Raw genomic sequence first — 69,471 nt, forward strand, 5'->3', positions numbered from 1 at the left:
AAATAGAGAGCTAGAGAGATGGTTCAGCAGGTAAGAGCAGAAGTCCTCTTGCAAAGGACCAGAGTTCAGTTCTTAGCACTCACATGGCAGCTCACAATCCTCTGTAACTACAGATCCAGAGGATCTAACACACTCTTCTCATGTTGGCAGGCACCAGGAACACACACACAGTGCACATACATCCACGCAAAACATTCATATACACAAAATAAAAGTTTTTAATAAAAAAAGTTCAAATATAAATGGACCTGAGCAAGTAAAACCTATGTTGGTCAAAGTTCAAATATACTGAGGCCAGAAACAGAGCCCGCACTTCCAGCTTCCCTCTCCTCCCACTCAGCCTCTCCCAGTGCTACAGAGGAACCCAGGGCCTCACACACATAAGCCCAGTGCTCTAGCAATGAGCTGTGTCTCTGGCCGCATCAGTCCTGACTCTTGACAAGCTTTTATGAAGAGACTGTGTATGATACCTGAAGACCCGACTGAGTGAAGATGCCCAGCAACCAGTCCTTCTTGACTTCATGAAGTCCAAGTCTCAAGAGGAGAAACAGCAGAAACACAGAACAGAACACGGAACCTATCTCAGCTGTTGCCTCAGAACTCTGAAAGGAAAGTAGCTGGCACACACCTGACAATCCAATCTGATGTCCAAGGATGGTGGAGTACAGGTGTGTAACATTTCGAGAGTACCCTCCAAATGGCTTGAGAGGGTCCAAGGTCAAGGTAATGGCCACTGAAATATTGATGGGGCCTGACTCCTCCAGGGACTGGGGCGGCTGTGTGGATGATCTGGCCTGCCCAATGGTCATGGTGCTCTCAGGTGTGGTGGTATCGTTAGAGAGATGCTTCAGTGTCTCGTTTTCTGATACACACAAGTCCAAATCATTAAACCGGAGCAGGAAAGTATTCCAATCCTTCAGCAAAATAGAAGAGAGAGAAGATATGAAGTCCCAGCATCTCCAAGGCAGAAACAACCATGACCCTGGACTGCTACCCAGCACAAGAGGAAAAGAATGAAATGAGGTTGATGGTCTCAAGTCACAATACACCACCACTCAGCACCTGTAGACTATCTGATATAATTATGTTAGCCCTGGTCATCTGCACACTCTGCAGTGGTTGAGAATTCAGCATATTGTAATTAAGTGAAAAATCAACTTGGCTCAAGATCAAACTCACTCAAAAAGGGACCTTGAAGGCCTGGAGAGCTAGCTTGATGGAGAGACTGCCATTCCAGAGATTGCCAGCACCCACATGGCAGTTAACACTAACTCCAGTTCCAAGGGACCTGATACCCTCTTTCTGGCACTTCCCACACATAGTGCACAGACATAAAATGGGAACAAAACCTCCACACACATAAAAGTAAATAAATGCAAAACAAAAAGGTTGAGGGCTGTCGCGATGACTCGGCGGTTAAGAACACTTGCTACTCTTACAGGGAAACCAAGTTTGGTTCCTAGCACCCACGTGGTGGCTCACAGCCGTCTGTAACTCCAGTGTCAGTCTTCGCATCCCTTTTGTGCTCCTTGGGCACATGGTGCACATATTTACATGCAGGCAAACACCCAGATATAGACACTAAAAATTTTACAAAAAAAATCAGTCAGTCAGAGGCAACCGACTCAGGAGGATCTCTGAGTTCAGGGCCAGCCTGGTCTACAGAGTGAGTTCCAGCACAGCCAGGGCTACACAGAGAAATCCTGCTTTAAAGAAAAAAGGGGGCAGAGGATCTTGAACAAAAGTGGTGACACATTAAAATCACTAATTCTCATTTATTTTATAATTTGTTTTGTTTTGTTTTAAGATTTATGTATTTATATTAATATATGGGTGTTTGTCTACATGTATGGCTGTGCACTACATGCATGCCTAAAACCTTGCAATTGTCTATTACTCCAATTACAGGGAATCCAACACTTTCTTCTGGCCTCTGAGGACACTGCATGCATGAGGACACAGACACACATGCAGGAAAACCATGCATCTATATTTAAATAAATAAATACATAAATAAAACGTATGGTGGTACAAACATTTAATCCCAGCACTTAGGAGCTAGAAGTCAGCCTGATCTGTAGAGTATCGGAACAGGCAGGGCTGCATAGTGAGACTATGTAAATAAATAAGTAATAAACCAATTAGAAATATAATAAAGAAAAAACTACACTGGAAATCAAAGTGTCCTTTACTTCTCTTTGGAACCTAGGACTCTTATCCATGCCCACTAAATGAACACTCTCTCTTCTGATTCTTTTGAAAGAGTCTTACTACACACTATTACTACATGGCCCAGGATAGCTTTGAACTCACACTCTTTCTGCCTCTGTCTCCCCAGTGCTGGGATCACAGGCATAGACCACCATACACAGTGTTTGTTTTATAAATAGACTCTCCCAAATGCATGTTTCTCTACACAAAACTGATATTATTACTTAAAACAACTAGGCATTCCTTAGCTAGTCACAGAAAAAAAGACAGGAAATTCTACATAAATATGTATCTCTTGCTGACATATCTACTATCTGTGTGCCCTTGAATGACAGAGCCAAGATGATATGGAGTTCAAAGCCAGCTTGGGCTTTAGGAGATCTTGTCTCAGAAAGAACTGTCCAGATGTAGTTATACACAACACATAATCCCAGCACTCAGGAGGCTGAAGCAGGAAAATCACATCAGGTTCCAGGTCAGCCAACAGCCTGCAGTACAGAGTGAGACCTCAACTATAAAAAGAGCTGTCCTCCCTCCATCCACTCCTCTACAAGGTCCATCCAGCACAAGTAGACATTAGGAGTACACTGACCTCAGCCATTTCTGGGGACTTAATCTCCTTGATCTTGAAGAAATAGCCCAGGGTGAGGAAGGCGATGGCCATGGCGCTGACACTGATCATAAAAACCACTAGCGGTGGCCGGCTGCTGATGTACAGCTTCAGGTTCTCCAGGGGGTTGATGCTGAACATGCTTCTCATCAGCGGCAACCTGCAACACAGTCAGCCTGGGACCGATGGGAGGGAGGTCTGCTCTCAGCTGTAGCACTCACTGTAGTCTCATATAATAGTGCTGTGGGACAAAGGCCGAGTCTGAGAAAACGTCCACACGGCGAGTTCAGTCGGAAGACTAGACGAGCCAGGCATGGTGGTGCATACCTGTGACTCCAGGAAGTAGAAGATCAGGAGTCAAAGTTCATCCTCAGCTATGGGCGAAGCCAGCCTAAACTGTATAAAACAGTCTTTCTAAGAAAATAAAAACTTATTTTAAAAAAGGAAAAGAAAGTGGAGGGGAAGGGTGGAGCTGCTAGCTCACTTAGTAAGTGCTTGCCTAGCATACACAAAGCCCTGGGTCCCATAACTAGCACTGTGTAAAACAGGCAGGGAGGCACACATCTGTAAGGCCGGCACTTGAGAGAAAGAGAGAAAAAAGGATCATGAGTTCAAGTTTATCCTTGGCCACATAATGACCAGGCTGGGCTACAGAAACTGTCACACACACACAGAGGGAGAGAGGGAGAGAGGGAGAGAGGGAGAGAGGGAGAGAGGGAGAGAGGGAGAGAGGGAGAGAGGGAGAGAGAGAGAGAGAGAGAGAGAGAGAGAACATTAGTAGTAGTAGTTCATGCACACAGGAGCCTTTTATCTACTGATCCCCCTGGAAAGGCTAATCAAGTGCTCTACCACTGAGCTACATCCCCAGCCCCCACTGCTCCTGACTCTAACCGAGCTGTCTGTGAGCTCTCTTGGATGTCTGTGTAGATAGTCACAGTTTGAGAACAAGAGCATCTGCAGTACTTCTTTCTCCTTTTTCCTACTTCAATGAAACATCAGTAGCAGCAGCTGTAATAAAATGCTCGCCTCACTTCTGCACTTAACAAAAATGCTTTGCAATGCTTCACTATTAAGTCTGGGACTCAACACAGGCTTCTGATGAGAAGTGTGCTGGTCAGTTTCATGTCAACTTGACACAAGCTACAGTTCTTTTAGAAGAGGCCGACTCAAATGAAAAAATGTGCCCAATCCATTGGCCAGTGAGCAAACCTGTGGTGCATTTTCTTGACTGATGATTGGTGTGGAAGGGCCCAGCTCAGTCTAGGCAGTGCCATCCCTGAGTTGGTGGTCTTAGGTGCTATAAGAAAGCAGGCTGAGCAAGCTATGAAGAGCAAGCCAGTAAGCAGCACCCCTCCAGGGCCTCTGCATCAGCTCCTGCCTCCAGGTTCCTGACCTGTTTGAGTTCCTTCAAGTGTTCTGGAAGTGGATGACAGACAAACTTTTTCTACCCCAACTTGCTTTTTTGTTAATGGTGTTTTATCTCAACATCAGAATCCCTAACTACAACAGAAGACTTCTCAAGAGTGAGCAAGTACTTAACTCTTTCTTAGAAGTTTACAAAAGATTTTCAGTATACTGGTTTTTTTGTTTGTTGGTTTTCGGGGTTTTTTTTTTAATGAGGGAAAGGGTAGAGACAGGGTCTCCTGTATTCTAAGCTGGCCTTGAACCCTGAGCTTCCCACCTCTGTCTCTCCCAAGTATTGGGATTATAGATATATGCTACCACGTCTGGCTTATTTTTTCTCTTGGTTCTGGGGATTTAACCCAAGGTTATGTTTGCTATGTATCTATTGAATACAACCAAATACTACATTTCAATGAATACTTCATCTGCAACGTCTAAACAATCAATTTTTGCCTTTTTCTCTGTTAAACTATACCCCAGTTCCTGATCACGACTGTTACAGCTGCTGTCGTATCTGCTCCCTTACTCCCAGCTTTTCTATGTATTCATAAATAAGACAAGCTTGTCATCTTGCATAGCTATCCTATCTTTTTTCCTTTTTTTTTTTTTTTTAATTCTTGAAACAAGATCTCCCTGTGTGCTCTGGATGGCCTGAGACTTCCTATGTGTATCAAGCTGGCTCAAGACTCACAAAAATCCACCAGCCTCTGCTTCCCAAGTACTTGGATTAAAGGCCTATGCTACCAGGAATAAGATGCACTTCTACTTCTTAGAAATTGATTGACTTTGGCCAGAAAACTATTTGAGTCTGCCAAGTATTTGTTTTCTATTTTGAGGAGGCTATCTTAGCTACTTTAACAATTTTAAATGCCTATATGACTATTTTTTACTTCTGGTGAGTCAAATTTGAGAAAACAGTTATCTTAAGAATTTTCCATTTTATATTGGCTTTTAAACATCACGACACAGAATTACTTTAAGATTTATTTTTATTTATGTGTATCTTTGTATGTTTGTGTGAGTGTGTCACATGTGTGCAGATATCTGTGGAGGCTAGAAAAGAGCACCAGATCCCCTAAAGGTGGAGTTCTAGGTGGCTGTTGGCCTGCTCCCATGGGCACTGGAACTGAACACAAATCCTCTGCAGAGGAACAAGCACTCTGAACCTCTGAGGCATCTCTCCAGCACTTTATTTGTAGTTTTGTTGTTGTTTTTTAACTCAGGTGGGACTAGAACTGGCTATGTGGCCAAGGAGGACTTTGAGCTTCAGCTCCTCCTGCGTCCACCTCCACATGCTATTTCAGGAATGCACCACCACATCCCATCTATGTATGTAGTGCTGGGAATTGAACCCAGGGCAGCTCAAGGGCCACACTTCTGAAACTTTCCAGTTGCATGGTATTCCCAAACTGTAAATCACTCAAGAGTAGGGAAATAATCTTACCTGTCTCTGCTTCAAAATATCTTGACAGCAAATGAAAGATTAGAACCATGTAAGGATGGGCAGAGGCTGACCGACCAGTACTAAGTTACAGTTAAGCAGGAGCAAGAAGTTATAGTGTTCTGTTCTACAGTAAAGCTATTCTCAAACAGTATGTAGTCCTGGCCTAGAACTGACTCTCCTGCCTCTACCTTCCAAGCGCTGGGATGATATGGAGCTAGGAATACAGGAGTGCAACTCCATGCCTACACAAAAGCACTTGCAACAAAACTATCAAGACTCCAAATACCTCACAAAACTCAAAGCCCTTTCTACCATTCACACTCATTTTCAAAGAGGAAATTAGAGGTTGTATGTATGTCTTTATCAGCAAAGAGGTGCAAGAAGGTTTCTGAACAAGGCATGGTGGCAAACACTTTAATCCCAGCACTCAAGAGGGAGGCAAGGTAGGCCAATCTCTGTGTCTGCGGCCAGTCTGGTCTATACAGAGTTTCAGGACAGCCAGGGCTAATAAGACTTCCCTTTAAGTTAAAAAAAAAAAAAAAAGTTTCTGTACTCCTCAGAGTTGAGCCTTACTTTTAAATAAAACCGCAAGCTGGATGGTGGTGGTACACACCTCCCAACACCCAGGAGGCAGAGGCAGGCAGATCTCTCTGAATTCAAGCTCAGCATGGTCTAGAACAAGTTCCAGGGTAGCCAGGACTACACAGAGACACCCTGTCTTGAAAAACAAACAAACAAATAAGCAAGCAAGCACTGCATTCCGTTGGGGGCTGAGGGCAGGCACTCTGGCTGGCCTCTTTCCCTCAAGTTCACTCCAACCAGGTAGTAAGAAATGAAGGCTAAGGAATAGCTTCTGAGAAGTCCAAGGACTGAGGGGAGGGACACAAGATAAAGCCAAACTCTGACTGCACAGGAACAGAAGGAAGATGAATATAGGTCACCAGTGTGCCACCTAGGCTACTTCACTGACACTACAACCAAGCCAGACTGCAGACAACGTGGGCAAAAGGCAGCTAACTGTGCAGAAGGTAGCTCCAACAATCCTCAAGTCCTAGGAACACAAGTGACTTAAAAGGACATGAGACAGCTTTGTGACACTCAACAGAATTAGCTGTAGCACCCCTGTGCTTCTGTGACTCTATTTCTAAAATCCTAATCATGGCTATAAAACAAAGGCTTAACTACTGAGCTGCTTGACTTAGGCATGTTTAAAACAGTTATATAAAAATAAAAAAAGAGTTGTTGAGATCACTCAGGGGTAAAGGTGCTTGACGTGCAACCCTAGTGGCCTGAATATGATCCCTGGGACCCATATAAAAATGGGAGGAGAGCGCTGGCTTCATATAAGTGTCCTCTGACCTCCATATGCATACCATGGTGTGCACATACACATATACAAACTAAATACAAAAGCCAAAAATTCAAAGAAAAGAAAATTAAAGATGTCAGTAACAATATAAGGGCTGGAGAGTTGGCTCAGTGGTTAAGAGCAATGACTACTCTTCCAGAGGTCACGAGTTCAATTCCCAGCAACCACTTGGTGGCTCACAGCCATCTGTAACAGGGTCTGAGGCCCTCTTCTGGTGTGTCTGAAGACAGCAACAGGACAGTGTACTCATATACATAAAATAAATAAATAAATTTAAAACAAATAAACAAAAACTCTCTTTCACAAGAGTTGTGGACTGTGGCAGAACCAACTACAACAGGCTAAGGAGAAAGTAACTACTTAATATATGCCATGCACTGGGCACCATAACAACTGCTTAGCACACATTGGATGGGTATTATAATCTCTCCAACACTGCTAGGTGGGTAGCGGTATCAGTGTCCCTATCTTACAGAAGTGGAAACTGAGTCAAAACAACTTAGGTAACATACAAGGCTACAAAGGACATGTGCAAGATGGACTCTCATATAACTCCCTGTGCTCTCACACAGTACCAGGGCCAGGAAGAGGGCTTCCCGCCAATCAATTCCACATGCCTCTGATACCATACAGCAAAACAACATAGTTGTCTAAGAACCAGTTTTGTGGGGATGGAAAGAAGGCTCAGCTGCTTTTCCAGGGCACCTGGGTTGGGATCCCAGCGCCCCAGTGGCCACTCACAAGGATCTGGGATTACAGGTGTGTGCCACCAGCTCTGGCCCATCATTAGAACTCTACAGACTTTACATAGTGACCTAAACCATCCTTAGGCCCATCGCCCCTGCACCATTACCCCTCTACGTCCTCCCCCGCCCCCCTCAGGACCAGTGTTCTCTAATGCTCACGTATAAAGAGGAGGGGAGCACTAGACAAAGGAGGAAAGAAGGGTCAAAAGGAAGCATAGAGTTGTAAAACCGTGCACTCCTGAGAATGTTCAGACAAGGCAACGACAGAAGCCTGGGAAGATACAAGTTCCAGAACTGTGACATGGCTTCAGTTTATTTCCATGTTAAACCCACATCTCTGGGTTCTCGGCATCCAGAGAACTAAAGCCGCATGTCTTACAGTATGTGGAAAATGTCCCTTGATCTGTCGTATTAAACTATAAGGACAGGAAAGAAATCACCCCCCTGTTTCAGTATTGACTAGCCTTGCCACCAGGCTACCACTACTCTGTTTGTGAACAGGGCCTGAGGCCACACAGCTAACACCCCAATATGAGGCTGAGGCAGGAGGGTCACAACTTCAAGTTACATAGAGAGTTAGAGGCCAGCCTAAACTACACAGTGGAACTGTCTTGTAAAAACTTCTATTTTGGCCGGGTGGTGGTGGCGCACGCCTTTAATCCCAGCACTTGGGATTTATCCATGGTTGCTTGAGACCAAACCCCACCCCCAACCCCTGTCTCCAGTATCCAGATTAAAACCAAAACACTACCTTTATTATACTATTAAGCCTTGGCAGTGTAGCACACACCTGTATCTCCGACCTACTGAGTCTGAATCAGGAAGAGCAGTGTTGAAGGGAAGTCTTGCCTACGTAGGGAAATCCTAGCCAGTCTGGGCTGCATTAAACCCTGTTTTGGATTCACGTAAGATTACAACAACGACCACTACTCCGTTTTGGGCTTGTGTAGATGAATGGCTCCCTCTCATCTTTTCTACACCCGGAGATCGCTTAACACACACACACACACACACACACGTGTGGAGGTAGGAGAGATGGCTAGGGGGTTTAAGAACAACACCTGCTATTCCAGAGGACCAGAATTAGGTTCTCAGCACCCACATCATCAGGCAGCTAACAATGGCGTGTAACTCTGGTTCTAGGGATACAACGCCCTCTTCTGGAATCGGTGGGTATTTGGACTCACGTGCACAAACAAGACACAAACACATCATTTTAAAACGAATTTCAAAACGGTCATTTTTTTTTCTAAAAATTGGACGCTAGCAGTTCCACCCAGCCTTATCCAGACGACCTAATAAGCCTTGACTCTGGGAGCAGGGCTCCGCAGGCCTCAGGCCTCGGGAGGATGGAGCAGGACGGGGCCAGCTAAATATAGAGAGGAGCGAAGCTGAGGTGGATGGAGGAGAGTGCACACCGACCCGACCGGCACGCCCGCGGGCCTGGGGTTCAGGGTCCGTGGCCCCGGGTCCCGGCCCACGCGCCCACGCGCCCACGCTCCCGACCCCGACCCTGTCTCCTACTCACCGCCCCACAGACCGGCGGCTCCACGGATGCCCGCGGCCTGGCCCTGTTCACACGCGGCGGCGCGCGGCGGGCCCCGGGCTGTCCCGCACCATCCTCTCCGCCGCTCCGGAGACAGCGAGCGGCTCCTTGGGGCCGAAGCGACGACCCGAAGACAGGCCAGAGCGCGCCAACGGGACGCCGGCCCCGCGCGCTGCGAACGCCGGGCTTTCCGGGTGAAGGCAGAAAACCACGTCACCACTAACGCCGCCGTGACCTCTGACCCCGCACGCGACGGCGGCGCGGCAGGGACAGAATTGCTCCGGGGCGAGCAGCGGGGAGCGAGGCAGGCTGTCTTCGTTTTACTAAAAGGCAAAGGTGTGGGAATATGAAACCGCCCGAAGTATATCACTTGCGTTCGCGGATTGCGGTGAGCTTGCTCAGCTCCGTCCCGAAGTACTTCTGCATGTCTTGGTGTGTATGGTGTGAGATAGTAAAAAGGACGCGATTTTCGTTTATTTTTGCTAGAGTTTTGTTTTGACACGGGGGTCTCGTGGATTGCAAGAGCTGGCTACGTGTTCTCTATAGAGCCCAATGAGGAGCAAACTATGCTGCCCTGCCTGACTTCGAGCAATTGTTGGAAAGGAATAATCTCAAAAGTGGGTGTGGTGGCGCACAACTATAATCCCAGCGCTCCGACGCTGAGGTTTTTTTTTTTTTTTTTAATAAACAAGTAAAGAAGAATCGCAGTGTCACACAAACACAGCAATGAAATGAAAGTCATCCCACAAGGCAATTCATTTTTGTAAAAAGGGGTGTACCATGACCCAAACTACGCTAGCAAGCGCACCAAAGCAGATGGTCTTAGTTTTTGCTCCAACTGCATGCCTGCCAATTGCTACCATACACCCCAGCCACCATGGAACCTAACCCTCAGGAACCATAAACTAAAACAATGTTTTCCATAAATTACCTTAATCATGGTGTTTAAGCACACGAATACAACCCTCCTTTTTGTAGACTGGACTCTAGTTTAGAATCCACTGGATGGGAGAGCTCTATCACCTCTCTGGACAACAGGGCTTTGTTAGTCCCACGTAAACCATACAGAAAACCCAAGGCAGTCACATCTGTGTCTGCATCTCTATGTACCATCCAAAGAATGAGCTAGCACTGGTATCCTTTTGGCTTTGAATAAGTGCAAGTAGCAGGTAGAAAAATGGCACAGTAAAATACACAGTAAAACATCATCAAATCGATATTTTATAACATCAAGCAGAACTCAGGTAAGGAAAGCCTTAAACCTAGGAGACTGGAGAAGCTATTGAGAGTTTTGTTTTGGTTTGGTTTTTTTTTTCTTTTGTTTTGTTTTAGGCAGAGGGTCTTCTGTATTACTCTTTATAATGAGCTGACTGCCAACAGTTATTATTGCTATTTTCACTTAGTACCTATAATCTAGCAAATATTGTAGTGGTTTGAATGAAAATGGCCCCCTTAGGTCCATATGCTTGAATTCTTGGTCCCTAGTTAGAGGAAACTGTTTGGGAAGGATTAAGAGGAGGCGTACCCTTGACGAATGAGGTGTGTCACTGGGGGTGATTTTTGAGGTTTTAGAAGTCCATGCCAGGCCCACTACCGTCTCTCCTTACTTGCTGCCTATAGATCAGGATGTAAAGCTCTCAGCTACTGCTCCAGCGTCATGCCTCTCTGCTTCCCACTATGGTGATCATGAATTGACCCTCTGAAACTGTAAGCAAGCCCCCAATTAAAGGCTTTCTTTTTAAAGAGATTTCCTGGTCATGGTATCTCTCCACAGCAACAGAACAGTAACTAAGATAAATATAGACCACAGAAAAACCGCTTAAAAGAGAGAGAGAAAAAAATCCAGAATGGGATGACATCACCCTGTTCTTTTTTGGTAGCCTGTCTATGTCACTGTCACCGGAAACTAATTCCCAGGATGCAAGGAAATCTGGAGACAGGGTAAATAACAAGCTTAGAATAAAAGGAGTCTTAAGAGGGGGAGAGAATATTCTATCTCTAAGAAAAACAGGCTTAGAGATAGTGGGGCCAAGGGAGTAGACGTTAGGACCCAGCCAAACCAAGCATGGTGGCTTATGGTGGGAGAATCTCTGGGGATCCAGAGTACGTCCAGTGCTGAGTTGTTATTAGAAGCAATTGCATACAAAGACACTGCCCATCAAACCACGATGGAAATCGACTTATGAGGAAATGGAATGTTTAATTGATTATTATCAGGGAGAACAAAGATACGGAAGTACAGGAAGAAAAACACATGGAAACAGAGAAGCCTGTTCATTTTACCAAAAAGGTCATCTGTTGTAAAGATCTGTCCTTAGAGTATCAAAGGTCAGAGTGTTCTTACACATGTTTCCTTCACAGATGAGGCTATATAACATAGAAACAGAAAAACTGGAAGACACAGCACGTTACATCTTCCTTGAGCTAGAAAGCCTGCTGGAGAGGCTACTTCCTTCTGTCCCGTGCCAAGGGGTCAGGGTGCTCTTAAGATGCAGAATGTTTCTTCCTCAGACAAGGCTGTTGGCAAAAGGAAAGGATTTCTTGCATGTAATATCCAACCCAAGTTCAACTCCCATGTAATGGAGGTTCTTTACACTCCGAATTCAAACACTTTGTCCATCGTACCCTGATTCCATCTCTGGATGGTGTCCTTTGTTAGGTCCTTTTTACAAACAGGCAGGTTGGAACAATCCCCCAATCAGAACTGCCAGAAAGCTGTGTGAGGTCACCATGGATACCTGTGGAGCTATGGAGCCAGACCCTGCATTCACTTCAAGCTAGCAGCATGTTTCACCCTCCTCCAACCTCCAGAATAACGCAAGCACCATCAGGCATTGTATTATTTTTTAAGTTTTATTTATTTTATGAATATGAGTATACTATCTTCAGACACACATCGAATACGGCATCAGACCCCCATTACAGATGGTTGTGAGCCACCATGTGGTTGCTGGGAATTGAACTCAGGACCTCTGGAAGAGCAGCCAGTGCTCTTAACCACTGAGCCATCTCTCCGGCCCTATTATTGTTATTTAATCTTTTTTTACAGTCCAGTCATTATCCCCCTCCCGGTCTGCTCTCCGACAGTTCCTCATCCCATCCCTCCTCTCCCATCTCCAAGAGGATGTCCCCACCCACACCCCATCACAAATTTTTTTTAACCTTCATCTGTGCACGCAATTTCCGTGGATACCCTGGTATTTTCTGCTTTGCATGCCTTTAATCCCAGCACTCTGGAGACAAAGGCAGGCAAAGATCTCTATGAGTTCAAGGATAGCCTCACTCTGGAGTGAGTTTCAGGATAGCCACAGTCTGAAAAACACAAAACCAAACCAACCAAGCAAAAAACAAGATGATGTATGGAATACTGACTGGCCTTCAGCATGCTAACTACCTTTGCTAGGGGCAGGGGAACTGCTCACAATTCCATTACACGTTTTTTCTTTAAACCTGACCAGCATATACAGACTTTCTAAGTTTTATAAACAGTAAGTCATTATTAAGTTAAGTGACTGGGACTATTTTAGGAAAGTGGTCTCAATGAGCCTCTGGAAGAGAGCCCTAAGACAAAGAATTCATACCTCCGCATCTCTCTTTAGCGTGGCTTAAGGTAAGCCTGCCTTCTGAGGGGTAGTCCCTTGGCCAGCAAATTCACCAGGCTACCAGGCTAGTTTGGAATGTTAGGTCCACCCAGGCTGGAGATTATGTTCTCTAAACCAAAAGTTTTCTCTTTCCTCCTCCTCTTTCTCCTCTTCCTCCTCCTCCTCCTCCTTCTCTTTTTAGGTTTTTCGAGACAGGGTTTCTCTGTGTAGCCCTGGCTGTCCTGGAACTCACTCTGTAGACCAGGCTGGCCTTGAACTCAGAAATCCACCTGCCTCTAGGAGTTTTCTCTGAACAAACCTCACCTACTATTATAATTTTTTCTCCTCTTTAGCTAACCTGCTATGAGTGACTATCCTTGGAGCCAAGCAACTCGCCATGTTTGAATATTCGGTTATGCCCTATACTGGTGAAACAAAACCCCAGATGGGTTTGTCGAGAGTTTACACCCCACCCTAACACCCTCCTTCCCTCCCTCCCTCCCTCCCTCCCTCCCTCTCTCCCTCCCTTCCTCCCTCCCTCTCCCCCCCACACACACACCAGGGAAGAACAGAGAGTACAGCATCCAGCTCAGCTGGTACTTGACTTTGATCAGGAAAAATGAGGGAATGAACAGAGGATCAATGCCATTACCGAAAAGCTGGAGTCAGCTGGCACACACACATATGCATCCACACACATGCACACACCAGGGAAGAACAGAGCCAAGCAGCATTCATTGTAGCTGGGGCTTGGCTAAGAACAAGCAGGCAAGGGAGAAAAGGTAAGATGTGTGAACAAAAAAGCTGAAGTCAGGCGAGCTGTGGGCACTCTGATGAAGTGGTCCCAACTACAGCCACAACTCAGGACCTCAGCACCTTTCTTGTGGACAGAAGAGGAGGCAACATTAGCTAGTCTCGGATGTCTATAGTCAAGCAGTCTTCAGCTGTAAACATCTGGGAGAATGATGCTGAGCCTTTTGCACACACTAACCAGTCCTTCACAAGTACTTATATTTGCACACACTGTCCACATTCACACTCAAGGGAAGGCTTTGCCAAATTCCCATCATCTGCTATGTACACATTTCAATCGGGGCTTTTTTCAGTTCCTCACAGGCGGTGGTGAGTTGGGGCTATATATCTTTGTGGTTATGGAAGCCCTCATCCCTGCTGGACAAGGCTTTCCAGGTGTGGCCAGTGAGCAGAGGCATGTCCACACCCTGTAACTAACCCCTCACCTTCCTGGAAGGAAGCCCACTAAGTTCACTGGCAACACGGGACTTTGGTGGAATTGTGCCTTGGCTTATCATTGAGACCTTAGAGGTAGACAGAGCTTAACCCTCGAAACATTGAAGAACCATATCAAAGATCAGAGTCCCAAACAATTTGGCATCTCTGGCCCCTGGGAAGGCTGCTGCTGCCAAGGGCTTTTAGTCAAGAGAGCAACTGGTTACTCATCTTTTGGATCTTTTTGCCCTAAGCTGCCTAGTCAAATCTTAACCCGTTTTCACCCCTACCCCTTCCTGAAGAGGTAACCCTAACAGTTATTATGGAATTGGGGCAGTGAACATCCTGGCTTTTTTCTAGCTCAGTAGGAGAAGTGGATGTGACCATTGGGGTACCTCTTCAGTGGACCTACCTAGAAGATTCCCCCAAAAGTGCTCTAATAGTTCTAGTCATGTAGCAGCCAGGTGCAGAGAGGGAAGGAAGTCTTTGGTCCCTGCCAAGAGAGATGGGGGTAGGGGTGGGGGGATAACAGCAGTGTGACATGTCCACACAGGCTCACACCACTGGGAATAACAGCAGTGTGACATCTCCACCCGTGTACACACAGGCTCATGTGTGTGATCACTGTTCCCTGGCTGATGGTGATGGGTCACTTTGCCGATTTCAGGTCAGCGGTTAGCATCCCAGCAGCTGCCTTCTGGCCTGACAACATGTAAGGAGTTCCATTCTATGTTTCAGTTGCCATGACAAAATGAGATGATCTGAACCAGGAAGCCAGGATAAACCTTCCCTCCCGTGAGCTGTTACGTTGAGTCTTCTGTCCCAGCAACATAAAACTAATGACCAGACTTCAACCGCTGTCTTTTAAAGCCCCCAACCATTATCACAGCAACAAAATACTAGTAACTATATGTACTCTTCTTGTAGTGAGGAACCATATATCAACCTACTTGGAAGAAGGATGGATCATGAAATTTTATTGATATAGACATCCTTTCTAACACTTGATTCAAGTCACATTCACAGTACATAAATAAATACCACATTTTCTTTTTTGTTTTTTTTGAGACAGAGTTTCTTTAAAAAAAAAAAAATCTGTCCTGTGTAGTCCTAGCTGTCCTGGAACTCACTCTGGAGACCAAGCTGGCCTCTGCCACTTGCCTCTGCCTCCGAGTGCTAGGATTAATGGCATGCGCCATCGTGCCCAGCAATACTACACTTTCTTGTTCAGAAAACAGAATCCCTGGCCACTGTCCTGATGCCAAACTATTAAGCCTCTACATGAGGCATGAGACTATTTGTCAAGCACTAGACCAGGGACATATCTGTAGAAACTCAGTGAGCAAGAAACTCACAAGTCAGCTTTCATGAGAAGCTGATGGGCTTTTCTGTTGTTTTTTGATGTTGTTATTTTGGTTTTTTGATTTTAGGTGTTATGTAGCCCAGGTTGGCCTAGAACTTCTAATATAACCAGGGCTGACTCTGAACTATTTTTCTCTGTTTACACAGTGCTGAGGTTCAAACCTTGAACTCTTGTTCCTCTGCCTGTACCCTGCCAGTTTTGACACAATTATTCTACTTAACATCATACAGCTAAAAGAATTGAATGTTTCCAGGAAAATTTAGACTACATGGACCTGGAGTAGCACCTAAAAAGTAGAGAAAATAAAGAAAAGTATGCTAGCTACTGTAATCACCTGGGCTCATGTTATTCTGAAAGAAGATCCTCATGGGTTATACATGGGTGTGGAAGCCAGAGATCAACCTTGAATTGGTTCCTCTGGCCAAATGCTACTCACCTTGTTTTTTGAAGATAGATGGTTTCTCTCACTCACCTGGAACTCTCCAAGCAGACAAGGCTGGGTGGCCAGTGAGCCCCGAGACCCTCCTGCCTCCATTTCCTCAGAGCTGAGATTGCAAGGATATACCACCACACCAGGATTTTAACATGGGTTCTGGGGATTAAATCCAGGGTCTCATACTTGCAAAGCTTTGTTATTTTACCTACTGAGCCATCTCCTCAACCAATTCACTGGCACCTATCATTCACTGCTGTCTGGGTGAACTTGGGGAACAGTGGATTCAACTGCTCTACGTCTTTAGTGACTGTTGATGTGTCGAACTTGGTATATTTAATGTCAGCTTAAATAAAGCATTAAAGTTTTCTATTTCACGCTGGAGAGATGGCTCAACAGCTAACAGTGCATACTGTTCTTGCAGAGGACCTGAGTTTGGTTCTCAGCAACCTTATCAGCTCACTACAGCTGCCTGTAACTCTGGGTCTAGGGGGTCTGATGCCCTCTACTGGCCCCTAAAAGTACCTGCACTCACATATGCACACACACAGAGACATACACATAATTAAAAACAAAATAAATACTTTTTAAAAGTTACATTCTTGTCCTACTTTTATTCCAAAATTATTATACTGCATATTTGTAGTAAACATTTAGGAAAATATGTTGGGAAAGGAAGAAAGCCTTTCTCAGCTACTCGAATGCCATGACACTGTTGAAGACCAGTGTCCTGAGGAACTCCTAATTTCACAAAGATGCTGATAACTATGTGGAAGAGTCACCCATCTGTGGTATAATCTGGTTGTAAGAAGTTCCACAGGGATCAGAGAAGATTCCCCACTGTAGGGCCTCGTGGAGGGAGGCATCAAGTAACATTACATAATCAATGCAATAGTCTTTGGTTATAGCATATTAATTAACAGGTTCATAACCCCTGGCTGCCAAGAGACCGCTGATTTTTAGTATAGGCTAGTTCTGTCCCCCGGAGACACTGGATAATGTCCAGAGACAGGCTTATTTTTTCTTTCTTTCTTTTGAGACAGGATCTCTACAGCCCAGGCTTACCTCAAACTCACTGTGTATGATGATCTGAACTCCTGATCCTCCTGCCTCCACCTCCCGAGTACCAGGATTATAAGCACATGCCACCACACATGAATGGAGACCATTTTCCCACAAACATGGAAGGCTGCTAGCATCTACTGGGTACAGAAAGCAAAAATCCTATTTAATATCCCACAATGTACAAGGCAGTCTTGCCATAACAAGAAAATCTTAGGCCACAATTGTCAATTCTGAGGTTGAAGGTTCTGAGAGATGTCTATAACCTGTTGATTCTGTTACCTGTTGATTGAGCTAAAGCAGACAATGAAGAGCATAAGGCACCCACTTGCTTCACACTTTGACAAGTTCCCTGTCAACTCCCATGAGCCTCATTTATTCGTTCCAACTTCCATCCAAGACCATGTCTTGGTATCACAGAATTTGGTGATGATTTGTCTGAATGAGCTGAGTGTAATGGTACAAATCCATAAATCCCACCATCAGGAGGTGGAGGTAGGAGGATCACCAGCTTGACGATAGCCTGGGTTACATAGCAACAGCCTGTCTCAAAAGACCCAGGAACAAAACAAAACCAATCAAATCAAAACGGCACTGTGGGTGACGTTTATTGGATGAATAAGGGAAAGGAAGCTACAAGCACAGTTCAAAGTCAACCGTACTAATTAGCAACTCCATGTGTTCATGTGTGTGTGTGGTACACGTGTGTAGAGGTACACAGGCACATATGTGGGCATGTGGAGGCCAGAGGTCAGCCTTGCCTGTCATTGCTCAGGAGCTGTCCATCTTGGTTTGTTTGCTTACACGGGGTCTCTCACTGTCAACAAGCTCCCCCACCCCGGAACCTTCCTGTCTCTGCCTCCCAGTAGTGCTGTTTCATGTGCGTGTCACCACGCCTGGCTTTTCACGTGTGGGCTGGACAGGGAGCTCGGGTTCCCACACTGGTGTGGAAAGCACTTTACTGACTGAGCCACCTCCCCAGGGTTCCAGAACAATATCTTATATGACCTAAAAGTTGGTGTCACAACTTCATAATATGGACCAAAAAGAACCTCAGAGTTAGGGCAGTTAGTGCTAAAGTCCTGTTAAAGCTCAAATGTTTTAGATTATTTTTAGTGGGACAAACCAAAGAAAATGGTACTAAAGGCAAACATTCAACATATTTCATTTTTACCTAAAAAAAAAAAAAAATCAGCTCCTGAAATGCCATGCTCGAGACACCACCCCTCCCCGGCCCTATTTTTTTTTTTTACATATTTACAATTTTACATATTTACTTATCAACATTATCTTCTATCTTTACAATTACAAAATTATTTCACACTGGGAGAGTGTGCAAACATAGAACTCATTTCAACATAGACTTTATAGCATCTGTTTTATCCTTTAAAAGGCAGTGTTTGCCCAAAACCAACAACAATGTCTACCACAGAGGAAGCCCATGGGAAAATCGGGGCGGACATAAAAGAGTAACATAGAATTCACACAAACCTACTCCACCAACTCAAATAAATAGTACATTATTATTTTCTAAGCTTCCCCTGCTAGGAAAAAAGAACAATCCCTAAATCTGTACTTTAAAAATACTTTGACATTTTAAGCAGTTAATTCATATTCCAGACCTGAAGAGCGGAACTCAGTAGCTCCCTGAAATCAGCCCCAAATGAACATGGCCGCGAGCGAGCCATCACCCTGCGTACACCTGAGGCTGCAGTGGGGGAGGGAGCTTGTCGTTCTCCACATTCTCAGAGTCGATGGCTGCTAAGGGTTGGTTCGGGGGCTTAATCTCAAGTGGGTATTTCTCAACAATGTCTTGAACTTCCTTGGCAATCCCGTCTGTCCAGTCTATTAAGTCTTTTTCAAGTTTCTTGGCTTCGTTCATGATCCTTTCTTGCCGTTCATTCAACTGAGACAAGAGGTCCAAGTTCTTATACATTTGCTTCACACCTAAGCAGGCCTCCGGGGACCAGCTCTCAGACTCTTGCTTCCTGGGGGACGTCTGGCCAGACATGTACCGGTCAAAATCCTCCTGACTTAAATTCAAAGACTGGGCGTCTAATTTCTCAATGAAAGCCACGGCACAGCACTGCAGAGAAAAAAGAACAGCATGGCAGTCAGGCAGAAGGGCTGCAAGGACTCACCCTCTCACCATTCTGAGTTCTGGGGACTGAACACAGAGCCTCGGGAATGCTAGGCAAGTGCTCTGCCACTAGCCAGATATCCTCTGCCCTGTCTCAGAAATAACTATAGCCCAGGCTAGCCCTAAACTATGTAGCCAAGAATGATCTTGAAATACTAATCTTCTGGGTCCTTGTACCTCTGTGTCTAGAGTCCTGAGACTGTAGGCATGGCACCCGGCCTGGCTGTCTCTTTTTAAGACAGGGACTCACTATGTAACCCAGCCCTTTGATCTGCCCAGCCCATCCTCTCTGCTGCTGCTATGCACTGGCATGCCCAGTTTTCTGGACACTTGATTTCCCCTTTGTTCCAGAATCTTCCACAGGATCACAGCTCCACTTCCCTGTTCCTCCGCAGACTGTGCTCTCTGCTCTCCATGCTGCCTTCTATATCCTCCCTCCCAGCTCCTGAGTCCCTGCTGTCTCCCACCTATGAGCACCGAAGGTCTGTTACCTGCCTTAAACTCACCCTGAGCGCCTGTTATTACATGTAAAACGTGTATTCAAAACCAAAACAGCTTCTACACCTAGCGAACTCTCCTTTCCACAGATCCCTTATTGGTGTCTGGGGCAATGCTGACCCGCCACTGGAACACGTCAGCAGCCCCGGTATCAGTGGACTCCTCCTTGCAGCTGATCGTGTGGGGCTGCAGTGATGCTGATGCCAAGCAAGCAACAGGAGCCAGGACATGTGCACAGACTGGTCCTGGTCACCTCCACTCTGAGAGACACGCAGCCTTAGGAGCTCTAAGCTGCCTCCCTCAGGCAAATCCCCTCCTGGGTCTTCTCCCTGCCTCCGGGAGTCACATCTTACCAGGTTGGTGAAGTAGTAGCCATCCTCGCCCGTCATGAGCCGGCTGGGGTTGCAGAAGCGAGTGATGTACTGGATGTTGGACTGCAGACGAGGGGGGTTGCCCTTCAGGACGATGTAGATAAGGGTGGGCAGGAAGTCATCGGCGGAGGCTGGCTCATTCTTGGTGATCTTGATGGCATTGAAGATGTGCTTGCTGCACCTGGTGATGCAGGCCAGCTTGTCCCGAGGCACACGCTTCGAGTCCATCTCAATGATGTCTGTGGAGAGGAGGCATGGCACTCCATGAGGCAGTTACCACACAAGTAGCAATTGGCGGGAGCAATGGGCTGAACTCTTTCCTTCAGGACCCAGAGGTGTCTCCATCACCCAGCACCTCAACAGTTAACTTAGTACAGGAAGTAGATCCCCAAAGCATCATCGGTCTCAAACATGGGTCACTGAGTGTCAGGGACTACCTGACTACCCAGGATCAAGTAGCGAGCAGAAGGCAGACTGGGAATGACACCAGTTTGCACAAGAAGCTGTGGAGAAGCACCCCTAAGCCCCATGGAAAAGGAGAACACGGCTTTAAAAGTATCTCACATTTCTTATTGTTTACTTGCTTTTTGTTGTTTGTATTTTTTCAACTAGAGCTTATATTTACAGCCCAGGCTTACCCCAATTTCCTTATGAAGGAAGAATGACCTGGACCTTCCAAGTGCTGAGATGGTGGGTGTGCACCAGCACACCCAGTTAATCCAGTACTGGATGGAACACCGGGCTCTGTAGGCTGAGCCCCATGCCCAGTCTCTCACACAGCTCTATGCTCAGTTTATAACGTCTTCACTGTGCACACTGCTTCTCGAAGAGGGTCAGGCTTCAGACAAGCCCTCTCTCAGACAGAAAAGCAGAAGAGTGGACTTGAGTGGAAAAGAGTAGTAGCAGTCACTGTCGGCTCTAGCTGTTTGACCTTGGTTTATCTCAATGACCAGAGGATGACACTTTGGGCCAGCAAGGTGCCTTGGTATGTAACAATACTGTGGTGCCTGACAGCCTATGAGTTCGATCCCCATGAAACACACTGTGGGAGAGAACTGACTCCCACAATTTGTTCTTTGCCCTCACACTCAAGATGTAGTATGCAGCCCCAAAGAAAGACAGAAAGACGGGAGGTGGGGAGGATTTATTAAAGAAAATATCAGAAGAATGAGACCAGAGAAATGGCTCAACAGGTAAGAGTACTGGCTCCTCTTCCAGAGGAGCAAGGTTCAGTTCTCAGCACCTCCATGGCAGCTCACAACTGTCTGTAACTCCAGTCCCACAGACATACCTTTCAACCAATCAATATTTTTTTTAAATATCAAAAGCATCTCAAGTGAAAAGAGAGAACTCCATCACAAAACAAGGAGAGGGAAAGGAGCTTACTTGCTGCAGTGTGTAGCACCCAGCACTGCAGTGAGTAGCACCCAGCACTGCAGTGTGTAGCACCCAGCACTGCAGTGAGTAGCACCCAGCACTCAGGGAGCAGAGGCTGAGCCAGCTGGTCCTCCATAACAAGTTCCAGGCTAGCCAGGGTTACATAATGAGATCCTATCTTAAATGAATGAGCAAAAGAAAGAAAGAGGGAGAGAGGGGAGGAGGAATGGAGGGTATACATTTAAAGGCCTTTCTGTGCGTTATACTGCAGTATCACGGTAAGCTATAGAGAACATTCAGATGTAAAGCTCACAGCCACACTGACCTGTGATCGCTTTCACCACCATGTCGGACACTTCAGGGATTTCCTCATTGACAGGGACACAGAGCATCTGAGGTGTCACCCAGTGCAGAGCCCTGCAGAGAAAGGGATGGCCAGGAAGAAGTCTGAGAACGGAGGGTAGACTCTAATCTTGCTGTTCCTCCAACCAAAACAAGGGTAGCACTGACTTACTAGGCAATCCCAAGTTCAAGCACAGGACTCCTGTCTATCTAAGATTAACAGACACAAGAAAGTAAAACCCTGAATGCCACATGCTTCTGTGCCTCTCACAGCAGAGGACAGAGGGCAGAGTGTCCTGGCCCAAAGGAGATTCTGCTGTGAAGGCTGAGAACCTGTGCTTGCTGTCCTCACAGTCCAGAGCTGGTCCTGCACTGTAACACCCTGCCTTCCACATCCTAGAGCCCCTGAACAGGAAGACCTATGTCCTCACAACCTAAGTCTCAAAAAAAAAAAAAATAGGGGAAAGGGGGCTGGAGAGATGGCTCAAAACTTCATAGCCCTGTCTATTCTTGCACAGGACCTGGGTTCCGTTCCCAGCACCCACATGGGAGGCTCACAACCATCTGTAACTCTGGACTCAAGGGACCCAATGCTTCTTCTGACCTCCATAGGTTCCCGTATGCATGTGGCACACATAACATAAACTCAGGGACATTCATGTACACATGAAGTACGTTTTTAAAGGAGGAAGAGGAAAGGCTTCCTGATCCACAGCCATAGGGAGCCCCAGCTCTATGTTCCTGCCATAGCTCTGCCTTCTCCACCACGATGGGTATTCCCTCCTAAACCACAGCCAAAACAATTCCTTCGCTTCAATTATCCCTGTCAAGTATTTTCCAACAACAGTGGAAAGTTAACTAGCACAGGTAGCTTGTTTCTAAATGTTCCACTGCTGCTGAACTGCAGAGTCTGGGTCCAGCCCTTGAGCTCCCTGAGAATGGGTCAGTAATCGTCACCAGTTCAGATGGCCAAAGCTGTGCTACAGAGGAGGAAAGACATCCTCCACCACCTGGAGACTGACAGTCACAGTTTCCCGCCTTACAAGATGGCACAAAGAAACAAGAAATCAAGTCCTTGTGCTCCTTGAAACTTTTAGGGATCTAGAATGATCTCACATATCCAACAAGGGTCCTATCTCCAGACAGACAGAAAAGCGGGTTATCATAAGCCTGGCTGAGAGGCTCACACTGGTACTGCTCAAGACTGGAAGCTTACACGCACTGTTAGCCACATGCTATCACTCCATCCGAGACAGTAGATAAAGCAGACGCTGTGATCACCTGATCCTCTTTTGAATGGCGAGATCTTTCTTCTCATCATCAGTAGTCTCTGGGCAGAACACAAATTTATAGAGACGGGTCATGATGTGCTTTTCGATCTGATCCATTATCTTCTCCACTTTCTCTGGAGGCACTGGAAGACACAAACGGGTAAGCAGCTCAGGAGAAGGATTTCAACTCAAGACTATACTTTCGTAGTATTTTCTATACAGAAAAATAAATGCTATAAACACACCAGTAAAGAAACTTTAAAAATCCTCTTTGAAAATTCATGACTCTCTGGGCTGGGGATGTACCCCAGTTGACGGAGGTTTGGCCTAGAATGCAAGAAGCCCTGGGATCCACTCCCAGCACTGTATAAAGCAGGCATGGTGGTGCATGTCTGAGGAGGATCAGGAACACGAGGTCATCCTTGTCTATCATCAAGTTAGAGGCCAGCCTGAGCTATGTGAGACTCTGTCTCAAGAAAACAACCAAAGAAATTACAACTTTCTAAACTACATCATACAGAATTCCCTCCTACTTGCTAAACTGGTTCACTGGAACCTAACAGGTATATGTCCTGCCAAGTAGGAAGACTTCTGTGGGCCCCTCTCTATTGCTACACTGGTAAACCACTTGCAATTCCCAAGGCTGCCAAGTGCTGGCACATCTCCTTTCTTCTGCGGTTTCCCACAAAGCCACCATGTTCTCTCTGAAGCATGCAGGTGGACATGAAGCAATTGAAATGCGCCCTCAAGTATAGTGTCAATAGAAGGCCAGAGAATCTCTACAAAGCAAACCCAAAGCTTTAAGTTGGTGAGTCTCAATTTCTTTCTGTTCCAACTTTTTTAGGTTTACGTCATCATGAACAATGACTCACCTAATGGCAATGCCAAGGTGGGGATTCACACAGAAAACTACCTGAGCATCTCTGCTCTTCCCACTTTACTTACAATGTAGGAATTCTATTACTCAGCATTACCCATTGCCCCAGGCATACACAGGGAGGCATTCAAGGGCACTGCCAGGTATGAGACAGATGCCAATATCAGCACAGTACTTTTCACCAGCCAGGCCAATCTGAGGAGGTGAGGGCAGCTACCCTGAGCTATGACCAGCTGCTCCACAACAGCTGGCTGACAACATATTACCTTTCCCACGGGTCTGCAATCTCTCAGCCACATTCTGGTAAAAGTCCTGCGTACACTCTGACTGTTCCTCGATGCTTAAATCCTGCAATCAACAGACCATAGGTTGGTGAGCAGCTGAAAAGTTTGAGAACACCAAATCTGAACAAGTCTCTAAAACACACTCCTTGCATTAAGCTGACTCTAAAAGAACTTACAAATATCACACATATTCTGCAAGAAACAGAACTCGACCACGGATGATCTTTACACACCACTGCATGTACACACAATCTGTGCACACTTACTGACTTCATGTGCATCATCACCCCCGCTATTACAATTTATCACTATCACTACTGCTGTTGGTGATTTCTCCATGACAGGGTCTTACTGTGTAGGCTGGACTTCTGTTTAGAATTCAACAGTTGTAATATGTAGGTTTCAGATCCCTTTTGAGTTGGTTTTTAAAAATATTCATTTATTTTTTCACTTTAAAAAATGTTGAGCCGGGCGGTGGTGGCACACGCCTTTAATCCCAGCACTTGGGAGGCAGAGGCAGGCGGATTTCTGAGTTCGAGGCCAGCCTGATCTACAGAGTGAGTTCCAGGACAGCCAGATATACACAGAGAAACCCTGTCTCGAAAAACCAAAAAGTTGAATGCCCTCTAGTATTCATGGAGAAGGTACAGCAAACGGACCAAGGCACTTTGGCATTTGATCCTAGACCTGTCAATGTGCTGTAGCAGGAACATTTGAATTGCTTTCCAGTCATTACTTTGAAATACACCATTAAGAGTCAACAACCATAGTTTTCCTACTATGCTTAAGAACATCAGATAGGCTGGAGAGATGTCAGAGGTTAAGAGTACCTGCTGCTCTTCCAGAGGATTAAGTTCTAGCATAGACATCAGGTGACTCACAACAGCCTAGAGCTACAGCTTCTGAGTCCCCAAACCTCTGCTGACACGATGGGCATCTGCACGCATATACACATACTGACATGCAGATACGTGTGCACGCATGCGCGCGCACACACACACCCACACCCCATTTGAGGTTTAACCTATCTAGTGCACCCTTGTACCTGGCTGGCCCTCCTTTCCTCCCCTCTGCCTTTTGCCCAGCACCTGGAGGCCCTGTTCTGCATTCTACTCCCACGATGTTATTGCTTCTAATTTTAGAACTAAGTCTGTGCTACTTCCTCCCAACTTCCTCAAGAATTAAAGCTTGTTTTGATGAGTCTCTTCCTTTTAGCCATATCCGACTGGTTTCTAACAGTAACCAGATAGGTCAAACTACTTTTTGGTTTAGAACAGTAAAGAGGCCGCTGGCAATGTAGCTCAATGGGTACAGTGTTCCAGCACAGTGTAAACCAGTGCTGTATCCGTGTGACTAAGCACTTGGAGGGAGAGGCAGGAGAATCAATCAGGAGTTCACGGCCAGCATAGGCTACAGGAGACCTCGTCTCAAAAATACATAAATACATACGATAAGGTACAGGAGGGCCCTCATCTTTCTATTATTCCCAGAAAGTGTGGGTGAAAATGAAGACATATTTCACACTATAATCTCTTCACCTAAACATGGAAAAATACCTTTTCCATAAGTGTCAACACAGGGCAAACTGTAAGTTAACACAAAATAACCAGTAACAACTGTTTCTATTTTATTCATTTGTTTAATTTTATGTGCATTGGTGTTTTGCCTACCTGTCTATGGAGGGTGCCAGAAGCCCTGGAATGGGGGTTACAGACAGTGGTGAGTTGCCATGTGGGTGCTGGGAACTGAACACAGGAGCTCTGGAAGAGCAGCCAGTGCTCTTAACCACTGAGCCATCTCTTTAGCTCCTTGCTTTTTTATTGCTATTGTTTTGTTTGCTTGTTTTTTGAGTCAGGGTCTCTCTACGTAGCCCAATCTGTCCTAGAACTCCCTCCCTGTGTACACCAGGCTGGGCTAGAACTTAAAAAACCACCCTCCTCTGCCTTCTAAGTGCTGAGATTAAAGGTGGGAGGCACCATGCAAGGCAGTAGCAAATCTTAATAGACAGACTCTCCAAGAAACAAAACAAAAAGCAACGAAATGACCAAAAGATCCTGTATTGTTCCTGAGCACCTCCTTAGGAGACGGGGATCACATGGGAGCTGCTCACACACATGTGTGCCCACCACACACCACATGCATGCATGATGCTCTCAGAAGCAGGGACGTATCAGGTTCACCAAGCCAAGGGTGCTGAGAACTGAGCCTGGGTCCTCTCCAGCTCTCCAGCCCTGTGGAAATTCGTGTGTTAAAACCCGAATTCGGGTTTAGAGATGGCTCAATGGTTAGGAGCACTGGCTGCCCACCGCCTCACAGGATAGTCCAGGTCAGCCTCTAACCCACTGCTATCTGCCTCACAAGTGCTGAGATGAAAGCCACACGCCACCATACCCAGCGTATGACTTTTAGTTTTGAGACAGGCTCTCATTATTTTGTCCAAATCAGTCTCAAATTTGTGGGCATAAGTAATCCTCCCTCCTCAGCCTCCCCAGTGCTTAAAGTATAGGCTTACATCAACACACCCAACCTAATAGCATGTTTTAAACATGTTTTCATAGAAACAGACTTGAAGAAAACAATTCTTCAACAACCCATGGACCTCATTAAATCAGATAACAGGGTTCTGAGGTGATTGTCCTTCTGCATCTCTTCTGCACTTTTTTCTTGTTGAGATAAGGTCTCACGATGTAGCTCTGCTGGCCTCCAACTCAGAGATGTAGTCCACTTGCCTCTGTCTCTTGAGTGCACAGATTAAAGACCTGCGCCACAATGCCCACTTTCACCATACTTTAAAATTACTCTTGAAGGGCTAGAGTGATGACTCAGCAGTTAAGAGCATTTGCTGCTCTTCCAGAGGACCCCGGTTCAATTCCCAGCACCCACACAGCAGCTCACAGCTGTCTCCAACCCCAGTTTCAGAGAATCCAATGCCCTCTTCTGACCTCAGTCGGCCGTGCAAACACTAAGTACACAGATACACATGCAGGCAAAATATCTATATACATAAAATAATAAATAAAATTAAAATAATTTGAGAAAATTTAAATTACTCTTGAGACATGAGGCTATGTTCAGAGGACAAAGGAAACCTACAGATAGTACACTACCCAGGTGACCACATTTACCCTTGAGCCCACACATTATCCACCCACTACAGCTTAAGTCTTACAGGAAGATAATTTTTCCTTGTTTCTGCTTTTCTTTGACATAGGGTTTCTATGTGTGGTCCTGGCTGTCCTGGAACGCACTCTAGGCTGGCCTCAAACTCAGGAGTCTGTCTCTGCCTGCCAAGTACTGGGGTTAAAGGTTGTACTACCACACCTGGCTATGTTTTGCTTTACTTTTTATTATGTATACAAATGTGTGTGTAGGGGTATGTACACAGGTGCAGAGGTCAGCAGAGGACCCTCTATCCTCTGGAGCTACCCTTACCAGAAGCTGTGCACTCCCCAACAGTGGGTGTGGTAAAACTTATAGATCCTCAGAATGAGTAGAACCAGCTTACTCTTAGCTGCTGAGCCATGTCTAGATAACCTTTTATAAGATTCTTTTATATAAGTTACTATGCCTTATAAATTCTAGCTTCTTTTTTCCTTTTTAAATTCAGGTGCTGGAGGCTGAACTCAGAACATTGTCCATAAAGCCACACAAAGCCACTCTGCCCTTTTTCTCTTCTCTATCCCCCCAACCCCTTTTCTCTCAGAAGTTAGTTGGTTTTGAGGGATTTGATTCTTTTTCTTTTCTTTTTTCACTTTTTTGAGACAGTTTCTCTGTGTATCCTTGCCTGTCCTAGAACTCCCTCTAAAGACCAGGCTAGCCAGGAGCTTGAGAGATCCGCCTGTCTGTGCATCCTGAGGGTTCTGGGACTGAACCTAGGACCTGCTGTGTGCTAAGCAAGCTGTATTCCTGGACTACCTCCTCTGTTTTCTTAGCTTTAGAATCTTTTGTTTGTTTGTTTGTTTGTTTGTTTGTTTTTGTTTTTGTTTTTCGAGACAGGGTTTCTCTGTATAGCCTTGGCTGTTCTGGAACTCACTCTGTAGACCAGGCTGGTCTCGAACTCAGAAATCCACCTGCCTCTGCCTCCCAAGTGCTGGGATTAAAGGCGTGCACCACCAGTACCCGGCTTTGTTGCTGTTTTTTTAAGACAGAGTTGTACTCTGTAGCTCAGGCTGACTTGGAACTCACTATGTAGTTCATTCATGCTGGCTTCAAGCTTGATGATCCTGTCCTAGCTCTCCCAATCCCGGAAGATTACAGCAGTGATTCATGCAAGGATGCTATGTTAATCATGTGCCTGCTCTTCTCATTACAGTGGAAATATACCATTGTAAAGACTATGACAAGGTTCAGGAACACATTAAATCCGGTAGCTAATCACAGAGCCAGATGTGGTGGGACATAGTTAGAACCTTGGTCAGTATTCAGGGGATTACAAGTTCAAGGCCCACGTGAACTATATAGTGAGACCCTACCTCAAATGAAAGAGAACCCAGTAGGTGATAATATAATTAAAAATAAAAAAGGTGTTTGCTGGAAAGACAGCTCTGAGGTTAAGAATACTTGCTGTACTTGAAGAGGGGTGGAGTTCTGTTCCCAGCACCCACATGGCAGCTCATAACTGCCTGTAATTCCTGCGCTGGGAGATTCAACACTCTCTTCTAGCCTTGAGCAAATACCCACATTTTAAAAAAAAAAAAAAACAACAACAAACTGAGTGACTCTCTCATTAGAGCCCACACACACTCATGCCTCTTAGGGTGTGTCTTACTTTCTTCTGGAGCACCCCTTCCAAACCTTGAGCTAGTTAATATTAATATCAATCCTATCTATTTCAAAATATCTTTACTAAACTAACTCTGCTTTTAAAACTGGAGGTAAAATAAACAAGCTTCAGAAAAAAGTCAGCAGAATAAATGTTGTTGGATGGTTAAAGCATTACATAATACAATGTTGTAGTGGTCTGAAATAGGCAAGTGCTGAAATTTTAGCCAGAAGTAATCTGTTTAGGGATTTTTTTAAAGCCTAAATACAGATAAAGTGTTTCCTAACAAAGATCAAATAGCTGGGAAAGACATTGAACACAGCTCTGAAAACAATTGTCTACTCTTGGCCCACATACAGAACAGGTTGTTCAACTCTGGCATAAACTAGGACTGGAGACAACAGGAATGATCCAGATCAGACAGAAGCAGGAGTGTGTCACTGTTCTAGACCTCAGCAATGTGGGAGAAAAAACCTGTGCAATGCAATAGGAACAAAGACCAGTGGGTATCAATGGCCATGAGGCCGGCCCTAGAGATAGGGTTTACTTTTCATGCTGAGTCGGCCTTCGAGTTATATCAACAAAGTGTAAGTGGGGTAAAGCTTTGTGAGCACGTCTGAAGAATTGAGAGTGCACATTAATCTAAGTGCATCTCAAATCTCCAACCGTCCCTAAGTTGTAATTAATACATTTATCTGAGTAGTGTCATAAACTTAGAGTACGTAAGTCCAGGCACAAGTAACAAGTTTTATAACTTGGAGCCAAAGGCCAGTAGGGATTCCTTCAAACTCCTGCTGAGATAGGTAGCTGGCTGCTAGGCCTGGCTACTCAAGTTTGATCCCTGGGGCCCACATGGTAGAAAGAGAGAGCAGACTCCTCAAAGTCATTCTCTGATCTCTAAACACTCATGCCTATTTACAAGCATATACATAAACACACAGTCAATCAATCAATCAATCAGTGTAATTTTAAAAATCTATCTGGATGTTGCCCATCACACTAGACACCAAAGACAGACCGGACACACGCACGAGACTGGATCTCTTACCACAGAGCAGTTGCTACTAGTGTAAAAGAGAAAAGTAGCTGCTCAGGAGGAGAGATCTGAAGCTGACCAGGTCTCCAGTACCAATCAGTGATGCCCTGAACACACAGCATGGTGGCCTCTATACAGTGTCTCACTGTGCAGCCCTGGATAGCCTGGAACTCACTATGTAGACCACACTACCCTTAGACACACAAAGGTCTGCCTGCCTCTGCCTGCAGACTGCTGTTACTAAAGAAAGGTGTGTGGCACCATGCCAGGCTTGCTTCTTTATTTTCACAGACTCACTAAAAAGTCAACTAAATGCTTACAGAATAAGGGTAGTCTATGCTTCTCAGAAGAAGAAAAACAAACCCAAACTGATCAGTGTTCCTGTAAATATATTATAAACACAGTAGTATATTTTGTACAAACTATAGTGTAAATGCAACTTTATTAGAGGTGTCCTCTTGACAGTGCAAAAACAACCCTCAAACTTGACTTTTTACACATTCAAGAAGCCTATCACTCCACACACACCTCACTACCATTACACACACACACACACACACACCTACACACACACACACTCAGCAGCTGCTTGCTTGAACTCCAAATGTCAGTTTCTTCACAAACGCTTAAAGTACAAAAGACAGTCGTGCTAACATGGGGTCACAACAGCCCTGAAGGGAAAGGAGAAAAGCCCTCCCTCGGAGCACTGACTCTTAGACCACTGCTGCTTGTTGATCACCGTTCCCTCCTCTCTCTGTAAGCTCTCTTCCCCTCACAGAACGCACAGGTGGAGCTAGCTGAGTCTAATACTGTAGAATGTGAACAGACTTCATTATTACTTACAAAATGAATTCTTTCTCAAGTAGCTTTATGAATTATGGGAACTGAAATTACAGACAAGAAATTCTGGACTAAAGACACAGGTGTGAACAAGCATGGTGGCAAATCCCACCTCTAAATGACAGCAGCATTCCAGAGGCTGTGGAAGTGTGTGTGTGTGTGTGTGTGTGTGTGTGTGTGTGGTGTCACAAGTTCAAGGCCACTCTCAGCCATACGGCAGATTGGAAGTAGACCTAGGAGATCCCACCTCAAAACCCCACAAAACAACCCCCCTACCAGGCAAGGTGGTATGTTTCCATAATCCTAGCACTATGAAGGCTGAGGAGGGAACCAGGGAGCTGGAGGCTAGCCTGGGCTACATAGTGAGAGACATGTGGAAGGCACAGCTCTAGTTCACTTTGAAAACCATAGCAAGCTAAGCAGACCAGTCATGGTCACTCATCTTGTTTGGCTTTTATAATCCTTCATCTACAAAACAAAAGGACTGAAACTGCAGCTACCCAGGTACCTATCAACTTCTACACTCTTTCTTCCTTTCTCTAAATAAACAGAAAGAATACTAAAACTCTAAATAAATGCCAGGCATGGTGGCCACACCTTTAGCTCGCATGTGGATCTCTGTGAGTTCAGGTCAGCCTGGCATACACAGTGAGTTCCGGGCCAGGCAAGGCTATGTCAGTGAGACCCTGCCTTAGCTGAGAAATAAAAGACGGGAAAAAATCCAAATACAAAAAGGAAAGCCAGTAATAAGGAACAAGGTCCAGCTCCTGCTCCCGACCTAGCAGTTGAGTTGAAGGTCTCTGCAGGCAGGCTGCACAAGCACAGGGGAACAGGCGAGGTAGCCTGTCCCTGCAGAAGTTCCAGAGATGACCAGGCACAGTGGAAAAGTACTAGCCTGGAGTCCGGTGTTAGCTGAACTAAAAGGCTGGTCTTAAGTAACTATCAACCTGTTCTTCTCAGGTGTAAAATGACAAGATTACAGCTCTCTCTAACCCTCCCTAAAACCACAGCTCTTGTTTCCAAGTGGTTAGTGTCAGCCTACCCTTTTATAAGGCATTGCTTCCAAAAACATCTTCGTCTGTTTATAGACTTCTTGGCCTGTCTTGTGGAAGGTCTTGAGAAAGTCTATGAACTCCTTAGTCACTCGGTCCGTCTCAATGCTGGTCTGCCGGTTTATGGAGGGACTGGGAGCTTTGGCTTCCTGAATTTCTGCTGGGAAAATTAAACACAGTAAGTTTTGTTACCCAAAAGACTGATGTATGGAATTACTCTATGCAGCTAACAAGATTACTGAAATTATGTTTCATCAAAATTAAATCTGTATCACTTTATATTTAAACATTTGGATGAGCTTCCTTAAAGTAAGGAAGAGTAGGAAGTGTAAGCAGATAAAAGTGCACGATCTAGAACATCCTCAGCAGAACTGAACTGCGGTTCAGCTGGCAGAGTGCTGGCTGGCATGTAGGAATCCCTGGGTTCCAGCCCCAGCAATGAGTAAACAACTAGAATCCCAGCACTTGGGAAGTAGAAGCAGGAAGATTCAGGTCAGTTAAAGGTCATTCTCAGTTGCCTAGTGAGTTTGAGGTCAGCCTGGGCTACAGGCTGTCTCAAAGACCTTATCTACAGGATGACTAGTGGATCAACAGGTTAAAAAAAAAAAAAAAAGAGCTTGTTGTACAAGCCTGGCAACCTGAATTCAATCCCTGAGACCCACTGGGTGGAAACACAGAATAGAGTTCTGTATTGTTCTCTGCTCAACAACTGAACTACAGTATAACTATTCTTAAAAACACAAATACAGGGCAGGGTATGGTGGTGGCAAACTTTAGTCCTGGCAGAGGCAGGAGGATCTCTCAAAGTGAGTTCCAGACTAGCCAGGGCTACAAAGTGAGATCCAGAAAAGACATTAACAAATAGAAAAATAAAATCAAGTACTAACAAAGACTCTCACATCTGTGCTAGCAACCTAACAGCTGCGTTAGGCAGTCAATGATGTAAGAAGGCAGGATAATTCGTTATAAAGAAGCACATGAAGGGGCCTGGTACTCCCTGAAGTCACAGTTCCTCAGAGATGACTGAGTGCTATGGGAAAGTACTAGTGCCACCCCCTCAAATTAAAAAAAAAAAAAAAATGTAAAAAATAAAACCCAACTAATCGTGGGCTCACAGGGGAAAATGCCTGCCACACAGGCCCAGAGATGTGAATTTTATCTGTAGAACCCATATAAAAGTAGAAGGAAAATTTCACAAAGTTGTAATGTTATTTCCACAGACACACAGCCAACTAACAATTTTTCTTTTATTTTCTCTAAACTAACAGAAAGCAAATAAGATACTCAAGAGAAGTTGCTCGTTAGCATTTAGTCACTAATACTGAGAGTGAAACAGAGCCCTTTCTTGAACAACTTTCTTGCAGATCACCTGAGTCAAAAAGTCACCCATGGAAATAACCACCAATGAAAGCACGAAGGCATCAGGTGACACACAGCACTAGAAAACTTCCAAATCACATTTCCCTGCCAAGAAGACAAAAGGCCAGTTTATTCACCCACCATTCAGTTTGCAAGTCACACTACTCGAAGTAAAAATGCATCCAAGCTGGGTGTGCTGGCACATGCCTGTAATTCTAGCACTGAAGGTTGAGGCAGGAGGATCAAGTTCTAGGTCAGCCCGGATTACACAGTGCATCTGACACCAGCTTGAACTATATATAGCAAGAGTCTGTCAACACACACACACACACACACACACACACACACACACACACACACGGAGAGAGATGGTGGGAGATAGAGAGATTTTATCTGGTTTTTCCCGCCTCAGCTTCCTCAGCAAGTGTGCACCATCACACCCCACAAGAAAAAGAAACCAAAAGGTATTAAAATCTACCAACTTCACACTTTCTTTTTGTCTGTTTTTGAGACAGAGCTTCACTATGTACAATACAGGATGGTCTCGAACTCACAGAGATCTGCCTGCTTCTACCTCCTAAACTCTGGGAGTAAAGGCATGGCCCACCATGTCTAGCCCCATACTATTTAGGAAAAAAATTCTTAGCCGGGCAGTGGTGGCGCATGCCTTTAATCCCAGCACTTGGGAGGCAGAGGCAGGCGGATTTCTGAGTTCGAGGCCAGCCTGGTCTACAGAGTGAGTTCCAGGACAGCCCGGGCTATACAGAGAAACCCTGTCTCGAAAAACCAAAGAAAGAAAGAAAAAAAAAAGGAAAGAAAAAAGAAAAAAAATTTCTTGATTTCTACACATAGGAATACATCCCACTCCTCACACTAGACAGACAGACAGACAGATTATGGAACTACATATGTAATTTATGTATATGGGTGCTTTGTCTGCATGTGTATCTGCACAACAAACAAAGAGGACATCATTATAGGCCATTGGGAGCTGCCACTCGAGTGCTGAGCCATCGCTCCATAATCTTGACAGGAAGAGGAGCACTCCATGCATGACAAATATACAAATTAAAGCACAAGAAGATGCCATTCAAAGTTAACTTCGTATTTTAGGTAATAATCAACAAAAACATAAAAAGTTGTCTTGAGCATGGTATCTGTTCACAACAACAGAAACTCTAACTAAGACAAAATCTGACATTTGATCTTGACGAGAACACAACTTCTTACAACACTGCAGGCGGGAGACACATGTAGAGCTTTAACAGGGGGCAATTCAGTAATAATCGACAAAGTTAGAACCCACATGTCCAGCTGGGCAGAGAAGCTGCAGAGCAATCCCAATGCTCAGGAGGCTGAGGCAAGAGGAACGTGGATTCTAGGCCACCCTGGGCTATAAATAAAGTAAGACCCCATGTCACAACATGTAAAATGTGGGACACTAAGGGTAGGAAAAAGATACCGTCAAATAACCTAAAGCACTTACTCTCATACAATGAAAAGTTAACCCTCCAAAGCACAGCAATCCTAAACACGGATCTAACAACACAGCTTCAAAATGCAAAAGCAAAGACAGAAATGTAAGGAACAAGAAACAGATTCAATAATTTTCTCTGAGTGACTGTCAAAGCAGGAGGTCAGAGAAAAGAGGAAGAACACAACACGTGGGCAGCTCAGCAAGTAAAGGAACTTGGGGCCAAGACTAACAACATGAGTTCGATTCCCAGAGCCCTCACAGGAAAGGAGAGAAATGACTCGCATGCATGGTCCTGTAGAGGTGGTTCGGATGCTAAGGTCCTGTTCCCTAACTGGTTCTTGATCTGTCAGTAAAGAAAGCCATGGGTCAATTGCTAGGCGGAAGGTACAGGCGGGACTTCTGTGTCTCTGGAGGAAAGGAGGACACAAGGAAGAGGAGTTTTCTGCCATGCTTTGGAGGAGAAGAACCCAGCAGCCATGTGAGGTCTCGGGAGGAGCTGGCCTGTGGCCACTACTACAGACAGTGGTCAGGGATGGAACTGGCACTGAAGTTGAGGGCAGGTGGGAGACATGGAACTAAGAGCAGTGATAAGAGCATGCTTTTCCCGGCGGGAGATAGTAGTACCCAGCAATTGTGCCAAGAAGGCAAGTTGAAAAACTACAGGCAACACTGTGGATTTTTACCTCACATGCCCAGCATGTCCTCCTCACACATATACATTTACTCTCACACAGTCTCTCTTTCTCTGTGTATGTAATAAAATACTTTTTAAAAAATCACAATATTTGAGCAATATCAATCAGTATGACCAAACTGCAATGTACAGACTGCTCAACAACAGAAGCAGAACATACATTCCAAGCGACAAAAATGACAAATGAGGCAGCTGAGACTTGACGATGTTTAAAGACCTCAATGATCTTCAGTCGCCTAAGGTTAAGGGCAGAACTGAGCTCAAGTCAGCGTGTTTTGACTCCTGAGCCTTCCTTATGGCAGAGCACCAAGCAGATCCTCCAAAGAATGCTAAGCCCTTAGACTGGGGTGGAGACTGAAAGCTTCAGGGCCAAAGGCAGAGAAAATCCAGTCACCTCCTTCACGGTTTTGCTTACATACATCCACAAATAAAGGGAAAAGTCCTCAGCTGAGCATACTGGTTCATACCTATAGCTCAAGGCTAAAGCAGGAGGACTGTTAGGAGTTCAAGGATATCTTGTCTAAAAAATGTAGTCGACCTCAAATCCCCCTTTAAAATGTAAGCAATGGCTGGAGTAAAGCTCAGTGCTAGAAGACAGGGTTGGTTCTATCAGTGCTTGCCAGACCACAAAACCAACCAACCAACCAAGAAGGAAACGAAGGAGAACAACCTACCCACATTACACCGGTAATGTTTGCCAGGGCTTGCACATCAGCTTACACTCCTCTCGTGTTTCTCAAACAAAATCAACTTACAGCTCAAGTCCATCCAGTCAAACAGGGTTCTCAAGCTGTCCATCACCCAGTTCAAAGGTTTAACGAGTTCTGCAGCCCAGCAAGCTTGAACCACAGGACTATCATTCAAGGAGCACAGGCTCTGTGTGCATTCAATCGCTCATTAACTTAACAGTTCCAAGAGCTGGGTGGTATTACCACCTTACATACCAATCTTAGAAAACTTGTCACTTACCTGTCCAAAGCCACACGCTGGTAAAACAAAGAGCTGGGATTTGAAAACAGATTTGAATCTTGAGCCGAGGTCAGTTCTTTCTAACTACCGTGTACCATCCTTATTACCGCAGCATCTCTCTGTCTGTCTAAATCAGCCCAGGAGGGGCTCAAAAGATGGCTAAGAGCACATACTGCTCTTCCAGAAGCACCCATGGTGAATGGTTCACAGCCATCATAATTCCAGCTCTAGTGGACCCACTGCCCTCTTCCGGCCTCTCTGGAGATGGCACCCACATGCACACACTCATACACACAAATAATAGTAATAACAATTAAAAAAGCCAAAGAGGAGGACACAAGACAACAGACTCACTTAAGCCCAGGAGACTGACGTCAACTGGGAATGCAGTGAGATCTGAGATCTAAACTCAGTCAGTTACAAGTCAGTGAGCATCAATCAATCACTTGCTATGTATGTACGTATGGACAGACTAAATATCACATCAGATTTCCTCTGTGATATATGAAGAGAATAAACCTTTCTTAACTGAATGGTAATGAAGAATAAAGACAACATGAGGAGGTGCAGAGTGTCAACTATTTGCAGCATAAGCATGGGGGCCTGAACTGGATTCCTAGCACCCACTAAAAAAGCCAGGTGGGCTGTCATGCGTCTGTAATCCCAGCACTGGGGTGGCAGACACAAGCTCCCCGGCAGTCAGCCTATCCAAATTGGTGAGCCCCAGATCTCACTGAGAGACCCTGTCTCAAATAATAATGTAGAGAATAATCAAATAAGATACCCAGTGTCAACCTAAGGTCTCCACAATCACTCACACACAAATGCATGTATAGGCCCACGCGTACTGCCCCACACACAAATTCTTCACATCCCTTAGAAGACTGTGCTTGGTTTGCAATCAAGCTCCCTGGGTGCAAGGGCTTTCTTCTGTGCTGCTAATATAAATAACAAGGGCAAAGGCTCCACACATTAAGGAAGTAAAATAAAGTCACAGAAAACAAAGCTGACCGCTGCTCTAGATTCCAAGGTGAACCTGCACTGGGTATCAGCGGACTGTACTCACTAAGGCCCTCACAGCAAGCAGGCTGAAGTGGAAAGCTCACCCGGCAAACCTCTGAAAGTCACCTGTAAACTAACAGCCAACAATGCCATCACTCAGAAATGAAGGGTTTTTAAATACTTTGAGCTCCTCACCCTCAGAAGCATTTACATACAAACACAGCTTTAGCTCTAACACTGAAAAGGGAAGAGAAGGCAGGTGTAAGGATGTATGCCTCCGACCCCAGCAGGAAGTGAGGGTAGGGAGAGTCCAAGCTTGAGGTGAGCTACACAGTGAGTTCAAGGCCACCTTGAGGCTCTAAGCCTGACCTTGTCTGGAGAACTGAAGGCGTGAGGACACAGCTGGTGCTAAGAGAGCCCTTGCCTATACTCAGGAAAACCTAGGTTTAGTCCCCGCTAGGCAGGTGGGTAAAAGAACAAACCAAAGGGAGAGGCAGAACTCCCTATTGGCGACAACATGTTCCTAGAGAATGTTGGAAAGGCACTGATTGACAGGCGACTGATGGATAGAGAGCTAGCCCACTGAACATTAATCACCACTTGCTAACATTTGGAGATTTGTACTGGCATTGCTATGAAAGCTACAGAATTCCTAGGTGTTAACAGAATGACCCTCCAATATTCAGAACTGAAAACAAGGCCAAGCATCTTTTTAAATGTTTATATTAACATTTGTTTCGCTGTTTGGTTAGTGTGTAAATGTACAAGTGTGCACTTGTGTTTGGGTGTGCACAGGTTGCAGTGCACCTATGGAGGTCAGAAGACACTTTTGGGGATTTAGTTTCTTCCTTCTATTACTTGGGTTCTGGGGACCATCCAAACTCTAGTCACCACGCTTAGAAGGAAGCGCCTTTACCAACTGGATCACTGTGCTGGTGCAATGCCAAACTTCTGAATTTAAAAAACTGGGGGTTTTCTCATACAATTGTATTTTGATCGTATTCTTTCCCCTACCCCCAAATATCTTGAAGGAAGAACAAGGCGAGTAAATGTGATTCCTGGCCTCAGCTTCACGTGGATTGTCAGTCATACCAAGATATCCCAGACAACAGTTAAGAAGCACTTCACTGGCCAGATATGTTTAAAAGAATTTGTTCCTTTAGACACACACACACACACACACACACACAAAAGGCCTGCATATGCAGAATAGATATATATATTCTGCTGAGCCATCTCTCCAGCCTCCCTAAAAACAGTTTTTAATGAGAAATAAAGCACATAAAGGAGCTAGGAAATGCTCAGTCAATAAAGTGCAAGCCTGAGGCCCTCAGTCCAACTCTCAGAATTCACACAAAAGCTGGACATAGTGGCACAAGCCTATATCCCGAGCTTAGTGGGTCAGAGACAAGAAGATCCTGGGATTCAACAGCCAGACAGTCTAGCTGAATCAGGGAGGTCTAAGAAACCCTGCTTCAAAAAAAAGTTAAAAATTAAAAATTAAAAAAGTAAGGGGAGTGGGGGCTGGAGAGATGGCTCAGGGGTTAAAAGCACTGACTGCTCTCCTAGAGGTCCTGAGTTCAATTCCCAGCAACCACACGGTAGCTCACAACCATCTGTAATGGGATCTGATGCCCTCTTATGGGGTGCCTGAAGACAGCTACAGTGTACTCATATTAATAAAATAATAAATCTTAAAAAAAAGAAAGGTAGAGAACAACTGAAGATAGGAAATGTCAATCTCTGGCTTAACCACACAAAGTAGATGAATGAAGAGCTGGAGAGATGGCTCAGTGTTTAAGATCACTGACTGCTCTTCCAGAGGACCCAAGTTTGATTCCCAGAACCCACATAGCACCTCACAACCCTCTAACTTCAGTTCCAAGGCATCTGACACCCATTTCTGGCCTCTGAGGGCACTAGACACACAGAGATGCACAGACATAGAAGCAAACAAAACACCTGCACAAATAACATTTTTAAATTAGATGAACAAACACAAACCCATCCTCAAGAAAATACTTAATATGAGTTCCTCAAGAGCCCCAAATGAGCCTTTTCCAGTTTGTTTCCTAATAGCATAGGAAATAATCTTTAAGAGAGAAAGTCTCTCAGGTGACTTTCAAGTTTAGGAACAGTCACTTCTCCTAAGTCACTGACAACGTGGGCATTACACAAGGTAAACAAACAAGGAAAAAATAAGGGCGTGAAAATAACAACAACCCACCAAGCAGCCCGTGCTCCGCAGTGTGAATGAGGGGAGCTTCACGAGCAGACCACCCATTCCAGGTCTCCTTAGCTCTCCCACCTGAGAGCAAGAAGCTTCTTTAACAAAACCAAGGAAACCGGGTCTTCAAAGCACAGAGATATTACTGCACGAACTGCCTGGCCATCAAACTTGACTTCCATGTTAAATCTGGACGAGAACTCCCTTGGGCTTACAGAAGTGAAAGGCTGAGCCCACCTGCCTTCTAGATCTAGTCTTCGGCTTGCTCAGGAATGGAAGAAGAAAAGAGAAGATTACCTTTCTTGGATCCAGCCCTGGAAGAGGCGCTGAAGAACTTCTTCACTGTGGTGACCTTTCGGGTTTTCTCATTGGTTTTCTTCTCCTCAAACTTGGAGAAGGTGAGGGACTGGGCACCTTGGCTGCTCTGGCTGCTAGCGAAGGCCTCTTCCTCCTCCCGCTGAAGTCTGAAATTCAGAGGGAAGACTGAACAACCTGGATCCTCTCCAGGTTTTCCTGGGGTCTAAAAGATCTTGTTCAAATTACTGAGAAAGATCTAACCTTATAAACAGAAACTAAATTATACCAAGTGGGTCTCAGGTATATAGCTATAAGATGAAATTCTATACTTGGTGAAGATTTCGATATATAGCTTTAATCCCCAGTACTCCCCCAAACAAAACAACCAAACAAACATGTTTTACACCTATAGTCTCAGGAAGAAATATCACTGGGTTTGAGGGCAACCTGGGTTATAGACTAAGACCCTGTCTAGAAGGAGAGAAGTGACCACTGAAGTTGTCCCCTGCCCTCCATCCAAGGGCAGCAGCATTTACACACTCACACATATCATAAGTCAATGTAGGAGCTGGACAGACGGCTCAGGGGTTAAAGCACTTGCTGCACCTGTAGAGGACCTGGGTTTGGTTCCAAGCATGCACATGGCAGCTCACAACCTCCTGTAACTCCAGTTCTAGAAAATCTGACACCCTCTTCTGGTCTCCTCGGGTACTCAACTTGTGTGGTGCACTTACATACACATAGGCACCATACACATACAAGTAAGTCTTTAAAAGTGTAGAAAGAAATGTAACCTAAAACGTTTAAGGCTTAGGATGCAGCTAAGTTGCCTAGCACTCTCAAAGCCCTGAGCTCAGTCCCCAGCACTGCATACATGGTGACACACCCTGTACTCCTACCACTTGGAAGGTAAAGGCAAGAATATTCAAAGTCCAAGGTCACCCTTGATGACACAGTGGAGTCTGAGGTCATCTTGGGATACAGAGAAAGAGCCTACCTCAAAATATCATTAAAGGGCCAGCAAGGTGGCTCAGTAGGTAAAGAGAGACACTTGCCACCAAGTCTGATGACCTAAATTCAATTCCCAAAACCTATCTGGCAGAAGGTAAAACCTCTGGCCTCCATACATGGAGACAATCCCTCTCACAAAACTAGGTCATTTTTAAGATATAAACATTATGTAATATATGGATGTGTGCATGTTATGGGGCTGGAGAGATGGCTCAGCAGTTAAAGCGCACTTACTGTTTTGCAGAGGACTTGTAAAAGTAACTTTTATTTGCCTGTTGTAATTATTGTCTGGGAGTCTTACTACTAACCTAGGCCTAGTCCTGGAAGCTTCTAGCCTCTGTACAATCTTAGCTAGGCCTAGAATGTTTTCAGCCTCTGAGACTTGCTTTTGAATATGCTCATCTTTTCCTAGTTCTTTCTGAACTCCAGCTGTCTGGTTCAACTCAGCTGTTCAGGCTCAAACTCCTCTCCAGGCTGACTGATTCAAACTGGCTTCTCTCTCACCACCTCTCCTGAACTGCTCTGCTTGGCCTCATATTAACTCTGGCAATCTGTTCTCATCTATTGGCTCCTTCTCATTCTCTGGCTTGTTCTGGCTTCACCTGTGCCTAGCTTGTTCTGGCTTCAACCAAGTGTCCCAGTAATACTGCCTCTCTCCTTCTCCCTCTCAACTCTACTGCACTGTTCTCCACAAACTCTATACCACATCCTATACTGTGCTCTCCTCTTTCTTCCTGTACTCTCTGTCTCTCCCTTAAGTAGCTTCCCTTTCCTCTCTTGTCTCATGAAGAGTTGGGCATATCCTACTCTGTCAAATCTCTCTCTGATTCATCACTTTATCTGCTACTCAAATAGATGTCACTTTCAAACATGGCTGTTTCCTTCTGCAAACTAACTTTCCCTCATTGTTTGGGATTAAAGGTGTGTACTAAGGGTGTGTCTGTATTTCAGACAGAGGGATTAAAGGTGTTTGCTAAGGCTGAGCCACACCTTAACTAGAAAGTTATTTTCAGTAAATAACACAATCTTGGGGTTCACAATGTGATCAAATATCCTGCAACAGGGACTCAAGTTCTCAATTCATACACATACACATACACACAGAACAGGCTGGAGAGACAGTCAGAGAGCAGAGTGTAGTTCCCAAAGCCCATATCAGGAGATCCAAATTCACCTGTAACTCCAGCTCCAGGGAATCTGACTCCCATTTCTAGCCTCTGCAGGTTCCCACATACATGTGACATATACACACACAAATAAATCTTTCAGTGGTGCTGAAGAGACTTCTCAGAAGTTTAGAGCACTTGCTCTACAGAGAATCAAGGTTCAATTTCCAGGATGCCACAAGGTCACTCACAACCCTATTTTCAGGAGATCCAATAAACTTTTCTGACTCCCACAGGCACTAGGCACACATATTACAAACACATACATACACAGATACATACATACATACATACATTCATACATACATACAGATATATGCATACATACAGATATATGCATACATACATATGTAATACAGGCAAAACATTTATATCCATAAAATAGTAAATATTTTTTTAAAAAATCTTTCATAAGCAAAAGAAGAAATGGACTTGCTGGGATGGATGCAGTTCAAGATATGGAGTTCACATCCAGCATGTCTGAGTTCAAGCATCAGCATTGAAAATTAGGGGTGTGTATGAGGGGGTGTAGCTCTTTTCCCTATTTGAGAGCTACACAAAATATCACTACCAGCAAGACAATTCCTAGAGCAGAGTGGAAACCAACTGTTTTTAGAACAGAGGACAGAAAACTCCAGAAGAAAGGTCCGAGAAGGTTCTACAGTGGTGACATTCATGGCAGGTCTATAGGATGACTAGGGTTCTAGATAAGCATGCCCGGGCATGGCAAGCTGTATACCCACCCGGTTATGTCTTGGTGACCACACCCCACCTCCACATAACCTGTGAGGTCCTTTACCGTTCTGCCAGTTCCCAGTCCTCTTGGATCTGCTTCTGCCGGGCCTTGTGGTACTCCTCCCTCCAGCACTTGGAGCAGAAACCCTGCCAGGCAGGGTTGCCGTAGTAACCGCATCCTTTCTTGCACAGGAGCTCAGATTGATCCACATGAATTCCCCTGCGTTCGGACTTCAGGCTCATCTTCTTCCTGATAACCAAGGAATGAGAAAGCATTGAAAATTAATTTACTTCCATACTATTAAAATAAAACACTTATGAAGCAAAATACAAATGAGTCTGAGATTTTCAGACTGTAAGAGGGGAAACACCAGAAGGAGAGAAAAAAGTACAAAAACCAAAGTTAAACTCAGCAAATTCAAGTAGACTCATAGTAAATGACTTCATCTGAGGCCCGAAATACACAGAGCACCTTAAGAGACTAATACTGGATTAAAGACCTAAGCATAAAGCTTTAAACTCCAAGAAGAAAAGCTTCCTGACACTGTCAAGGACTTCTTCAATACACCAAAGCACAGGTAATAGAAGCAACAAAACCAGACAAATGGTACAACAGCAAACTTCTGCACAACAAACAAAGCAATCAACAGAGTAAAGAGGCCTCCTACAGAATGGGAGAAGACATTTCCAACCTCTACAGAAAAGGTAAAGCCCAAAACAGATAAAGAACTCTGACAACCCAACACAAGATAGAATACACAAAAGTGTCCAACAGACAGCAAGACCCTGTCTCAAAAAACACACCAGAAAGGGGGTAGGGCTGAGATGGTTTGGCAGCAAAAGATTGCTGTCACTACAGTTGACAAGCTGAGTTTGAACCCTGGGACCTCACAAGGTAGATGGAAAGGCAACTTCCCAAATGTTGTTCACCGGCCTCCTCATGTGTGCAGTGGCACATAAATACATAAACAAGATTAATAAAATATACTTTTTATAATGGCCAACAAGCTGGGTGTGGCTGTGCATGCCTTCAGTCCTACCACTCAGAAGACAAAAACAGGTGCATCTCTTTGAGTTCTAGGTCACCTAGAAATACTTAGTAAGACCCTGTCTCAAAAAACAAACAAACATGACTAACAAAGACCGGGAATGTTGGCATATGCCTATCATCAATCAGTCTCAGGCAGGAAGACTGCATGTTCTAGGCCTACCTAGCTTATAGAGCGAAACCTTCTCTAGAACTAAATACTTAATAGTCAGAAAACACATGAAAATATTGGAATAAACCAAAACCACAATGAGACATCATTTCACACTGCTGAGAATACACACACACACTCACTCGAAGTGTTGATAGGAACACCTATCCATTATCTATAGCCTTTTTTCCATTCAGAAGGCTGGGAATTGGAAGTGAATAGCCTGGTAATGTGTATTATCTGTAAGATCAGGCCAAACTCAGCTCCCACAACCAAGACCAGAAGTGGCTAACAGCCCAGATGACCTCTACGCTAAATGTGTGCCGGAGACCATGCTAGATCACCCCTAGGTCCTAGCTAATGCAGGTAGCCATCTCTAGAACCTATCTTCTTGGAAGAAATGACAGGTACTTTTAGATAAGTTTCATTATAATTATGCCTCCTTGTGTACCAGGGATTGTATTACACCAGGAAACATTTTTCCAAATTGTCCTATGTTAAAGTATGCAAGGCAATAAACCACCAGGTATCAGACTCCCAAAGTTTGATCCAGCTTGGATGACTAAGTCAGGCTGAACTGAGTTTACATTCGAGGATTGTTTTGCTGCCGGTCATGAAACCTACCATTGTTTCTTATAAGTTATTTCAGGTGTCTTGTTACAATGACGGAAGATTATAGCACAATGAAGGCAATATCCAAAACAACTGTAAAGACTGATTAAAACGGGCCCTGTGGAGACGCCTCAGTAGATACAGTAACTGTTGCACAAGCATAAGGACCCCAGTTCAATCCCTGGCATCACCTAAAAGCTGGGAGTGACAATATATACCTGTAACTTTAGTGCTGGAGCACAGAGACAGGGAGATTCACGGAATTTGCTAGCCAGTTGGGCTAGCCAAAATGTGAGCTCAAAGTTCAGTGAGGGACCTTGTCACAAAAAATAAGGTGGACTGGTGCGAGGTCTTTTTCTCTGTACCCACTCATATCTGCTTTTGGCTTCACGTCATGCCTGACATCCTTCTAAGGTTTGTCTTGTGTCTGCATACCTTAATACTCAAAGGGCGAAGAGTGTGCTCAAACCTCTCTGGTCAGTGGGGCATTGGTTCTGAGGGGCAGAACCTGTGTATACAGAGACAATATGAAGTGGCCCAGAAAACATCGGAGGGTCTGAAGTCTCCGTGCATTCTTTGGCACATATATAGATCCACTGGTAGGGTGGGAGTTTTACCTTTTTTTAATGTGTGTATGGTATATGTATGTGTTTATATGAGTGTGTAGATAGGTACACATGTGTGCATGTGTGTGGAAGCCAGAGGTTGAAGTCGATAGATTGCTTTCTTCAATTGCTATCCACCTTATTTTTCAAAAACATATTTGCCAGATGTGCTAGCACACACCTTTACTTCCAGCACTTGGGAGGCAGAGGCCGGCAGGTCTCTAAACTGGAGGCCAGCCTGGTGTACATAGTGAGTTCTGTGCCATTTAGAGCTACATGCTGTGACCCTGAATGGGCTGGGGCAGGCAAGCTGACTCAGCAGGTAAAGGAGCCTGCTGAGAGCCTGACAATCTGAGTTCACTCCCTGGGTCTGAAGTGGTGTAAGGAGAGAACAGACTCCAGCAAGTTGCCTTCTGACCTCTTCATATGATATAAGATATATCCACAAAGATACACATAAAGCAAATAAAATGAAAAAGAAAAGAGAGAAAAGTGCTTTTTCCCAGAACAGTGGGAGTCTGTTTTCCGCACAGTCAAATGAGCACACCAAGTCCCTCCCTGTAACTGTCAACAGACTAATAAGGTCATGAAATCTGTGTTCCTTAATCTCAGGCTCCTTAACTGTGACTCTGCCTGCATGGAACTTGTGAGGCAAATGCACTTGCTGTGACATAGACCCTATTCTGCTGATATCCTGAATAGTGGGTCCCTTTGTTCCTGATACAGGAGACTCAAGTCTTCTGCCTGTATCCATCAACTTTGGCAGGCTCATTTGCTACTTATAAGCAGAGCGAAAGTTCCAGTCCTTCACTGTTCTTAATATTCCCAGCAAGCAGTACACAGGATGCCATTCACACCTTCAGCCATTAAAGCAATACAAGTAGAGGCCATTGGATGGAGCTGGGGGTACAGCTCAGTGACACAGCACTTGCCTAAATTACTCAAGCCCTGGATTGGAGCCCCAGAACTGCCAAAAACAAAAACAAACAAAAACTCCACCAGCTTGAAACATCACCCACACCTATCGGAAACTAAATAGGCACAGACAGTATACTGCCAATGGCATTCCCATACAATCAGAGGGGGGTGTAAATAGTGCAGCTGACTGTTAATAGCTTCTTTTTCATTGTTTTGATTTTCTGAAAGGTTCTAACTCTGAGGTCCATAGAGATATCAAACTCATAGCAATCCTCCTGCCTCAAGCATCCAGTGCAGACATAGGTAGGAGCCACAACCCAACATATTCTTAGAGTTCTTACTCATTGGTTCAACATTCACATACTGACAGTTATGTGGGCCACTACCATAAACAAAAGCTCTGTGGATCTTAATGTTTAACATGTGCAGGATACAGCTAAGACTCTGAAGGAAGAAATACTATTAATATTGAATAACTACTCTGTTTTTGCTTTGTTTTGTTTTTTGAGACAGGGTTTCTCTGTTTATCCTGGGCTGCCCAGAAGCTCTCTCTCTCTCTAGACAACTCATAGATCTGCCTGCTTCTGCCTCCAGAGTGCTGGGATTAAAGGCCTGCATTACTACCACCCTACTTACACCAACAACCCATGTGTAAGAATCAAGCCCTGTATGTGCCCATGAAATCTACGGACCTCTAACAACTACTATGATAACAAGATGTGTAAGGAGGTATAAAATATCTCACAGTACTATCAATATGTAAAAACACCCAGGAAATATTTTAATTGGAAAATTTATGTGGCCAATGTAAAAGTATTATTGATATAAAAGCAATGGTCACAGATATATCTATACTCCTAGAACTTGGAAAGCTGGGGCAGGAAGCTCACAACCACCTGTAACCCCAGTTCCAGGGGGCTCCGATGCTCTCTGCTCCACTCCATGGGCACCAGCACTCATGTGCACAGACAAACATATATACACATAGTTAATGAACTCAGACGGATACCCTGCCTCTGCTGGGATGAAGGTGTGCACCGCCACAGCCAGCTTTTCTTTTCTTTCTTTCTCTCTTTTTAAATAACAGGACAGTTTAATTCGTCACACTATGTAACCCAAGGTGGCCTGCAGTCCTAACTGGGTCTCCCACATGATGGGATTACAGGTGTCCACACCACACCTGGTACAACTTAAACACTTTCAAGAAGACAGAAGGATGACAGAGCTCACATTAGATATTTACGAAACTTCTATACCTAGAAGCTAGAGGAAAATCAAGAAGGAAGTGTAATTTGAATACACAAATGTAAACGTCCATCTAGTTTTAAAACGGCCTCACCTGTGACCAAAATAGGCAGGCAAAAAGAAGAGCGGAAAATAACATTTACATGTGACAATGAGGTATTTCAGTATACAGAGTGATAATATTAACAAAAGCCTAAGGATGGCTGGCAGCTGTGCAGGACAAGGACATGGGCGGGTTTTTTGCAAACTGGAGCAGCCTCCTGGAAACACAAGGGGAAAGTCCTGGCACATGCGCTTGACATTTTGAAAAGGCTGTGCGTGCCTGTGTGCCTGCCTGCCATCCCACTCATGGGATAAGAGAACCGACTTCCCACAGCCTCAGAAGCAGTGTTAGTTTTTGTCAATAGCTAGCCAATGTTACTGTTATTTGTCTTTAAAGATTTTATCTATGTGATATGTGTGTGGGCTGGGGGTGTCCTGTGCAAATGTGTGTGGGTAGGGCCCCAGGAGCTGGAGCTACAGGTAGTTGTGTGCCCCCAACACGGGTGCTAAAGGTTCTCTGTAACGACAGTATGTGCTCTTAACCACTGAGCACCTGATTAACAATTTTTATTGATATTTGTTACCATGCATACATTTTTTTCAAATAAACTAACCACTGCTATTTTCTGCTCCTGTGTCTTTATTTCTAAATTTTTCCTTTGATTCCCAGGTGCTTGTCTTGAATTATCTATCCTTTTATTTTTCCTTTTTCTTTTTTTGTTTTTCAAAACAATGTTTCACCGGGCAGTGGTGGCGCACGCCTTTAATCCCAGCATTTGGGAGGCAGAGGCAGGCAGATTTCTGAGTTCGAGGCCAGCCTGGTCTACAGAGTGAGTTCCAGGGCAGCCCAGGCTACATAGAGAAACCCTGTCCCGAGAAAAAAAAAAAGTTTCTCTATGTGGTCCTGGGTCCTGGCTGGCCTTGATAATATTAACTCAGCTATCCACTTGCCTCTGTCTCCCAAGAACTGGGATTAACGACATGCACCACCACCAGCTTGAATTATCTTTTAGGCTTCTTTTATGTTGTTATGAGGGCATCATCACACAAAGACATGGCATTTCAAATCTGTATACAGTTTTACCAACTTTCCCTCATGATACACACTTCTTCTAAATAAAAGCAGTATTTCATGCAGACAATTGACATCAGAGTTTCCGTGTTAACTGTTACAAAGTATGTAAACACTACCCTGTCCAAGTAATCCCAAAAGATAATCAAACCCACGGGACACAATTCGGGGAGTGAACTGAGCTGGTGGAACAGCATTCTTCAGGCCTTCCAAACAGCCGTCCTCTGCCGTGCCCAGCCACATCCTTCTCCAGTGAGCAAAGTTAGGGCTCTAATCTGAGCATGCTTGAAATAATCCACCTGTGCTAGCCCACTGTCCTCCTCTCTCAAGACTCTTCAGAGCAGCAGCCAGCACTCAAATGGACAACCCCGAGGACCACAGCAACAGACTTGGGTCCACCCGAGCAGCAGCACTTTGTAACACAGAGAGCATCCCCATCACAGGAGGGCTGCCTCCAGTTCTGTCTGACTTAATTCTGCTCTAGCCGGTTCACCTTTTCTCATATACTTATTTCTGAGTCACAAGGTCTGAGAATCTGAGTTTATCCAAGCCCAGGGCGATGCTAATGGGAACCACCTGGGAAACCACAGCTATAAAGAAAGCACCACCAGTGTGAAGTGACTCATCTTTCCTCCTGACTCCAGGAGGGGATGCCCTTTTCTTTTTCAATTATTTTTATTTTATTCAATAGGGGTGTTTTGTCTACATGTATGCCTATGCATCACAGAAGCTAGAAGAAGATAGGTTCTCTAGAGCTGGAGTTACAGGTAGCTGTAAACCACCCTGTGGGTGCTGGGAATTGAACCCAAGTCCTCTAGAAGATGAGCCAGTAAGGGCTGAGCCATCTCTCCAGCCTGGGATGCCCTTTTCTGAGTGTAACAGAAGCCTGTGCCAACATCCTGCTAAGAACTGAAAAGCTAGAAACAGTGTGAAATATCAATGCTTAAAGCACCATCATAAATACAACCAAAAGCTTCGCGCAAGTACCTCCCACTCAGGATCCAGATCCTGGAAAATGACGTATGATAAGGAGGTGACTTCAGCATACGGCAAAGAACCCAGAATATGTGATGGAGGGGACAGAGGGAAATTTAGGAAGAGATAAAAATCAAAGCTTGGGGCTAGGGAGGCAACAGTTGATGAGTAATTGCCTGGCGTTCCATCCACAGCACCACAAACTGTATATGGTGACATATGCCTATGATACTTGCACCCATGTGAAGGCAGGAGGATCAGGAGTTCAAGGTCATCCTCATCTGTATATTAAATAAGTGGATGGGATACATAAGACATAAGACATTGTCTCAAAAAGGAAAGAAAGAGGGCTTGAGAGATGGCTCAGTGGTTAGGAGCACTAACTGCTCTTCCAGAGGTCCTGAGTTCAATTCCCAGCAATCACATGGTGGCTCACAACCATCTGTAATGGGATCTGATGCCCTCTTCTGGTATGTCTGAAGACAGATATAGTGTACTCATATAAATAAAAATAAATAAATCTTTTTAAAAAAGTAAAGAAAGAGAAAGGGAGGGAGGGGGGGAGGGAAGAAGGAAGGAAGGAAGCAAGGAAGGAAGCCAGCCAGCCACATAAAGCTTAAAAGCCAAACACTTGGAAAGCTAAAGAGGAAGATTGCAAGTTCAAGGGCATCTTGAACTAGCTAGCAAAACCTCTGTCAAAAAACAAAGACTATGTAAGAAGTTTTTAGAGGCTAGTGAGATGTCTCGGCAGGTGAAGGCATCTGCAGTACAAGCCTGATGATTCCAGTTTGATTCCTAGAACCCATAAGCACACACAGACATGTAAAAACAAGTTGTTTAAAGAAGTTGTTAGAGGGAGCTGAAGAGATGGCGTAGTGGTTAAGAGCACGTGCTGATCTGGCAGAGGATCTACCTGGGTTCTGTTCCCAGCATTCACATGGTGGTTAAAAACCGCCTGTAACTCCAGCTCCAGAGGATCCAGCTATCTTCTGGCCTCCTCAGGCATTACATGCACATACATATGGGCAAACACACCCATATACATACAACTAAATTATTTTTTAAAAAATTAGAAAGAAAATGGAATAAATGTGATGGGGGCAGGAGCTGGGAGTGTAGTGCAGAGGTATAGAACTTCCCTAAAAAGTACTAAGTACTGGGTTTGACCCCCAGGACCACAGAACATATAAAATATATATGGCTAAACAAGCTACTTCATGCTGTCTCTGTCATAACACATTCTAGTTTGTAGGGCAGGTAAGAACATAGTAAAGTATTCTAGAAGTCAGCATTTGGGCATGAAAGCATGTTACCATCCAAATCTCACCAACAGTACTAAAAGTGATCCGTCTGTGGCTGGACAGTACCTGAAACCCTTCACCAACTCTACACACTTGCCACTCTAGGTCCCAAGTGCAGTGGCTAACAAATTTCCACGGACTGAAACACAATTAATTTGCTACACAGAAGGCAAGCACATCATCAAGACATGTACTATAAAGAACTTTGGTTTGTTTTTTTCCTTTTTCTTCTCTTTAATGGACTGCTGAGGATGGAGATCTGTGCACACACCGTGTGCACTCACACCAGACCTGTGGTGAAGTCTAGTCCATCCATCTCTTCTGCCTTCCATTCTCTTTCTGTTCTTATAATTCTCATTTGCATTATCCTTATTGTAGTCAGAGCTTTGGCCACTGGTCCAACTCATTCTTCAGGGTGCATTTAAAAACCGTCAAAAGTTTGATGGAAATGCAATTAAGAAGCCACAACATCACACAACTATATCTAGACAAGGATGGCCCCACCTACTGTTGACTAAGGATAAATAAGAACAGTCTCCTGGCTACGCCAACCATGCTGGCACTCTAGAAATCTTAACTATTGTTACTGAAAAAGTAACCTTTCAGTGTGTAAAACACAGTGACTTCCTAGCCTGAGGTGAGGGGACCTGTTCCAACCTTAAGCGTAAACCCTATGTGTACACTTTTCAAGCTAATGCTCTCTGCTGACGCTGGAATCTCAAAACCTGCTTCTATCTCAAAAATCTGCATCAAGAAACAAACCCTACTCGTTTGTTATCCTCTCAGCCCATCTTGTGCTCCTGTCAGCCTTTTCCATGCGTCCTAACACACACACACACACACACACACACACACACACACACACACAAATGCACCTGGTTCTGACTGTCCAACAACACAAAATAGATCAAGATTCAAGGCGTTTTCCAGACAGCACAAGATCAAAGTAAAAGCCAAAACTATTTGAGGGTAGTAAGAGCCTGTACAAGCTTATCTGAATCATCTAAAACAGACCCTTGATTGAACCGTAAGATCAAAACTCTTGGATCATGAGACCAAGAGCAATTCAGCTAAGATACAACAGACAGAGCACACAACCCTTCCAGGCATGTGGAAATTGAAGGACTAAGCTGAGGAGTTTCTGATTACCTTTCAAGGCCACGAAACCATTATACTCCTTTCTCAACTAGCTACTAACAAGCAGAGTCACCTCTGTAGCCCTGGACCAGATACTTCAGACGTCAGCCCAAACACTTGGTACACACACAGCTGGTCCTTGATCCGCACACCTTAATTCTGCATATGCTCTGAATCACTCAGCCACTTGTTTTCCTGTCTGTTACCAGCAGCAGGGTGGGCAGGTCCTTACAAGTCATTAAGAATCCTTTCTGGAACAAGATGTGGTACCAGAGGTATGCTCTACTTAGGAAAATTATAGTATAACACAAGGAGAGCTTCATCCACTAATAAACATTTTGGGCTCAATCTTTAAAAGCATCTTTTAAATGTGCTCCAAAGTGCCATCTAAAGAAAAAGAAACTGCTTTAGTAAGCAGTATGCCTAAAATTAGAAAATTCTATACTCTATTATAGAAGAACTAAAAAAATAAAACACTGTCATTATATACTTTTAACTTGAAAGCATAGAAAATTATAAACATAACCTATATAAAAATTCTCCAAATTATGAGCAAAGTACAGTGAGACAGATATGAAAAGGTCACATGAAAGGCATTATTTTTCACTATACTTAAAAAGGAAGGAATGAAAAAGAAAAAGAGAAACAGAAATAAAAATGACAAAAGAATAAAAAATGCCAAGTGGGCCGGGCAGTGGTGGTACATGCCATTAATCCCAGCGCTTGGCAGGCAGAGGCAGGCGGATTTCTGAGTTTGAGGCCAGCCTGGTCTACAGAGTGAGTTCCAGGATAGCCAGCTGCACAGAGAAACCCTGTCTCAAAAAACCAAAAAAAAAAAAAAAAAAAAAAAAAAAAGAGGCCAAGTGTGGTGGCACATACCTTTAATCCCAGTGAGACAAAGGCAAGCAGATTACTGAGATCACTCTGTTCTACAGAGAGTTCAAGGCCACACTGAGCTACAAAGTGGAGACTTACCTCAAACTAACAAAAAGAATAAAAATAAAATACAAGAGCAGCACAATTTTCATATAAAGAACCATTAGTACTTTTAGGTTGCTAAAGCGTAGGTTAATACAAATAAGTACTTTTATCAGAGGAAAAAACGGAGTTATCGCCTTGGTAAAATTCCCAAGTACAGATGTTAACTGATACCACATGAGCAGGCATCTGAAGACACTGTATTTCCTACTTCCGATGAATAGCAGTAGCAGGAGAGATAAAAATATCAGACGCTGCTTTCATGCTCAAATGTTAACCACTGATCTTCTAGAATACTTTATTATGTTATTACCTGCCCTACAAACTAGAATGTGTTATGACAGAGACAATATGAAATAGCTTATTTAGCCATATATTTTTTATATGTTTTGTGGTCCTGGGGGTCAAACCCAGTACTTAGTACTTTTTAGGAAAGTACTATATCCATATACATACAATAAAATCATTTTTAAAGAAAAAATTAGAAAGAAAATAAAGGTGACTCGTGAGGGAGGGCTGAGAGTGAGGTGCAGATGAAGGACTATGCATTTAGTATTCCCTTAAAAAGTTTAGAGCTCATGCAAAACTTTAAAAACCACAGCTTATTTTTATTCTCTAAAAAAATAGTAACCCTCATTTTTCTTTCAGAGGTGGGGAGACGGCTCACTGATCACAGGAGTAAAACACGCCTGCTCACCAAACCTAACAATTTGAGTTTGGTCACCAAAGACCCATACTGTGCAAGGAGAAAACCAACCACCACGGAATATCTTCTGACCTCTACCCGTGTCCTGAGCACGCATTTGCACGGGAACATGCTCACACACACACAAACTAACTAATTACAAAAATGACTTTAATCCCATTTTTAACTTTTAAAGATTTCTTTTTATATGTATGAGTGTTTGCCTGCATGTGTGCCTGGTGCCTACCAAAGCCAGAAGAGAACATCAGATTCTCTAAAACTGGAGTTACAGGTTGTTGTGAGCTGTAATATGGGTGCTAGGATGCAAACTCAAGTCCTCTCCAAGATTAGCAAGGGTTTTTTGTTTTGTTTTGTTTTTTGTTTGGTTTTTGTTTGGTTTTTTGAGACAGGGTTTCTCTGTGTAGCCCTGGCTGTCCTGGAACTCACTCTGTAGACCAGGCTGGCCTCGAACTCAGAAATCCGCCTGTCTCTGCCTCCCAAGTGCTGGGGTTAAAGTCGTGCGCCACCACTGCCCGGCTTAGCAAATGCTCTTAACCACTGAGCCATCTCTCCAGCCCTCACCCCAGTTTTAATTTTTAGTCCCCACATTTAATCTTAAAATACTACAAATTCGATTTCAATGACTATGTTGAATGAATGGCAACTCAGGAGACTCACTTGAAAAGTGGTCCATAGAGTTTACTTAGCATAGGGTGTAGTGGCACACACCTGGTCTACATAGTTGAGTTCCAGGACAACCAGAGCTACATAGAGAGACACTGTCTCAACAAAACAAAATAAACAACACAAGATTTCACTCCGTTCCATCTTAGCTGTCCTGTGCCTAGCAAAGGATCACACCATGCTGTAAGCCCTCAAGGCTCTGGCTACATTCTTACTTCAGATCCTTTAACAATCTCCTCCCTATCACTTGGGAATAAAAGGCGTATGACTTGGGGCAGGAAGGAAGATCCATGGTACGGTGTTTGCAAAGCATGTGCTCCACAGACTCCCAGTAACCAGCCCAAGACTCCAGCTCAGTGTGGATGTTTATTCTCCGGTTCCTACTCAAGATGAACAAGGCTTATCCCTCTGATCATAACTTCTGACTTCTCTTACATCTAATTAACTGATCATAATCACCATAATTGGCTGTCCTGATGATTGCAAAGTATGCTACCAAAAACAAGGAAAACTTCCCTTATACAAGCAAAGTTATACTTCCTACCTCCATGGGAAGAGCTTCATTAAAAACAGAAATCTCTGAAAACAGGCATGGGGCTGGAGAGACGGCTCAGGGGTTAAGAGAATGCACTGCTCTCTTAGAAGACCCAAGTCTAATCCAGGACCACATCAGGGGATCTGACAGCCTCCTCTGGTCTTTCAGGGTACCTCATTTGCACATACCTACACCCCCACACAAATACACAGAGCATACATACATAATTAAAAAATAATAAAGGCAGCCATCAAAGTGTCCAGCATGTGAGGCAAGTACCCCAACCAGTGAGTGACAGCCCAGACCTCCTGTGACTTTAATAGAGTCTCACTAAGTTGCTCAGGCTGGCCCGCATTGGCCATCCTCTGCTTCAGCCTCCTAAGCAGATGGGGTTACAGGTTTGCTAGAACACAGCCTCTTCTTAAAGTGTTTTGGGAACTTAATTCAAACATATAAAAAAAACACCAAGCCGGGCGGTGGTGGCGCACGCCTTTAATCCCAGCACTTGGGAGGCAGAGGCAGGCGGATTTCTGAGTTCGAGGCCAGCCTGGTCTACAGAGTGAGTTCAGGACAGCCAGGGCTACACAGAGAAACCCTGTCTCGAAAAACAAAAAACTAAACAAAACAAAAAAAGATTTAAGATTCTATAGTATCTAGCCAAAGACTGGGAGAAGTCCAGGGATTACTCTCACGCAGTCAGCAAGTACTCATGGAACCTATAAATACCCAATATGAGTTGAGAGTGGAGAGATAAATGTAGATTTCCTGTTATTGGGAATTTATGAGGGAGTCGATCTTAGTAAAGTACACGATTCAACTCAAATACTTAATCACCAGAAAAGACAGCCATGCAAGACAGTACCTAACGCAGAACTACACAACCATCTTCAACCACACAGCAGCCTGCGTGTGTGACCTGCTGCTTAAGAGTGATCATAACCAAAGGATGGCGTTGCTTCATGCTCTTCCATGGCCTTGTCACCAGCCCAGAAAAGCCCACACCCCAGCATCTCTGCCCTGCACACACTCTTCATGTAGCTGGGCAGTCTCTTCTCCTGGTCCCTGCTCCCCAACACACACACCTGCCTCCAAAATTGCCATTCTAGCTTGTTGGTTTGAACTGTTACACATTTTTCAACACCTTGGGAAGGTATTTCCTGGTCCCTTCTTCCATCCTCCAAACTGCACAAGGTTGGCCTGTGTTCTGATTCTAGGCGCTCTAGCCTAGCACACAGCGTGATGAAATTCTGTGGAAGATTTTTGCTTTCCTTCTCTGTACTGCTGGGGATAGAACCCAAGGCCTTGGTGCAAACTAGGCGGGCATCGTACACCTTAAAGCATTTCTACTGTCCACTAGCATGTGTGCAACTGCTGCCCTTGGAGGCTGGAGAAGGGCATTAGATCCCCTGGATCTGGAGTTAGACAGTTGTGAGCCACCATTTCCAAACCAGGGTCCTGTACAAGAGCAGCCAGATCTCTTAACCATTGAGCTAATTCTCTAGCCAAAATTTTTTAAGCAAGTAAAAATTCAAATCCTGACTGTACCTTAACCCTCTGATTAAGAAGCAGTAAGTCTTGGAGACTCTCTTGAAGGTGTACTGTTCTTTTAAGTGTCTCTCTCTCTCTTCCTTAGCGCCTGTGCTTGATTCTATAATAAAACTGTTTCTTAATAAACTCCAACTTTGCCGGGCAGTGGTGGCACACGCCTTGAATCCCAGCACTTGGGAGGCAGAGGCAGGTGGATTTCTGAGTTCGAGGCCAGCTTGGTCTACAGAGTGAGTTCCAGGACAGCCAGGGCTACACAGAGAAACCCTGTCTCAGAAAAAAACAAAAAAACAAAAAAAAAACAAAAAAAAAACCAAACAAAACAAAACAAAACAAAAAAAAAAAACCCTTCAACTTCATTTTATCAAAAATAAAAGGGGGCTGGGTGGTGGGAAGATGGCAAAAGTCTGAGACCCTGAAGTCAGACCCCCAGAACCCACATAAAGAGTGTTCCCTGTAGCTTCTGGGTTAGCTATCCAGTCTAGGTGAAGCCAGGTTCACTGAGAACCAAGGCTAGCACAAAACCAAGGAAGCTAGCTGACATTTGCTAGTCTCTGGCCTCCAAGTGCACGCACTGTGAACACACATACCAAAAGAAAGACAGGCAAGGCGGTGATCGGCACCTGCAAGCTCACCCCTTGAGGGGCACAGGCAGGAGGATTGTTCCAAGTTCAGAGTCTTGCCTGATCGACACAGCCACCCAGAGCTGTAATGTGAGACCCTGTCCCCAAAAATAAATACACAAATCAAAATCAATCAATAAATAAATAATCCCCCAAACATAACTCTCAAAGGCTGAATAGAACCTGGGATTGTAGTTCAGTTAAACAGCCCCCAAACCTTAAAGTCAGTCATCACTAAGCAGCAAGCTGGTTCTCCTCCCACCACTAACTCCTCCCCATCCCCACCCCCAGAAACACTCTATATAGCCTAGACTGTCCTGAAACTCACTCTGTAGGCTGGTTCAAACTCATAGAGATCTGCCTGCCTCTGCCTCCTACATTCTGGGATTAAAGGCGTGCACCACCCAGTAACAAGCTTCTTGACAAGACAATTTTATTTTAGACTCTTCTTTCTTCTTTTAACTGGGACTCTGAAGGGCAGGGGATCGAATTTTACTCTGTAGTATAGGCTGGCCTCAAACTCACTATATAGCCCTGTTGATGTCAAACTCCCAAGACTGTTCCTGCCTCGATTTCCAAATACTGGGATGTCAGAAGTGGGTGACTAATTGGGTCTTCCTTTGAAAAGTAATTCTAGGTTTGTAGGTTAAAGGCCCGACTGTTAGTTAACTACCAGGCGGTGGCAAGGGGTGGGGGTGGAGGGACGACAGGGGCTCTTACCACAAAACTAGGTGACGCTGTAAAGTTCTGCCAAAGTGTCACATCTAAACTCCAAGGGCAGACGGAGCCTACCACATCCAGCAACACATTTCCCAACCACAGAGGTCGGTCATCAGCTCTGAGACACAGCCAGCTGCCAATGACCTAGTAGTCTCCAAGGCGCTTCCCTCTATGGAGCGAACTTCCGCGAAGGGATGAAGGGACATCCCCTCGGCTCTCCTTCCAGACAGCTCGGAATCAGGGACTGCCTTTACTATCTTTTTCCATGAGGGTCTTCCTAAGTGGCCGAGGCTGACCTCAAACTCGCGGCAATCCTCCTGCCTCAGCTTCAGGACTCCTCATTCAGAGACACCCATAACCTTGGCCTCTAGCACCTGGTAGAAGTATTCAAAACCCCGCGCCACAGCAGCCCGCACCATCCCCGAGACCCACGCGGGCTCCGAATGGGACCCGCCCGGCTGCAACCACAACTCCGGACTCGGATGGGATCCGAGCGGCAGCGGACAACCCGGGAGCGTGTCCTCCCGTGAGCCCGAGTCCCGCCGAGCTGTGAAGAGGCCGAGAGCAGAGCTCTGGCGGCCTGGCCCTCCGCACCCGCCCGCCCGGCTGAGAGGCGGAACGGAGCGGCCCGGGGACAGCGCGCGGCCGGACACCGCCGCCGCCGTCCCGCTCCGAGTGGGAACGCGCCTCCGTAGCCCCCGTCCCTCCGAACCTGGTCCGCGGCTCCGCCGGCGTCCGACAGCCGCTCCCAGCGCCGCTTCAGTCAGTCCGGTCCCTGCCCCGCCCCTGCCCCCGCACGCCCCGCCCCCGGCACCACGAGCACGCGCGCGTTGCGTGCGCGTTGCGTCATTTCCGTGACGCTTCAGACTTCCGGGGACTGGGTGCTGCGGGCCGGAAAAGATAGCTATGTTCGGAAGTTGTCTACCAGAAACGCTGTAGGGACAGTCCCTGAGAGCAGGGGACACCGAATGACCGTGAGGCTATCGCTGACGTGTCTGTGACTCGTGAGAAGCCGCAGTTTCCTTGTCATCCCTCATTCCGTCTACCTGCTTCGGCTTGCACTATCCTGAGGGCGACAAGGAGCCCGAGGACAGTCATACCACGAAACGGGACATCAAAGTCTGAGTCCAGGAGACACTTCCAGCATAGCATGTAGGAATGCGGCCGCCAGCGGGAAATAAAAACACACCTTTCGCCTTGTGAGCAGTTAGCAGAAAATAGATAGTCAGGGAAAAGATCTAGAGGGAAAAAGTTACCACATGACTGCCTGTCTGTAAAGATAGATAACGCTCCCACCTGACAGTTGAAATGCCACCTCACTAGCTTTTGTTATCTCCCTGGGCCAAGAAGCATCAGGGTGGAGGAGATGAAGTAATAGGAAAGAGGAGAAGAGAATTCAGAAAGAAAAAAAGACAGGCGAGTCCTACAAATTGATCAACCCAGAATCCATGAGAAGGGCTCACAGCTCAGAAAAAAAAAAATATTCCCGATAGAATGCTTTCACCCCCTGTCTCAATAAATGCCTGTTTTCACCTTTTCTGACTCTTTTTGTTTTGTTTTTTTCCCCACTCCCTGGACATTCAACCCATAGGAAGAACCTGGTCACCTGGGCAGGTGGTCCACAGAGGTGACATTCCTGGTTTGCCATTACAGATCCCAGGACTTTAAAATGTTCAAGTCGGGAGAACCTTAAGGAAATTGGTCTAATAGCAACCAAGCTGTGATCCCAGCACTGGGGAGGTGGAGACCGGGTTCAGGAGTTCTCATCTCTAGTGTTCTTGGCCTGGGCAAATAAAAGGAAGGTTGCAGGTATACCTTCATAACAGGAGCACATGAGGAGCGTGCGCGAGTTTTGAGTATAAAGGGAACTTTCATGACCCAGCCTTGCTGGACACAAGGATGTAGGGTGCCAGACATGGTCACGTTGGCCTAGGAAAGTGGCTCCAACTCGGCTGTTTTAAGGTCTATGAAGATTAAAGACACAGACACTTCTAGAAGTGAGGTGAAGGCAAGTTTTATGGAAGAGGATTACAAGAGGGCCAGAGAGGCTTGGGTGTGTAAAGATTTGCCATTCAAGCTTGGCAACCTGAATCCGAATCCTAGAACTGGCCTGCCTCTCCCCGCCCCCCCCCAAAAAAAAAAGTGGAAGGAGGGGCTGGAGAGAAGACTCAGTGGTTAAGAGCAGTGGTTGCTCTTCCAGAGGACCTGGGTTCAATTCCCAGCCACCACATGGCAGCTCACAACTGTCTGCAACTCCAGTTGCAGAGGATCCAATACCCTCACACAGACATACAAGCAATCAAAATACCAATGTATGTAAAATAAAAAAATGATTTAAAAATCGGAAGGAGCGACCTAACTCACGGAGATGTCCTCTGAGCTCCATACAAGGATCATGGCATCCACACACAATAATCATAATTTTTAAAAATAAAGTAAGGAAAGTGAGGAAGACTCCCCTGGGTACATTTACAATGCTTTTAACGTTGTCAGTGAAAGATAGCGGGATTATTAGAAGTCGTCTTACTACTTAGTCAGCTACAATCAGGATCATGCCAACTGCACGAGAGCTTGCTCCATCCGGTTGTCGCAAACCTGATTGCAAACGTCTTTGTTTCTCATCCCTGGTGTTCTCAGCCTCGCTGCTTCAACTCTTACTGTTCCTTTAAACTGCGTTCACGTATGACTTGCTCAGTGACTATGAAAAGTTCACAGATGTGATGGTACGTGGTTAGAATCCCAGCACGTGGGAGGCTGAGGCAGAAGGAACAGGGGTTGAGGCTACATTAGTGAGTTTGAGGGCAGCCTTATCTACATGAGACCATATTAAATTATTTTTTAAAAGTTCACGTTAAGCTGGGCAGTGGTGGCGCACGCCTTTAATCCCAGCACTTGGGAGGCAGTGGCAGGAGGATTTCTGAGTTCGAGTCCAGCCTGGTCTACAGAGTGAGTTCCAGGACAGCCAGGGCTGGCTACACAGAGAAACCCTGTCTCAAAAAAACAAAAAAGAAAAAAAAAGTTCACGTTACCATGGTGAATATGTCATCTGAGACAATCTGGAAATCCTGAGAGGGCCATTATCACTCACACTTGGCTACAAATACTACGATGCTGTTTTGTGTCCACAGGCTCAATACACGATGCCATCTCTGGCTTAAAGTGTAGTCACAAAACACCAACTTGAGTTACAGTCCTTACTTTCAATCTAAACACCAACAAGTGGGGATTCATTGATTCCCTCTCCTCGGTTTTTTCTTAGGTGTCTATTATTAGACAGATTATAAAACAAAAGTATCTTTGCTGAGGAGTTCAATTCTAGTGGACAGGGTCAGAGACATGGCTAACTTGATAAACACACTCAACCAAGCCTGATGACCTGAGTTCCAGATGGTGAGAGAGAACTGACTCCTGAAAGTTGTCCTCTGACCGCCAAGTATATGACAGGGCACACACACATACATGTACACACATGTGCACACACACATCAAAGTAATGCCTTTTTTTTTAAGTTAGCTGAACATTCAGGAAGCAGAAACAGAAGGATCTCTGTGATTTGAGGCTACCTTGGAAAGTTCCAGGACAGCCAGAGTAACTGTGAGACCGTCTCAAACTGAACAAATTTTTATTTTAAAATTTAAACTACTGTTACATTCTCCGGTGGTGGAGCCAACAAATAAATCTCCAGTAGATGGCGCCGTGACGACAAACCATGCAGAGAAGAGGGAACAAGACAAGACATTTGCAGTTTTGAGCTGGCCATCATAGCACAAGCTGGTAATCGCCAAGTTACTGAAGCAGGAGAATTGTGAGTTAGAGTTCGGCCTTGACTCTGTAGGAAGGAAGGGCGGGCAAGTAGACAAGCCCAAGTTCAGCATGGGAAGGAACTAGCTAGAGTACCCTGGAAGTTCTGACTCATTGAAGCTGTTAATGGAACAATCTGACCCTCGTGCCTTTATCGTTCGTCTGCCAATTTTGGTGTTGCTTATGGATTTAAAGGGGAAATTATCGAGCCGAGTAACTTCTGCTCCAATCAGGAATGAAAAATCTGTTACTAAAATGCTGGATTAATAGCAACATGATTAATCTGATGTGTTTGTTCATAAATATCCATTGCCCCTTCTACTAATGTTTACATTTAAAGGTGTTTTGCCAACACGTATGTTTGTGTAGGACATGCATGCAGTGCCCTCCAGAGGCCAAAAGAAGGCATCAACCTCCTGGGACTGGAGTTACAGAAGGTTATGTATGCCTAGGAAGGTGCTCAGAATCGAACCTGGGTCCTCTGTAAAAGCAGCCAGTCCGTTTAATCAATGAGCCATCATTCCAGTCCTTTGCCCCATCTTGTCATTGGTGATTACCATGTCAGAGGTAAAATATTTATTTTTGTTTTTATCATGACAAGGTTTTTTTTTGTTTTTCAAGACAGTGTTTCTCTGTGTAGTTCTGGCTATCCTGGAACTCACTCTGTAGACCAGGCTGGCCTCGAACTCAGAAATCCGCCTGCCTCTGCCTCCCAAGTGCTGGGATTAAAGGCGTGCGCCACCACCGCCGGGCACGAGGAAACTTTCTAATGCTAAGATTGATTACATATTCTGTTCTGTGCCCTTGGAAACCAATTGCAATAGAAGTCAGTAGATCTGTTTTGTATTGTCACCCACAATAAGCTTGGACCTAAACCAGCCACCCACCAACACTCCCTGCACCTATGTATAAGCCTTTATGGTATTTTCTTTTATAAGATGGCCCTGGGATGGACCCCAACACAAGAGAGACACCTGCACCAAAATAAGAACATCTGTAATAAGACTTCCATTTTGTGTAGTGGTCTAATAAAGTGTAAGTTCCCAAGACCTTCCTGGGAACTGATATCCTACCTGGAGGAAAGAGACATGTACGTGGGTGACTGACACCCTGGTTGGCAAGTTAAGACATGAATATTAGACAAGACAAGCCCCTGCCACAGTTGAATACCCCCACAAGATAAGTGTACAACAAAGACATGTTTCTAAGGAAATCCCCTATCCCTAAATCCTGATTTATGGCACAGATGTTTGTGGATTTTGGCCTTAAAAACTCTATAGAATCTTAACTCAGGGTCATGATTCAGTTCCTGAATTTGGACCTTAGCCTTGGTCAGGTCCATCAGTCCTGAGGCCTATGCTCAATAAACTATCTTTGTCTGATTGAGATCAATGTTTGTGTGGTTTGTGAGGCGATTCTTGAACCCCAACAATGTGGGTGCCTGGAATCAAACCTTTGTCCTCTTCGAGAGAAGCCTCTAGCTGCTGAGCCATCTCTGGAGCCCTGAGATTTACCTTTGAACTGGTGGACTAAGTGGAAAACAGACCGTACTCAGTTTTATGGGCAGACCTCGATTAGGCTGTCGAGGGTCTGACTCTGGAAAGCAGGAGGGAGAGATGGCTTTCAGAGCATCTTATGTTGTATGCTGGAGATAAGAGAGGAAGCAAGCCGGGCGGTGGTGGCGCACGCCTTTAATCCCAGCACTTGGGAGGCAGAGGCAGGTGGATTTCTGAGTTTGAGGCCAGCCTGGTCTACAGAGTGAGTTCCAGGACAGCCAGGGCTACACAGAGAACCCTGTCTCGAAAAACCAATAAAGAGAGAGAGAGAGAGAGAGAGAGAGAGAGAGAGAGAGAGAGAGAGAGAGAGAGAGAGAGAGGAAGCAAGAGCCTCAGGAGACTGCTCAGGGGCTGAGCCCTAACTGCTCCTCTACAGTACCCAGGCTCTATTCCCAAACCCAAATGGTGGCTTTCAACCATCTGTAACACCAGTTCCAGGGGACCTGACACCCTCTTCTGAAGGTAGCAGGTACACATGTATGTCTACTAGGTAGACATACATGCAAAACACTCATATACATACATTTAAAAAGAGAAAGAAAAACACCATGAGTTAGGCACACCTTTGATCCCAGCATATAGGGATCAGGTAGTGGAGGCAGGAGGATCACTGCAAATTTAAGGCTAACCTGGTCTGTACAAAGTGCAGGTCAGCCAGGATGACACAGCAAGACCCTCAGCCCTCTGTGCTGATGAACTAAACCTTCTCCGAGATGAGACAAAATAAATACCTCCTCCCGAGAGCTGCTCCTGGCTGGTGTTTGGCTGCAGAATTGAGAAAGAGAGCCAATTCAGGAAGTAACCAGGGGCTTAGCCAAACCAAGAAGTATCTGTAGCAACACAATTGAAAGGTTTCACGGGCAACAACGTGCATGGATTCAAGCTACGTGTAGGAGATGCCACAGCAGTCACCAATGTGGGGGAATGAGAGGACCATCAGGGTTGTGATGACTTTGGTGAACGGTGCTACCCGAGATTGAGAAAAATGATGACCCAGGAGGGAGGAGTAAAGAGTGTCCGTTCTTAAGTAGCCATGCAAGCAGCGATATTAACAGGTAATCTGAGCATAGCATCTCATTCACATCCAAGGAAAGAAGCCTGGACGAGATTATAAAATTGGGTCCATAGACGTATAAATGGGATACGTATGAGTCAGGGTTCTCTAGAGTCACAGAGCTTACAGAAGGTCTCTCAGTATTGCGGGAATTTATTGTGATGACCTACAGTCTGTAGTTCAACAATGGGCAGCTGTGGATGGGAAGTCCGAGAATCTAGTAGTTGCTCAGTCCCACAAGGCTGGTTGTTTCAGCTGGTCTCCTGTAGAAGCTGGAATCCTGAAGAAGTAGGTTCCAACAGATATGCTGGCAAGTAAGTGCAAGCAGGCAAAGGATGAATCTTCCTTCTTCCAATCTCCATACGTAGGCCTCCAGGAGAAGATGTGGCCCAGATTAAAGGTGTGTACCACCATGCCTGGATCTGGGACTTGGTTTGTCCCAGGCTGACCTTAAACTCAGAGATCTCTTTGCCTCCGTCTCCTGGGATTAAAGGCAAGTAATATCTTGCCTAGGCCTAACCTTTCATAGCCACTATGCCTCAAGATCTCCATGCCAAGACCCAGGTCAGAAACTCATGTCTTCTAGCCTTAAGATCTGGATCACAGGTGAGCCCTTCAATTCTGGATTGTAGCTCACTCTAGATATAGTCAGGTTGACAACCAGGAATAGCCATCACAGGACAGCTACCCATGGACTGTCTCTCAGTTCCAAGTTTACCTTTCATTGCTTTTTCGGGAGGGGATCAATGGAAGCGGAAACCTTTTAAGTTTTTAAGAAGTGATAGTCCTCTTTGTCGGTAGGGGGCGCTGGTCAGCCACGGAGCAGACAGGCATTTGCCTTCCTGGATGTGCTAGGTCCAGCACCAATGTGTGTGGAGTTAAACCAGAACTGTTCTTTGTTGGTTTTATACTGCAGTGCTCCCAGGCAGGCACTTGGAGACTTCCCTGCCACTCTGTAAACTAGGAAGAACTGGACCTCGATTTTGGAGAGAGAAAGGAATTCTTCCTTTGGCCTCTATCTGAACTTTAAACCAAGTCTTCTTAAAATGTTTTCACTCCTGATGCCTAGGGGTGGGGCTTGACATTTTATATAACTGGGTATATGTTAAAATAGGTTCACAAGCTATTACTAAAAATAAATCATAAAAGAATTTTAGAATAATTCTTTAGTATGTGTATGTATATGCATATATGTATATGTGTACAGATATATGCACAAATATGTATACATATATGTATATATGTGTATATAGTATATATACATATGCATTATATACACACATACATATAATTTTACCATTTATAAAAGATGAAGGCCCAGCACTTGGGAGACAGGCAGATTTCTGAGTTCGAGGCCAGCCTGGTCTACAGAGTGAGTTCCAGGACAGCCAGAACTACACAGAGAAATACTGTCTAGAAAAAACAAAAAATAAATAAAAAATAAAATAAAATAAAAGATGAAGGCAAATTTGCATTCTAGTGAGATGCATAAAGAACTAAATCTTAGCTGAATATTTGATGCTGCACAGAGCCTCTCCTGTGGTTTTTCAGTTAATATTTTGATTTTACAATACTCTGCAATGCTGAGAATGCTGCTTCACACACTGTCTTAGTTAAGGTTTTACTGCTGTGAGCAGACACCATGATCAAGGCAACTCTTATAAAGGACAACATTTAATTGGGGCTGGCTTACAGGTTCAGAAGTTCAGCCCATTATCATCAAGGAGGGAACATGGCAGCATCCAGGCAGGCATGGTACAGGAGGAGCTGAGAGTTCTATATCTTCATCTGGAGGCTGCTAGCAGAATACTGACTTCCAGGCAGCTGGGATGAGGGTCTTAAAGCCCATGGCCACAGTGACACACCTACTCCAACAAGGCCACACCCACTAATAGTGCCACTCCCTGAGGCAAGCATGTTCAAACCATCACACGTACGTACGTACACAGCACAGAACAGCGGAATGCATAGGTCTATCTAAGAAAGTGCAGGAAGGCTAGTGAGAGGGCCTCCTGGGGGCCCCCAGCATGCTGAGTTGACATTAGGCATGCTCTCCTTTGACCTCCACATCCTGTGGCCACCCTCAGTGAATAAAGTAGAAATAAGAGAGAACAATGGTATTAAGGTCTAGCTGGGTCCCGTGACATATGCCTGCAACCCCAGCTCTACTTGGAAGGCTAGCCTAGGCTATGGAACGAGAGGTTTCAAAAGAGTTTAAAAACTGGCGGGAGGCTAGTATTGCTTGCTTGCCTGTCACTCACAAAGACCTATGCCCTGCACTGTATAAACTAGGCATGGTGGTACATGTCTGAAGTCCAGGAGGGAAGCACAGGTGGGAAGATTAGGAACTCATGGCCATCCTTGACTACATTATGAGTTCAAGCCCCACCTGGGACACATGAGACCCTGTCTGAAAATCACTTAGTGGTGAGGTATGGTATCTCATAACTGTAATCCTGACACTTGGGAGGATGAGGCAGAGGGACTGCCATGAGTTCCAGGCCAGCCAAGGAACAGTGTGAACCTGTCTCAAGAACAAATATAATAAAACAGGATATAGTAACACTTGTCATCCCATCACATGGGAAGCATCAGAAGTTGGAAACATCACAAGTTCAAAGTTTACCCTTGGGCATACAGCAAGTTTTCGGCCAGGTTACAGTATACAAGACCAGCTTTTTTTTTTTTTTTTAAAGCAAATACAAATTCAAAATCAAATTCCAGACTATAATAATTAGGAGAGGTCTCTAATTCATGCACTATTGGAGGATGAGTCATAACATGGAGGGTAGAAAACACTAAAAAATTTCCATGGGATCTGATTCCAGTTTCCACTTGCAGTCATGAAGTGTTTCTAGGTGGCTCCAAGTCTTTCAGTCTTTCACATAGTTGGCTGAGGTTTCCCCTGGCACCCAAAGGCCCTGATTCTGTTTGGTGGCAGGTGGAAGATTATTTATAATAATACACCTTGGATCTTAAATGTCACCTTTAAATGGCTGTTAGAGGTGTGGTCCCTATCTTGGTAACGTGATCTGCAACCATATTCCTAGTTTCTCCGAAGGCAACAAGAGTGTTCAATCCCAAGGTTTCAAAACCAGCTAGGCCACATGAGCCATGTCTGTGGAACAAAAGACCCTGCCTCCAGCTTGGCACTGCCAAATGGTGACAGAACCTTTAGGAGGAGGGGCCTGGCAGGAAGTTTTAGATCAGGGATCCTCAACCTTCCTAAGGCCATGGCCCTTTGATACAGAGTTTCTCATAGTGTGGTAACCATCAACCATACCTTTATGCTGTTGCTACTTCGTAAGTAATTTTGCTACTGTCATGAATCCTAAGATAAACACTTGTGTTTTCTGATGCTCTTAGGTGACCGTGAAAAGGTTGTTCAACCCTCCTCTCAACGGGGTCACGGCCCACAAGTTGAGAACCTGTTTTAGCACAGTGGTCTGGGATGCCCTCAGAACACTACTGGACTCTGTCTTTTCTCATCTCCAGCCATGTACTGAACGGCTTTGCTCCGTCTCAGACTCAGAATCAAACTGTTCTCTAAGTTGATGATCTCAGGTAGTTTAAAAAAAAAATATTTTGCCAGGCGGTGGTGGCACACGCCTTTAATCCCAGCACTTGGGAGGCAGAGGCAGGTGGATTTCTGAGTTCAAGGCCAGCCTGGTCTACAGAGTGAGTTCCAGGACAGCCAGGGCTACACAGAGAAATCCTGTCTCGAAAAACAAAAACAAATATATTTTAGTCATTCATTTGGTCATTCATTCATTCATTCGAGTGTGGGTGCATGCGTGTGAATGCAGGGGATTGGTGAGTACTGCCGGTACTGGAGATCAGATCCCCTGGAGCTGGAGTCCCGGGTGGTTAAGATCTACCTAACCTCTGTGCTAGGACCCAAACTCAGGTCCTCTAGAAGAGCATCAGGTCCTCTCAAAGGAAGGGCAGACCGCACTGACTGGCCACCTCTCCAGCCTCGTTACTTTCTGCCTAACAGAAAGCTGACACAGGTGGACCCCAGGGTCTCTGGCTATTTTTCAGAACAACTGGGCAGGAATCCTTGCAGTTCAGTAGGTAAGCTGCCCTGATCCAAAGTGCTGTTCTTTTGTGTTGAAGTGTGTGAGAATTTTGGAAAAGGAAGGACAATTTTGGCTACTTGACCTTGTAGGCAACTCCAGTGAATGAATTCTATAGTAACATTGTCAGTTTTCTAGACTTTAGAAGCAGGCTTTCACCCAAGAAAAAGAAATGAAGTTCACAGCTAATTAGAATGCTCCAGAGGTGACCAGAGAAGCAGCAGCGTGTAACTCTACCTACTGAGGGTAACCACTCTCTTCCCGAGCATCCTCCTCACAGATGGACTCTGTGTGAGGTGATGTGCGAGGGTGATAGACACGTGTGTCATCCCAGCACTTAGGAGGCAGAGGCAGGAGGATTGTTACAAGTTTGGGGCTAGCTTGGGTTACACAGTAAGATCCTGTCTCAGACAACCAACCAACCAACCCAATCAAGCAAAAACACAGAGAAGGGAGATCGGAAGAAGGAACAGGAAGGAGGTGGGGGAGAGAGAGAAAGCTGAAGGCCAGGAAGGGAAAAACCAAAGGATAAAAAGTTAAAAGTTAAGGGATCATGCCTTAAATACGCCAACCGAAAACCAAACTGGTGGGAGAAATCCAGTTAAGAAGACACTTTTACTGGGAAGTGGTGGCGCATGCCTTTGATCCCGGCATGCAAGAGGCAGAGAGAGGAGGATCTCTTAGTTCAAGGCCAGCCTGGTCTACAGATCCAGGACAACCAAGGCTACACAGAGAAACACTGCCTCAATAACAGCAACAACAAAAAGACACGCCCATGAAGCTGAAGGTTCACACAAGAGAGTAGAGATCCTGAGTCAAAGGGCATGAGAGCCAAGACCCGAAGCAACTGAGTGAAGAGCTCGACAATTGTAACCCCACCTATCCCGGGAAGAGGCCACATCCTGGACACGCCCCCTACTGTCAAAATGCCCAGTGTGTGTGTGTGTGTGTGTGTGTGTGTGTGTGTGTGTGTGTGTGCAGTTCTAGAGGGCTGCAGTTCCACTAGCTCAGGCTCTCCCAGACCTGAGGCCAGGAAGGTCACCTCCCACTCACTGTCCCAGGAGCCCGGCCTTCCCTCATGGACATATCTCTCTCAGTGACAAGGACAATAAATTACTGTTGAGGGAGATGGAACCCACAAATGATCCTGAAACTCAGGAGGCTGATGCAATAGAATTTCAAGGCTAAGGCCACACTAGGCGACAGGACAGCCTGCTTCAAAAGAGAAAGGAAGAAGGAAGAAAGGAAGAAAGGAAGGAAGGGAGAAAGGGAGGGAGGGAGAGAGAGAGAGAGAGAGAGAGAGAGAGAGAGAGAGAGAGAGAGAG

At 45.1% G+C, this 69,471-nt stretch overlaps 2 protein-coding genes across 7 annotated transcripts in view; both read right to left on the bottom strand.

The window, feature by feature from the left end:
• Positions 1–9,398, bottom strand: part of Tmem248 (transmembrane protein 248) — a 19,835-nt gene extending 10,437 nt beyond the window's left edge. Inside the window, exons 1-3 of one of the 3 annotated variants that reach the window (XM_028766068.1) lie at positions 9,313–9,398; positions 2,804–3,148; positions 629–914 (exon numbers count right to left, since the gene is read on the bottom strand). In XM_028766068.1, coding sequence (XP_028621901.1) covers positions 629–914; positions 2,804–2,971 — 454 coding nt within the window. In that variant the 5' untranslated portion in view covers positions 2,972–3,148; positions 9,313–9,398. Of the gene's footprint in view, positions 1–628; positions 915–2,803; positions 3,230–9,312 lie in introns of those variants that run through there. The other 2 variants (XM_028766069.1, XM_028766067.1) reach the window with 2 other exon arrangements.
• A 7,130-nt stretch (positions 9,399–16,528) lies between these two features.
• On the bottom strand, positions 16,529–58,447 carry Rabgef1 (RAB guanine nucleotide exchange factor 1). 4 transcript variants are annotated; one of them, XM_028765976.1, is made up of 9 exons: positions 58,372–58,447; positions 42,848–43,033; positions 39,872–40,038; positions 31,837–32,003; positions 24,139–24,220; positions 23,006–23,138; positions 21,708–21,799; positions 19,988–20,244; positions 17,588–19,082 (listed from the first exon to the last, which is right to left on the bottom strand). In XM_028765976.1, exons 2-9 carry the CDS (start codon positions 43,024–43,026, stop codon positions 18,684–18,686), a joined length of 1,476 nt encoding a protein of 491 aa, XP_028621809.1. In that variant the 5' UTR covers positions 43,027–43,033; positions 58,372–58,447; the 3' UTR covers positions 17,588–18,683. The 4 variants fall into 4 exon arrangements, with proteins under 4 accessions (XP_028621806.1, XP_028621809.1, XP_028621807.1 ...); XM_028765974.1 differs by having other exon boundaries at positions 18,684–19,082; positions 31,837–32,006; positions 58,372–58,429; XM_028765975.1 differs by lacking the exon at positions 58,372–58,447 and adding an exon at positions 56,907–56,985 and having other exon boundaries at positions 18,684–19,082; positions 31,837–32,006.
• Positions 58,448–69,471: the final 11,024 nt, after the last annotated feature.

Source organism: Grammomys surdaster, unplaced genomic scaffold (assembly GCF_004785775.1).
Source record: "Grammomys surdaster isolate TR1022 unplaced genomic scaffold, NIH_TR_1.0 166, whole genome shotgun sequence".
Classification (NCBI taxonomy): domain Eukaryota; kingdom Metazoa; phylum Chordata; class Mammalia; order Rodentia; family Muridae; genus Grammomys; species Grammomys surdaster.

What these genes read in the sequence shown, in the direction of transcription:
- Rabgef1 (XM_028765973.1), bottom strand. Translation starts at nt 43,059, where the DNA reads ATGCTTTCTCATTCCTTGGTTATCAGGAAGAAGATGAGCCTGAAGTCC. An exon ending in CAGGGCTGGATCCAAGAAAG is followed by an intron (nt 32,004 to 39,871) that starts GTAATCTTCTCT and finishes TTTTCCCAGCAG; the next exon opens with AAATTCAGGAAGCCAAAGCT. An exon ending in AAGCAATGCCTTATAAAAGG is followed by an intron (nt 24,221 to 31,836) that starts GTAGGCTGACAC and finishes TGTTGATTGCAG; the next exon opens with GATTTAAGCATCGAGGAACA.